The sequence below is a fragment of the Melospiza georgiana genome, chromosome 5, assembly GCF_028018845.1.
Source record: "Melospiza georgiana isolate bMelGeo1 chromosome 5, bMelGeo1.pri, whole genome shotgun sequence".
NCBI classification, from domain to species: domain Eukaryota; kingdom Metazoa; phylum Chordata; class Aves; order Passeriformes; family Passerellidae; genus Melospiza; species Melospiza georgiana.
Window position 1 is genome coordinate 36,858,297 of NC_080434.1, and position 72,089 is coordinate 36,930,385.

The window sequence follows — 72,089 nt, forward strand, 5'->3', positions numbered from 1 at the left end:
TGAGTACTCAAGGAACCTCTGCTAGTTTCCTTCTGCTAGGGAGAAAGACACTTCTGTTCCCCCTAATTAAGATGATTATTATTATTATTATTATTAATAATAATAATAATAATAATAATAATAATAATAATAATAATAATAATAACAACATTAGGAACTAGGTTTGGTTTGTAATGACATTTCTGTCTGTCAAAAAGCCGGTGGTGAGGAATGAAGAAGCACCACCAAGGAGGTAGAGAGACACCTTATCAGTTCTGGGGAGGCATCACCACAAACCCCCATCCCCTAGATGAGGTTACAGAGCATCTCAGGAGAAGCTTTTCATTCACAAGGCATGGGGACAACAGGAGGAAAAAAAGCAGAAAGGGATTAAAATGACAAAAAAGAGAAGGAGCATTTCCTGCACCCTTCTTCCTTCATATTGCAGTCATGCTGTGCGCAAAAAATATCTTTTAATTCTTCTTGAGAGACCCCCAAGAAGCAGCACAGGCATCCAGCATCCATCAGATGCCTTTGCCTGCAGCACCAGATGTATTTTTAAGGGATTTTTTACATCACCTATAGATCTGGTGTGACTCTGCTTAACTTGTGAAATCTGATCACAGCAGTAGGTGATATGACTTTAGGCAGAGCTGTGCCTCTAAGGAAGAGAGGAATGACTGCAGTGCAGTAAATAACAGCACCAGAAGCTCTGTACAACATGACTTTCAGGCTGATTAAAGCTGCCTTAGATGCCAAATTTGTGTGATCTTCTACCAGGCTCGTTAACTGCTCAGAAGCTGCTACTGATGGAGGTTTTAAGACAGAGGAATGTAAGTCCTGACCCGTGGAGAGGGAGATCACACAGCAGCTACTTCATCTCCTCTAGTCAGCTCCAGACAGTTTGCTGTGAGTAAAATAAACATAATTATCCACTCTTATGGAGGAACAAAGGCATTATTTCTGTTCTTATTAATCAGCTCAGCACAGTTCACCATAACATTTTCCTACAAATAGAGATTACCTTTCTTTTCCTCACCCCTGATGGCTCCAAATACACCAATCTAAAGTTGACTTCAATGAAACTACTCTAGATGTAAAGGAAATATGGTTATACCTGAGGATTATAAACCTGATGGGTTTTCTGGGCAATTTGAGATGAAAGAAGCACAGCATGGTGTGGATTGGAAAGGATCATCCCCCTGCAATGAGAGGAGCATCCTCAATTAGCTCAGGTTGCTCAGGCCTCCATCACCTCTCTGGGCAACTTGTTTCACCATCCTCATCCTAAAAACCTCTCCCTTTTATATGTATGACCTCCCCTTGTAGCTTTTTCCCTGCACAAGGCATCAGGATTTATATTCCCTGCCTGTTGGACACACCAGGTTCCAGGCCTATGTGTTTTTTATGACTATGAACCTGACTCCCCTCAGATGGACCAAAAATGCTCCAAAACTACAAACTAATATATTCTGTGAAAGCACACATGCCTCATTTTGTTTATTCTGAGCAGAAGCTCTGAGATGTTACACCTCAGCAGATAAGACGCCCGTGCTCAGGTTTTAGATCCATAGGGTGCTTGGAATGATTAAATCAAGGGAAAAATATGCCAGAGGGGGAAATGAGCTTCCTCCCCCATGCTCCCTGGTGCCATCTCACCCTGCTTTTAAGCCTCACCACTGTTCCCCACAAAGCTGTGTTTGTGTCTCTTCCCATGTCCCTGATGGATGGCAGCCAGAGGAAAGCCGGGAAACAGAGCAGGAGAGACTGGAATATGCTTGCTCATACTTCCGAGTGGTTTTGATGAATAAAACAAGTTAAAAGCAGGTAAAACCCTACACTTTGGAAAACCTGGCACATGGCAGACTTACAAGCTCATGTGGTGAAAAGACTGGAGAATTAAAGCTGGGTGAAGATTAAACTTTTTGTGTTTAAAGACTTCAGGCTCAACACCTGAAAGCCACCCTGACCCAGAGATCTAAAGGGGAAGAACCTGCACCAAATCAGCTGAAAAATGCTGCCTGCTCATCCCAAGCCCCCCATTTTTATGCCTGCATTTTACTTGTAAAAAATCCCAAGAACTGGTAAGTTTTACTTAAAAAAACTGAAGTAACAAAATCACCAAAGAAAACGCTTCGGTGATTTCAAACTTTGCAGAAAATTAAAACTGGAGCTGACTCTGAGTCTTCTTTCCACAGAACAGTTTTGATTTAGATGAATTGCTGCTATTTTCACATATACAGCAATGTATAATAAAAATGTATATAATTATATATGTAATTGCTATAAAAAGCAGCAGTACCCTCATCTTTGCTGGTCTCAAATGCCTCCTCAGAGGAGTTAAAAAAGAAGCAGTTTCTAGTTTGGAGGTAAGGACAGAGGGAAGGAAGGCAGGCAGAGCTTTGCCCACTGCATTTTGCAGGCAGTGATGTGGAAGGGAGGATGGATGAGCCCTGTGGAGCGTGCCAGTGACTGCACAGGCTGCTCACAGAGCTAATGGGGAACGTGTTCACAAACCAGCTTGCACCACAACAAAGAAATTAATCACAATTTGTTGGCACGAGCCTGGAAACAATTTCTCTGGGTCTGTAATGACTGCAGCTGTATTGGGCTCCGAGTCTCAACAGCATTTATAGTCATCAAAATACTGTACTATAAACATCATTTCACGGGGCCAAACTTCCACGGGATGTAAGGATTTTGAAAAGAGAGTGTATATATAGATATGTTTTAAATCTGTATTGCAATTTGCCAGCACAATCTCCAGTGTCTTGTCGTTATGAAAGTCTGCAAAGCTAGTGGAGGAAAAACAGCATAGAAATGGGATGGGGCAAATGCTCAATGTTTTTCCCTGTCACCATGCCTCAGGATTGAGATACTGCACAAGTTTAGCACAGTGCCACAGCTGGGACTAACTCATGGCTACAGCCAAAGCATGTTTAATCTCTTAGACATAAACATCTTTTATTTTCCTTAAACCCAGCTTGAGCACAGGACTGGTCCAAGAGCAAAAAAAGGATAGTGGCAAGAAAGCCTGCAATCAGTTTTTGATCTGTCCCCTAGGATGAAAGGGGAACATGTGAGTCATTTTCTTGTACAATGGAGAAGCCTGGATCCCTCTGCATCTGGTTAAAGCCAAGGACTGGCCAAACCGTATTCTGCTGTGATTTGTCACAGATTAAATGCAATCATAGATGTTTCTCGAAGTTTTTTTTCATGGGTTTTGAACTGGGCAATAAAACACTGTTCTTTCAGTGGAATTTCAGCCACAGAACTCCTATACTAATACCTAGTATTAAAGTGATCAATAAGTGATAAATGACTGACATTCTGGTCCTGTACACTGAACAATGCGATGCTGAAAGACAGTGACAGTTGTTCCCGTGGGATTTTCTTTATTGTTTTCTGCCTCTTTTCAGACTCATGCTTTGAGTCTTTTTTCACTAATGTTTCATAAGCTGCCATTGAAGCAATAAAAACAGAGATAGGGAAAGCATTTGGGAGTTACGCCTGCATTTTCACACATGATATTGCATTGTTCTTTCTGAGATGCTGCAGTCTGCTGGGAGGAAAGGGACTCAGGGTTGCTTTCTTTCATTTTATTTAACTAATTTTTGAAAGCAATATGGAAATTCTTGCTGTGTGAAGTGGCTTTCCTCTTTTAGTCAGCCGTTCACCCACTGCCAGATGAAACAGTAACAGTGAGTGAAGCAGTATTTATTCCATCATGCTCGATTTGGATTACCTTAAACTAAATAAATTTGCACTATGTAGTAAACTTCAGTTTGCACGGTTTTTTGGGGATTAAAGAGGGTATGGAAAACGAGCAGAGATGTTGTTCTGAACCTGGCGCTGGAGGGGGAATCCTGCCAAGAAGGTGGAGATGGGCACTGTGCTGATGACAGCCCTGGGTCTCTCCCCTTGGTGCCGGCTCTATCCACCTCCTCCTGCCGGCATGGATGTGCCCTGTAGGAGCCAGCACAGGTCAGGAGAAGCCAGCGCTGCCCTGGGGCCGGTCATCCCGCTGTTCTCCGTGCGGATGTGTGCGCTCGGCATTCCCACGCACATCCCGCAGCGCTGATGGCACAGGGAGTGTACCTGGAGACTCCCTGATTAATCTCAGCTAACAGAGGATGAACTGTGTGTCATAACCTGGCTGCATTTCATGTTTGGAGAGAGATTCGAGCTCTTTGAATAGCCCTCAGCTGGTTCCCAGGGGAGCCAAGCCTGCTGGCATTCCGGGTGGTGGCTGCAGTTATCCCCATAGCAAAGCTCCAGCTCTGGATGCAGTGACCACACTGTGCCAAAAATTACACACCCCTGTGTTGCTTTGATTTTTTAAGTTTTTTGATGTTTACATTCTTGTAGCAAACTTTCTCACACACTTGCTGTAAATAACTTATTGTTTTGCATGCTTTTATAGAAATTTGATAAACTGTTAGTTTGTCCAGTGTCATTGGAGAGGTGGCACTTTCATCCTCCAATCCACTGTCACTTTTAGAAAACCATAAATGTTAGAGTCAGAAAATAACGTTCCCCATTACCAGCATCTGATGGCTTTGGCTACGAGTTGGAGAGGTGGTGAATCAGTATTCAAGTTTGTTCATGTTGTTAATAAGGGAAGAACAACTCTGATGTTCTTGGGATCGTCTTGTCTGCATGCAAAAAGATCAACCAACTTCCCTACACGGATCTGGGGCACAGAAATGCTCCTTCTAGTTTGTTGCAAAACAGGTTTTCAGCAGATGCAAGGAAATCCTAATGCTTCAAATAGTATCTTCACTTTCTGCGCTGTATAATGCTCATGTGAACTGCTCCACATTTATTGCAGACCAAATTCCTTTGGACATACAGAGACCAGGTATCAATCTACTCACAGCTTAAAACTTGTGTTCAGTAGCTGATTGTCCAGTGGTCTCACCCTTAAAGAACAAATATTATTTATAAATTACAGTGCACTTTTTCAATCTCAGCCACTTGTTCCTGGTTTAGTTAGCACTGATTGACACAGAAAATACTAATGATAAAAACATTGTCTCTGGGTTGGGAAATGCCAGAACCACAAACTGCTAGAGAACATTCAGAGGAAATAAATCATTGAAAATTTACCCTGTTGTTGTACTTTTCTATTCACATCTGATATTGGTCATTGCTAATGACAGATTGCAGGGCTGGATGAATTTCTGGTGTGTCCTGAAATGGCTGTTCTTAAATCCATCATCCCATCCTGGCAAAGAGGAAAGACTTACCCTTTTTAGAAAATAGGCTGCATGTAAATGAGCCAGCAGTGTGAGCCAAAAAGCACTTTAGTATCAATTTAGGCACAGATTTTGCTACCTTTCCTCAGGTGAAGGGAACCACACTCTTCAAATACTGCTATGGAAGTGGATTGGAACTGCTGAAGTCTCGACCCCATGTAAATAAGAATGTTCCTGAATAATTCTGTTCATTAATTTCACATGTTAAAAAAGCAATTAGCAAAAGCATTTCAAACCCAACTCCATTCAGTGTTCTTGTGGGAAACCTCAGCACAAGCAGAGTGAATTAATCTCGGTGTTACCAGGGCCAACACTGCAACATAGTCAGAGCAAATGTGCCTCTGCCTCACTCTGGGTCTGCAGTGAACAGCTCTGGCAGCCAAATGAGGACTCTTCATTATGCACCCTCTAATCATCTCAAGATTTGCTTTAGCAGTGAAGTTTTTAGACATGGCAAAAAGTGAGCTGCATTTTGAAGGCTTCAGAGATGACATGAACCTCTCCTCCCTGCTTTCTTCTCCTGTAACTAAACCTTGTACATCAGTGGTCCAGGTGCTTTTTGCTCCTGCTGCTGTAGGGAGAAGTCCAGATGGAAGAGAGTATGCAACTGCTCAGCTTCTGAAAACCTTCCCTGCTTTGAGCACCGTGCCTGTGGAAGGATCTTGTCTCTCCACACCATAAATACCATCAAATGACAGCCTTCAGAAGCAGGCATCCCCATTAACTCATCAGCAGGCTGACAGCTAACCAGGGCACAGGGGAGATGTGAAATGTTAGCACAGACAGAAACATTCAGCCTGCCTTATCTCCCCTTCAATTCAGAGTGTTACATTAGCAGAAAACTGGCACCAGGACACAAAGGCTTGGATGCATTCTCCGTACTGCCTCTCACAGAGCTCTTACCTGTCAACAAGGTTCCTGGATAAGCCTGGCATTTTTTCTATTTATATTTTTTTTTCTGAAAGCTCTGATTGGAGTAGGGAAAAATGAGCACAGCTCCAGAGAGAGCTTGGCAGGCTGTCCCCCTGTGCCACGGGCCAGATGCAGCGAGGTGGGCCCTGGTCCCCAGCCCAACAGGCAGGAATCTGCTGGCAGGGCAGGCTCCAGAGTGGAGCTGACTCCTCTGCCACAGCTCCAGCAGCCAGCCAGGAGCTGGAGCTGGCAGCACCCAGCTGCATGGACAGCCTCCAGCGAGCTGCACTGCAAATGCACAAAAAGCAGCTAAAAAAAGCAACAGGGGGAAATAAAAGGAAAAAAAGAAAAAAAAGCAGGAGAGGAGTTAATGCCAGACAACAGGTTATTCAAGGCAGCAGAATTGCCTAGTGCTGGGAGAGGCCCAGGGGCTTTTCCTGACGTTGTTTTGAGCCTGTTCAGTGACTGACAGAGCAAATGCATCCTCATCTCTGTATTCCTCCTGTGTTTTCTGTGAAGTGCTTTGGGATTTCCTGGCAAATAGTAACACCTTTTGTGAGAGCAACAGAACTACCACACTATTATTAAAGCTGGAGCAAGACTGGAGGGCTTTATTCTTGGGGAAAACACAATGTGAACTAGATAGCCAACATAATGGAAAATGACAGAATAAATCAAAATAAAGGTCCACTGTCATTTATGGATAAAGTTTTGAGTTTTAAAGTCTCTCTCTGAGATTGCCTAATGTGGACCAAGACATAACCAACACACAATAGCTCTGCTCACAGCCTTAACTCTAAGAGGAGAGAATTTTATTACTTACCTTAATATTTCAAAACAACTTTTTCCCTAAGAGATGCAGGCTTAAAAGTTGTTCCATTAAAAAGTGTAACATTGAGGAAAATAAAAAACCAAAACAACAACCAGACCCAACGCCTTACTCTGTCCCTGCAACCAGAAAATTACATTTTAATTCTAAAGATCAATCTGTTTATATTACCTACATACATATTTGGACTCTTTTGCCAATAGGATAAGGAGTCCCATACCCTGTTTCTGTGACTCTTTGTAGCACAAGATGATTAGGATTTAGATCAAGGCCAAACTCTCATTGCTGTCTCCCCAAGGGCCTCCAACTGAAAGGCTTTAGTTTGCTCTGCCAAACAATCTCAGCCTTCTTGTGGAAAATGCATGTAATACACAAGCCAAATTGTAGCAGGGATCTCACAGAGGAGGTGAAGCATAATTTAATGGGATTGTGTATATTCCATAGAATAAGAGATTTAAAACAGGTGTTAAGTAATTTTATTTAAATATTATTACAGTGCTTATCTGAATAAAATGTCTGTCTCTGGGACATAATAAAACTTATTCAAAGATCAATTAAGTGAAAATTCTTTGCTGCAATAAAAAATAGCCACTGAATTAAAGCATCTCATACTTTGTTATTTCAGACTGAAAACTTAACAAAAGAGGGCCAATAATTGCTGTGAGAAACAACAGAAACCCACAGAAAACAAGTCAGCAGATAATGACAATTTTGCTATTCACCTAATCTCAGCAATCAGTGGAGCTGTGTGTACCAGCTGCTGGGATCTGTGTGAACCAGAATACCTGGGGGGGAAACCTGAAGCATCACTTGCAGAAGGCACAAAGTCCTCCTGCACACTCTGCAGAGAAATCATGGTGGCTCTACCATCTGAAGAAGTGAGACAAGATCACAGGGCCAAAGGGTATTATTATTGCAAGGACCAGAAAACTTCCCTACCTTTTCTAATAACACATTCAAGACAAATGAGTAGCCACCATCAGTAAGAGAGTTTTTGCTTCAGCTGAAAATACTACAGAGAAACACTCATCAAAGCAATAATTAACAAAACCCATTTGAACTTGTTAAGAACTTACAGCAACTGAAATAGTTAATTTACTGGCCCTTGTGGTATTTACAGTATATAATGGTCACTTTGAAGAGAAGGACATGCAGCAAATCTTCTCCTGCATATGCTCAAAGCCACAGGAATTAATGCCAGGCTCTGAGGTTGGCTAGCCTGGGCTGCTTACTGGAAACACACATCACGCTTCATTTAGTACTACATGAAAGTTAATCAAGTTTAATAACCTTTTCCTGAAATGTCCCAGGAAATGAGATAGAAAAATTAAAACAGTTAGATGGCTGCTGAAAAGCAAATATATTTATTATGCACTTTAATATACACAGGGATTTTCGCTTAATATAATACAAGGAATAAAATAAAAATTTTACAATGTGAAATTCATTCAATGTACATTAAAGGCTATTTACAACCCACTCCAGGAAAAAACAGTCTATCTGCAAACCAAGTTAACTGAGGAGTTCAGATGGGGAATATTAAGCATAACAGACATTTGCATAGCAGAGTAACTGAGGAGGGAAAACACCTTTTTAGTTTTTAAAAAGTGGTAATTTTTCAATGCTGATCACAGAGAAGACAAAAATGCATCAATTGTGCCTCGGTATCTCTTAATGCATTTCTCTCCAGATTAGTTTTTCCACATGCACACAGTATTGATATCCATGTCCACAAAACAGTCTTTTTCCCCAGCTCTCCCACCAAGAATTTTGGATGTCATGTGAAGATCCAAAATTCCTGGAAGGACCAGCAAAATGGGATGAAGAGAAACAGGATTCCTGTTTTATTCGGGTTTTTTGGGTGGTGAGAAGTGCTGCCCTGGCAGAAGCAGCTGTGCTGAGTCACTCCATTTACAGATGGGAAAGGGCAGGGCACAGGGAACAATGGGGGAACAGCAACTTTGCTTGGCACACAAACCCCTCACAAATGGCGATGCTAAAAATCACACGCAACAGCAACGTGGAATTACACAGACCATCTAAGAAAATAGATGATTTAAAGCAATTCCTGCCCCATTCCAAAGGGATATTCCAATGTGGCAGTATTGTTATTCTGAACGTTTTTGACAGGTCACTTTCTGCTCATTTGGAGAGAGGGGTTTCCCCAGTGACTGTTTCAAATGTAAATACTATTCACACAAAACCCACCAGACTATCTGTAAGCTGTGGCCCCTTGTGAAATTGGCCATATTTTTACGTCCTCTGTCCACAAGGTGCAACTAATAACAACACAATAAAATTAAATAAATATAATTCCAATGACAGTCAAGGTCAGTAGAAAAAATGTTGGCATTCAGGGATCCCTTTCCACAGAACAAAACATACATCTAATCACTAAGGAAAGTCATATTCTTGCACAGTATTGCAAAAGTACTACTCTTGAGGTTTGGAACAAGTTTGCTGAGAACATTTTGGTACTTTCTCTTTTCTAAACCACTAACCCTCTTAAGGCCATTCTGCCAGACTCCTGTTATGTTTATTTTATAATTGTCCCACGGGGACAAGAAATTCAATACATGAAACATTCAGAATAATCCATATTGCTGTGTGTCAGCTTCTAACACATAATTTTACTATACGCTGAATGCCTGACTATAAAAGATTCTTTTTTGACATTTAGAAAAAAGCAAATAAGAATGGAGGTGCAAGATTTAAAAGCAAAAAAGTATTCTGATGACAGTTGATCATAATAACCAGACATGGAGCCCTTCAGTGCCTCAGAATATGCACTACATCTACATCCAGGGGCCATTTATCAAAGTTTAAGGATCTAATTATTCATCTACGAAAAATAACCTCAGCTCTCCATCATCTTATTTCTGGAATGATCAGAATTAGAGTATGAAAAAGATGAAACCCAAGCCTTTAGAAGAAACACTTGCATACAAAAATAGGCTTATTTTCTAAAGAGCAAGGCTGTGTAATGGTGAATATAGTAGAATATAGCTTGCATTTGTAGGAGAAAAGAACCCACTTGTTTTGTTTTATCACTTGCAGAACTGTGCAAGTAAGATGTGCACATTCGAAGGGAAAACCCACACTGCTCACTTTCACAACAATGACCTTGACTTTGCTCTCCTTCACACCAGTAAAATAGTTCTGCTGTAGGAGCAGGAAGCCAGCGTTCCACTATCCATGGCTGGGCTCTCCTGACTGCCGATTCACCGTGCTCCAGGTACAGAGACACGCTGGCTCTGCCCAATCCCCGTGAAGCAGTACCCACATTCATACAAGTTTGTGCTTTAAGGAGTCATTGTCTCAGACAGGGCTAGCTCAGCCTCCTCTGTACTCCCCAGGCAACGCTGTCGCTGTGCTTTTCCACTGCACTCCTGCTGGCTATTCCCTCAGCCTCGCTCACAAGGGTGTGTATTTCCCATGGTTTGCTTTACTGACATTCCCAAAAATAGTCCTTTACCTTGGAAAAGAGAAAGAGCTGTTTCTAATGTATAGAGATATCCAAGAAAGCAGGATCAGACCTTTTAGCACCTCAGACATACCCATATTAGTTACCTCATCACCGTAGCAATAACAGAGCCTATTGAAGACCAAGTGTCCAAAATTTGCCTATTGCTTTCAGTGGTCCCAGTCTGCCATCCAGATTTGGTGCTGTAGTACCAGAGTAGATTTTTGCCTCTTAAAAATTCCAAAGACACTGCAGGTGGTTGCAGTCCGACTTCATTGCCACCACTGAACAGCAATAACACAGACAGAACACACAAGTACAGTATTTATAAAATACTGTTACAAGACTTGTAATTCTGGAGGGAACCTTCTGAAGTACACGGGGAACTGACAATACATGACAACAATGCTAATGTGACAAACTTGTTGCTTGTTTTCTTTAGCCACAGAAAAATAAATACAAAAAAAAGCACTGCCTTTTCCATAACACAGTTCACTGTGGCACATGCACCTCTACCAAGCGATCTCGAACAGGAAATCAGAATTCCTGGTTCTTACCATTTTCAGCTGTGCTCAGGGAAATACAGCATATATCTTTCTGCAATTAAAAAAAGTGCTGATTCTGTGTATTAAATACAAAGTACACAAAATAAAATTTCGAAGCACAGAGGGTTATACTGAGAAGGCAGCCTGAAAATGTAGGCACGTTACAGTAATTAAGGTAACTGAACTGTAGGAATCACATTCTTGAATTTCTAGGTGGACTAAACAAGCACTGTTTGCTTTCATCCCAGCCAGCTGATAAATCATCGGGAGCAGAAGCGCTTCTGTTCACAGCATCATGGAATTGGCCTGGAAGTACAAAATAAAAACACTGAGCTTTGAAATAGTCTGTAACACAAGCAGCACTGTCAGAAATGGAGCTGTGTCATCCCTAATTAAAGTCAAAAGCACAAAACAACAACCTGATGAGGAAAAGTGCTTCCTGCCTAACACCAGTCCTGTGATTGATTCCCTGTGCCCTCTGCCAACCCAAGCTCCTACAAAGTCCCCACAACAGGAGATCATCCTGGAAATGCTGGGAAGCAGCAGCCAGGAAAGGAAAGCCATTCCTGTGGTGCTCCCATGGAGTATTTCTGATGTGATTCCCCACAGGTGACTCATTTATCCACCAGTCAGGGAAATTACCCATTTTTCTGCTTGAGATTTGGCAAAAGAGGAGGTAAATCACAGCCTGTGCCAAGCACTTCATAATCCACACAGATTTGTTCTAAACTCCCATCTTTATGGTGACGCTCTGGAAAGCGTCAAGAGAAAAGCAAAAGAAACCATTTGGTTATCCACACCTCATTTTTTAGCCATTTGCACAACCAAGAACTTCACTGAGAGAAACCCCGAATTTTCAGTAACACACCATTTGTTCCAGACAAAGCAAAGCCAAATTTTAGTATTATATGTGGAATGTTCAGATTTCTTTATATGCTGATTATATTTTAAAACAAAGGAAGATGGAATGATTCACCCAAACCAGTCTTTTGATGTCAGGTCAGGTCAGATGAACACATTCCACATCAGAACCATGCAATGGATTTACAATAAAGTATAACATGAAAGCAAGCAGTGAACATCAGGTGGAGGCACGTAAGAGTTAGGAAATACAATCCTTAATTACACGTTTTAAAGTTTTACAGAAGCAGGAAAAAATTACAAATAAATTCTAATCCTGTTTGGGCATGATGTGCTACTGTGGGAATCTGAAGTCCTTGTAACTTTTATGAATATTTAAGGACTTTTCTCTCCCACCTGATGATTCCTCTCTATGCTTGTTCCTGCTGTCCTGCCCCACAGCTCATCTGACCCTTTGGTAAAATTTGCATTTCACAAATGTGCAGGCTATAGTGCAGATGTTTCTGAAACACTGTATTGTTTCAAACCTTTTAATTGAACCAAAATGCCAGCCCAACAGGGTCCTGCACAATATTCTATAGCTCTGCAATTCACCTCAGCTGTGTCTACAGATATATTCCATTAAAATCAATTTCCAGGACATTTTGGGAAAATGTCTATTTATGTGTTTTTGACAGCTGAAGACCTTCCATGTATGGGTTCTGCACCACCTGCAACTGTCCTAGAAACACTCTGTCTCTGATGACCTGCAGCAGAACTGAGTCAGAACTGGCAAGAACATTCTTGTTCTAAGGAAGAGCAGCCTGAACTGTCCAAAATGCTGCATTCACACACAAAAAAATGCTTTCAAAAATAAGTGAGCAAGCGATAAGAGCTGGGCACACCTCTTATTCTGCTTCTCTGAAATTCCAAAAGGAAACATATTAACACATCCCGAATATCCTAAGAAACATACACCTCAACAGTTCTGTTTTTCTCCCTCTTCCTATTTTAGCTGACTCACTGACAATTCATGTCTGAAAAAGAGACTTATAATTATTTTTCAGCTTAAAATTCAGTATTGGAGAGAAGGTGAGATATCTAAATGACCTCCACTGATTAAGAACAACAGAATGGTCAGAAAATTGGTACTATAACATAGATTATAATCTTACACTAAGAAAAGCCACCTCTTTTATAGGAGGATTACCTTTAACAGAAACATAAAATCAAAGCTTTAGAATAGTATTTTATACTTATGCTCACTCTTGAAATCCACATTCAGAGAAATGGTTGCCTATAACTTATAAGAACCTTCACAAACTTTCTGAGGAGCATTTTTGTAAATAATGAAATAAAGACTGTATCTGAAAATATAAAGAACTGAAATTCTCATCTGTCCTTACATATGAAATCCAATTCCAAACCACGGCCACCTGAAACTCACTTATCAAAGACAGTGGGGCACAATTTGAGTGAGTGAATTCAACAGACAACATGACAGCGATCCAATTCCTCTATGGCTGGCGCTTTTAAATGACAGCGAAGGAAACACTTGACAGGTTAACATTTTAACATCCATCACGTAAGCAATTATGATGGTAAATTATAATAAAATGCAATTTTAGCACATTTTAAATGAAATGCAGGCATTTTGTTCCTTTGTGACTGGGTAAGTTACCTTTTACAATGGTGTTTCCTTCTTGTAGTTGAAGCTTGAGTCGCTACCTTCAATCTGAAGTTTTAAGGCTTGCTTAAGGCTGAGCTCTGTCTCTGCGGGGGGATAGCCTTCCAACACATCCTGATGCCCTCTGTCCTGCACTGTTCGTGGGACAGAAACCCTGCCAAGAAAAACCTGATTGCTCTGAAGGTGGTAATTTGGATTTGTCATAATGCCATTTCTCTTCTTCTGCTCCCCACTCTGTTGGTGAATCAGGAACTGCTGCTGAGATCGACCAACTTCTTGCTGAGCTGGAGGGACCAAAATCTTGCACTGGGGCTCTGGAGGCATCGATTTCAGTGGCATGCTTGTGCCAGATTTGGCAATAGGTACTCGTTTATCAAACTGAGTCATTTCATACTCTAGCACTTTGGGTTGGGAGGAACTACTCTGCTTTATTTTTTTTCCAGCTGACCCAGACTTGCTGGAGTTGTCTGTTTTGCCCCCTTTGTTTGCTTTAGTTGATTTCAAGCTAGGCTTCACTTGGCTCCATTCAAACTCGCTGCTGGGTGAATTGTGATTTTGACTTAGGGAATGAGTTGTGGAAGAAGGGGAGACAATGGACTGCCTGCTTCTGCTGCGTGGCAGGGAATGCTGCTGGATTTGCTCCGTGAAGGACAGGCTGTGGAAACTATCGATGGGCACTGTCTGAGCGGTGGCCGTCGAGGACGTGGTGCGGAGAGAGGAATTTTTGGAGCTTTTCAGGGAATTATTTGATAAAGATGATTTCTGACGGTCAACCGTAGAATCGGGAGACTCCGAAGGAGAACTGAAGGCGTGTGCAGGCCCATTGGATAATCCCCGCATCCCAGGCTGCATGTCCCCTCCAGTACTCCCTGAACTATTGGACTTCATGGTTAAGGACTGCATTTTAGAGGAGACTGATTGTAAGGGCTTCTGCTCCATTGTGTGGACTGGAGACGGCGTACAACCATTCAGTGTCGATGCACCATATTTTTCCAGTAATTTGATAATCTGGGAGTGTCCATTTTTGGCAGCAACCCGCATAGCAGTGCGCCCAAATTGGTCAGCGTGATTGGGATCAGCACCATGCTCCAGTAATATCTGGACAACGTCAATGTGCCCCTCTTGGGCTGCAATGCAGAGTCCAGTAGCACCTTGATTACAAGTGTGGTCGACCAGAGCCCCATGCTCGATGAGAAGCTGCACGACCTTCACGTGGCCTTGCCATGCAGCAGACTGCAAAGCAGATCTCTTCTCGTTGTCTGCAGCGTTCACATCAGCGTGGTATGTTATCAGCACCTGCACCATCTCCAAATGGCCCTGCCAGCAGGAAACATGGAGTGCTGTTCTTCCTTCAGCATCGCTGGCTTCGACGTTTGCACCATTTTCTAAAAAATACTCAGCCATTGTAAGCTGGTTTTCTAATGCTAGGATATAAAGTGTCGGCCGGCCATCAGCATCTTTGTAGTTCACATCTGCTCCATGGCTGAGCAGTAGCTCGACTATATCTCTATGACCTTCTAAGGCAGCAACCCGGAGAGCGTTTCTCCCATCATAGCCTCTCTGATCAATGTTGGATTTGTTTTCCAGTAACATCTGCACACAATCATAGTGACCTTCCTGCGCAGCTAATATGAAAGGTATCCGTCCATCATTATCAATTTCATTTGTTCTAGCACCTTGTTCTATAAGAGCTTCACAGATCAACCTGTGACCTTCAAAAGCTGCCATGTGCAAAGGTGTCCAGCCTGCATCGTCTCTGTGATTTTCATCTAGCCCCCTGTCCAGCAGAGTCCGTACTACCTCAACATTGCCCTGTGCAGACGCTATGCTCAGGACTGTTCTACCTTCACTGTCGATGCTGTCAACAGCTGCACCCCAAAACAAGAGAGTATTCACCACTGAGGCGTGGCCCATGGAGGCTGCTGCCAGAAGCGGCGTCCGGCCGTTGTTGTCCGTGTGATCAACGTCAGCTCCTCCTTCCAGGAGCAGATCAACCACATCCACGTGTCCCTCATAGGCGGCCACCAGCAGCGGAGTCATGCCATCCTTGTCGCAGTGGTCGACCTCAGCGCCGCGGTCGATGAGGAGGCTGACCACCGAGGCGTGGCCCTTGCTGGCCGGCACGCAGAGCGCGGCCACGGACAGCGCCGTCCTGCCGTCCACGTCCTCGTGGTTCACCTCCGCGCCGTGGTCCAGCAGGTGCTCCACGATCTCCTTGTGCCCCATGTAGGCCGCGGCGATCAGAGCCGTCCTGCCCTCGTTGTCGGCTTTGTTCACTTCAGCCCCGTGCTGGAGCAGGTTCAGCACGATGTCCTCGTGCCCTCCCCACGCCGCCGCCCTCAGCGCCGTGCGGCTGTCGGCGTCGGCGCAGTCCACCTTGACGCCGGCGTAGAGGAGCGCGGACACCACCTCGGTGTGCCCTCCCCAGGCGGCCGAGCGCAGCGCCGTCCAGCCGTCGTGGTCCGTGTGGTTGACGTTGGCCCCGCAGCCGATGAGGCAGTTGACCACCTTGGTGTGGCCCTGCCGGGAAGCCAAGGTCAGCGCCGTCTGCCCGTGGGCGTCTTCGATCTCCAGGTCGGCGCCCCTGGACACCAGCAGGTTGACCACGTCGAGGTTGCCGCTGTAGGCCGCGTTGGCCAGCAGCGTTCTCCCGTTGGAATCGCACTGGTTCACGGACGCGCCGTTGTCCAGCAAGGTGCGGATGGAGTCCTCCCTCTCCAGGGCCTGCCGGACGATGCAAGACGTGCGGTCGTCTTCGCTGTTGACGTGAGCACCGGCCTTTACCAGCAGCTGTAGCACCTCTTGCTCTTTAGGAATTAAGGTGGACAGGGAATCTTTGACAGGTGTGCCATTCCAGATCATCCACAAAGCCAGCTCCGAAGTCTCCAACTGTAAATTAGAATTGATGAGATGCAATGCAAACTCTTGCGCTTCTAACGGCGATAAATTCTTTGCCCGGCAGGTGTAACTCATGGCCAGCATTCTGTGTCCCTCTGCGGCGTTACACAAGTATTTCTGTGTGCAGTGCTTCACATCCAGCAACCACTCTGCAAAACTGTAATGAAACAAGATTTTTGTATTTCCAAGGCCATCGATAAGGACTTTGGACAGGACATCCAATTTGCGTTGAAAGTCCTCCATTGTCATCGTCATGTTTTTGGTCCACACCGCTTGATACAATTCTGTGGTGGTCAAGGGCCTGCAGGCTGCAAGAATTACATTAAGGATGGGCTGGACCTTTGCAAACTGTTTTCTCACAAAAAGTCTCTGACAGAGCCAAAGGTAGAGGCCATTTAATGTTCCTGGAATATCACGGATCTCCCGCAACATGATAAAATTCTCCACAACTCCGTCTAGGACACGCTCCAGGTACAAAAAGCAACCGCTGCTTTTGATGTGAAGCTGATTCAGCATTTCTGCTGTTTCCTTTGTGAGGTGTTGTCTCAGGGCTTCTTCCTGGTCCAAACGATGCAGAATATATTGCTGCACATCTTTCACAATGTAAGCCTTTCGGAGGTCATCCAGACTTATTTTTCGAAAACCTGTTGAGAGGAGAGAAAGTTGTAATTATTTATGATCCAGCTCTGCTTAACTCAATGTTGAAAGAAGAGTAAATAAAAGCCAAGACGTTTTTGGGTGGGGAACACCCACAGTAAAATATTTTCCCCTGTAAACACAGTGAATATAAATTAATTATAATAGCAGAAAACTTCGATGATTAGATGCAGTGTTATCATCTATTGTAAGAAAAAATAGGTGATATTAACACAAATAATATTGAAAATCACTCTGAATTAGGCATTGTGTGTCTGCCTTGGACAACACTAAACACCTAAGCAAAACCATCAAAACTGCAACTGAAATAAGATTATTAAGTATTATTATATTATTAAAGAAGTAATCCCTTCTCCAGTGTGGTTAACAATGGAATTCTAAGTAATTTTCAGCTATTTAGCTTAAGACAATCATTATGTTTATTTAATTACAGAAGAGGGTATTCACACCTGCTGCATATGCATGATTAAATGCATATTAATTAAATGCACTAACCTGACCACCACAGCTTCTTTTAAAAGCTTTTATGATACAGGAGAGACACTCAGAAATAGTTTTAAACATCTTCAGACCTGTGCACACTGAAATTACCTACTTTTTGCAAGTGAGGACTGAGTTCTAGATAAACACCCTGGTTCTTGGGTAGGTGACTCAATGTATAAAGACATAGGTTCTCTCATAGTCATCTCTCTTTGTTTTCCCAGCCTGTTTACTCTTTAGAGGGAAAAGGGACATTATTTCATACACACAGACGGTGTCTGTGCCCTCTTCACTCAAGGAAAGGGACACCGTTCCCAGCAGCACGTGCAGGGAAGTTCCCTGCGCCGCCGTAGGACTCTCAGGAATGGGGCTGAAGCCAGGCAGAGCCGTGTGGACGCAGGGCTGCCTCTGCCATCTCAAACATTTGCTCTGGTAGGGCCAAGGTAAGCACTTGATGGGGACCTGCCCTCCCTGATTAACGACACGCTGCGTGTTTGAACGCTGCCCTTGAGGAAGTTACGGGAAAACCACAGCGGTCACGGAGGCAGCGGCTGCAGTGACTGCATTCAGGCCAGAACTGCACCTCACCTCTCCAGGGACAGCTTGTCATCCCTTCCTTACAGCCAGATCAGCTAGTCAGACACACAACCAACTGCTCTTCAAACCAAAGCTGAGTTACTGATCTCTAAATTACACTGAAGGAAAAGCAACCATAGATCGATGTGTTCAATTCAATTCCAGCCCCATCTCCACAGAAAAAAATCATTTTAAGTGAGCCTCTGTAGGATGCTGCTTCTAGATCTATGTTTTTATTGTATTTAAACACTCTGTGGATCACACTGCTCAGTCTGTGAGGTTGTTCTGACAGCAAATTCAGGCTGGAAACAGAGTTGTGGTTTTTGCTGCCTGGTGGCTTCAGCAGACGTTCTGAATGTCCCCTTAAGGTCATTCTGTTAATTGTTTAGTCTACATCAGCACTGTACAAACACCACAGATGAGAAGAGAGAGGCCAACTATGGAAGTGTTACTAAAATATTTTGCTTCCCTTAGTAATTATGGAAGTACTACAAATAGGACTGAACCAACAGAATACCTAAAACAAAATCATGCTTCTCCATGAAATGAAATCACTGGAGAGGACACCTTTGCCCAGTCAGTTCAGAGGATAAGATTACACAAGCAAGATTGACTACTTTAAGATTTTTTAATCAAAAGGCCAGAAATAAGCAAGATTATTTTGTCCATTCCAGAGGCTTCTTCTCTCTTTTTGTCTCTAAAAGGAAACATAGAAACAGCTTTATCCACTATAATATGCCACAAAATTCATGTAATGTCCTTACCTGACCTGTAGAATGGCATAATTCATTGCTTTACTATGTATTTTAATAAAATATTCTGTATGTAACTTTGTGAAGCCCTTAATTCTTGCACACAACCCAAATAAAAAACTTTGCTGAGTAAGAGCAGACAGTGCCCTGTGATTCTGCAGATCCCAAGCTCCCACTTGAAGTGAAAGGCTGTTTCTAGGTCAGGATCCTTCAGAAGACACAGAAGTGAAAAAATAACACCAAAGCCACTGCTTGGTTCATGGACCCACAGTCACATGCATCCAAGGAGCTGTAATCAGGGACAAGAGTCCCTTTGCCTGGCTCATGTGTGCAGAGGGAACAGCTCTGGTTTGCTCCATCTGGAGCAGACACAGCCACCCTGCTCTCTCACCTTCCCCTGAACTGCCCTGCTTCGCCTCACACAGATCTGTCCCCGTCTCTTGGCTCAACAGGAACAGGCAGGGAGCTCTGCAAAATCATTCTCTGTGTCTTTAGACCTAAGTGACCCTGTTCACAAAATCCCCAACCTCTCACATTAATCCCATGCCCACATCCTGCCTCCCAATATATACCTGCAAATGTAAGCTATTTTTATTTTTACATGGTTTGTTTTTTGAGTAGCAGATTTCATTTCCCTGCAATGAGAAAACCCCCATGGACTGGCACAATAGCAATCCTGAGATTTCAGCTGATGTTCAGTGTTGCCTGACTAATGATTACACTTCACCTCCCCTGACTCCCAGCCTTCCCAGGAAAACTTGCAGTGATAACTGTTTAGGCGCCTCTGTCTCAGTCTCTGCATCCCTGCTGCAAAAACAAACGATTTGCCTGTCTTGCAAGCATTCTTTGAAAAACAATTTTCATTTTGCTTTCCAAAATGAGTGGGAGAGTGAACAGAAAAACCCCTAAGGCCTCCAAATAAAAAAGTAAAAAAGGACAGGTTTGTATGTTTGGCATTTGTTTTTTCCCTTTAAATGATGTATCGGTACCCAGAGAAGCTGTGGATGCTCCATCCCTGGCAGTGTTCAAGGCCAGGTTGGATGGGGCTTTGAATAACCTGGGATAGTGGAAGGTGTCCCTGCCCATGGCACAGGGTTGGAGTGAGATGATCTTTAAGGTCTCTTCCAACACAAAACATTCCAAGATGATCTGATTACTTTATTCCATACTAGAACTAAAAATACTACCCTGATCTGTTCTTACCTGAGTTACACCAAATATCTGAACACTTCAGACAGGTAAATAAATTTCAGAAGGCTTCAGAGCAGTTTTAAACTATTTGATTGGCTATATGTTAATGGAAGCCAAAAACTGCTTTTCCCCCCCTTTTCTGCAGTATTTCCATACATTCTTTGCTAATGAGATCCCATATATTGTATCTGAAATTAAGCTTGGATAGCAAGAAGCACACTACACTCATACAGACCTTCACACATCCCAGGGATGAAACACCCTTTAAGGACTGGGATTAACAAATTGCCACTGTAACAGACTTTTGGACATGAAACACGATGTTAATTTTAACTACTGCATCAGGCCATACCATAATAAGCAAATAATTCAAAAGAAGCCTTATAGATAGAACTGAATTTTTTAAAGTCTGAATTTTTTATTGCTAGCTTGAAGAAGGAAAACAAAGCTATGTTTTTTTCCCCCAAATATCTGCCTAAATGAAGTCATTTTACATTTCCAAACAAAGGTCCTGCAAACTTGCTTTTCAACCCTGCTCCATACAATAACTCACTTTCATGGGTAAGAAGTACCAAAATATTAAGAGAAAGCTCATTTTGTTTCAGATGCATTCCCATGAACTACTTAAGCTCAGCAAAACAGAAGTTACAGTAGACAGAACTTGCAGTCCCACGACCCTGCTTCTTGCATTGTTAAAATTTTTCTTACAACACATCACTTGCAACCCAATGGGAGCTCCAATACGGATTGTTCTAATTTATTGCATTTCTGGCAGTTCTGTAAACAAATCTGTTCCAAATGTATTCCTTGGCAAGACCTAGGGCCATTCAAAAGGGGGAAAAAAAGTATCTTGGTTATAAATACTTTTATAGCATGTCAACCTTTTCATATTTTAATGGTAAAAAAGCTATTAACTAGCAAGTTTCAATACTTAAAAATATCCTTCCACTTTCATATCTCTAAATGGATTTACATAACCACATAACAGAAGTTCAAAATGCATTTTAATGTATTTAACTGAATTGTAAGCTTTAGAGAAATCCAAATTATTACAAACATGGCAGTAATTTGGCATTAATAACTTATGCTGCTGATCTAAACACACACTGAATTAGGTACTTCTGAGGCCATTTATGCACACCTGCTCACAAAGAATAACTTATCCAGCAGAGCAAAGGGCACCTGGAGACTCAGGCAGCACACTCAGCTTTTAGTGCATTTGCAGTATATTGTGCATTACAAATGTCTCTGCCTCTTCTGCAGGTGCTACGAGACACTGAGGCTGAAATCTGCTGCTCTCACTGGTCCGTGTCACTGCACAGAAGTTTATTTAATTAGATCTACAGGTAATAGTCCATTTAAAACAATTTAGTCTTCCCTCTTTAATTACAAGGCAATTAAACTCCAAGTTCACACACAACTTTTTACAAGGAAATATGAAATTCCCTAGTACAATGCTTTCAAAGTGGTAATGAAAAGAAAGGACACAGTAATTAAAAGCTCCCTATATTTTCCCAAGCATTCTAAAGAATTTTTCTTTCCAAACCCCAAACCTAAACAAGAAATAAACTTTTTCAAAGCTTCAATATTATAAAAGTAAATTTTACAACCACATAAATATATAGTTTATCTTTTACAGTAAGAACCCAACTCCCATAAAGACTTCAAAGAAACATGAAATCATCCAAATAAATTCCAACCTACAATGAAAAATTAGAGGACAACTTAGATTTTTTATTTTGGAAGCAATCTCTCCTGAAGTAGTCTCATGCAATTTATTTTCTGGAATGGCAGAAAGGCTCAGCTTCAAATCTGGCAACTGATTTGCTTTGGGGATTCAGCAATAGAATTACCTTAGTAGCTCTAATCACCAAACAGTGAGGTTTCTGAGAGAAGCTGCACTGCGATTTTTTTACTATATTTCTCTAAAATTTTCACATTTTTGCTTATTTTTTGATTTTTTTGGAAAGGCTGTAAGGAAAACAACACTCCACATCTATTCAGACATTTAAGCAGCAGAAACACGAGAAAAACATGTTCCTGAGATTTCCAACCAAGAACAAATTCAGATAAATACCAACTCCTAAAAGTTCCTGTCTGTCTTGAACTGAATGACAAATAAAAGGATTTTATTTGTCATTCAGTTCAAGTGAAAAATGGATGACATTGTCAGTTCCTGCCTGGATGAATGCACCTTAAAAGTTGCCTCTGAGGCTAAACTGAACCCTTTCACCTCCACTTTTGGTTTTTTAATTGCATTTTCCAGTATCTTTCTGGTATTTGCCATTAACTACATGAGAACTGTGGGTCCCTGAGATGTGACCCTGCACAGGTTGTGCTGCCACATGCACAGATACTTGATTTATGCGTCTAGCAGAAAAAGAATAAATTGGGTAAATGCTTATTAAAAAAAGAAGCCTTTTAAAACCATTTGTACATATGCACTTTTTCCTATTTACCTTTATACTGTTAATGAGAAATTATCTGCTGTTCACTCCAACTCATCTATGTCAAATTGCCTGATTTTAAAATGCCTCAAATTCTCCAAGTGCTATGAGGGATTTTTAAAACAGGTTTTGAAAAGCATGACTCCTATGCTTTCAAGATTTAGTCTCATTTTAGAAGAAGCATTAGAATTAGCTCATTAGCTAAAAAGGAAAAAAAAAGTAATTTTTTTTGGCACATTTTATGCTCTGTGCCACTTTCATGTTGGAAAGGCTGTGTTGATGCAGCTGCTTGAGTGCCCACACTTGGAGCCAAATGATAACAAACGATGATGCGGGAGACAACGTGAATAACTATGGGTGCAAGACAAAATTGTTAAATTTAAGGGAAAAGCCATTAGGGAAAGCAAGCACGCAGCATGTGGCAGTTGGTGACAGAGTACATGGAGAGAAGGCAGTTATCTGTCCCTCTCCTTTTTTACCTCATTTGGCATTTGCTCACTGCGGAGGGTGACCGCAGACTCAGCCAGGCATCATCTCACATTTGGTTCTTATTTTTGAGGTTGTCTCTGTAGCCACAAGAGGCAAAACTTTTTTTTTCCTTTTTTTTTTTTTTTAATTAATGAAAGATGAGAATCTGAGCAAGGGGGAAAAATCTGTAGCACATTGTGCTACTACAGAATCTGGGAATACAGAAGGGCCCAGAGCACAAGCTGCAGCAGAAGCAGGCACGGCTATTCAGTTTTCATGAATTAGTTGCCACCAGAAGTGAAAGAACAAAGAGGACCAGAACAAACACCCCTCCTCTTTTTCTCATTCTTAAGAGCACTAGGGACAATTATTCACCACTGTCAGCCTACCACTGTCAGCCTCAGGATGACAGTGGGTGAGAAAGACTGGACTCTCTCTTCCATGTCATCACTATTTTTGGCTCAGGAGCTGCTTGCACAACTCCCATCTGTACTGCACACCCAAAAAAGAGCATCATCAGGAGAAGGCCACTGCAGCCAGCCTGCTTCCAGTTATTCAGAACGCTTTGCTGACATGAGAGCTAAACCTATTTGTCAGACAGACTCAGAAGAATCATTCACTGAATGAAAATTCTAAGCGAAAACAGATAGAAACTCACTGCAAACAAATTAATACTGGTCAATGTACATTTCATACCATACTCCAAAACTTTTTTAACAGAAAAAACTACAGATGGGACACATTTTCTTAATAAATTCTGAAAGGATCCCAATCTCTCTCACCAAGTTACAGTGCAACTGATTTTTATTTGGTCCAAATACTTACTGTTGATCTCCACTTCTGCCTGCCCACCAACTAAATGTAAATAGCTTTAGAAACTGGCTCAGCTAAAAGTAAACGTTCAAATACCACAAAGGAGGAGAAGAGTTTGCCCCAGTAGAAGAGTGAATGTCAGTCAATCCTTTGCAGGCCAGAATCCAAAAATAAATCCATGCTATTTGCAGTTTTACAACACCAAGTTGCACAGTTTCTGAAGTTAATAGAAGCTTCAGCCATGCTCCTCATATATCCTTACTACACCTTCTGCAAACCTGAATACTGGCTGGTAACAGGAAAATCCTCCAACAGTGAATTAAATGGGCAGCCAGCACATTGGCTGTAATGTCACATTTTCCTTTCATACAGGCTAAACCACAACTGCCTCCAAACAGACCCTAAAATTTCTTCTCAATTTTTATCCAATTCTTTCTTTGCTGTACCTTTTCCACAGTGAAGATGGGATTATAGCATCACACACCAATTTCCTTTATGCTATTCATCAAATCATACTCTGTGGAAATGAAAAATTAACTCACTGGAATTAAATTTATTTTAAAGGCATATCCATTAGTTCTGCTGATTTTTCCTGTCAGGAATTCCATCTGGAAATATACTTAAAAGACAAGAGCAATTTTTTAGGGCTAGTCTGAAACACTGTATGATTCAATGGAAAGGAAATAGGACTGTTGTGAGAAAGTCTTGTCTGGTTTTCTGGCAATAACAACATATCTAATCAGCCAAACTCTGACAAAACCAGTCCCATAGGAGTGCCTGAAGGAACCCTGTGAAGCCACCCCAAAGTTTCTTTTAGTTGTCACATACTCCCAAATACCAGTCTTCATGTCTGCCTCTGATCAGTACAGTACTTCATTCCAAAGTGCAATTATCCCATTGACCTTCTGCCACTGTGGCAACCAGCAAGCCTATGGGTCTAAGTTCTATAATCACATTTTTTGTCCTAATTGTGTCCTTAATACACACAGGCTTTATACATAGGCCTGGAATCCAGTCCAGATACTGCCTTTTATTAAATTTCAGAGAACTTCCAGTAACAATGTCATTTCAGTGAAGAAATGTTCTCATGACACAGTAAAGCCTGGATGAAGAAGCTGTAAAATTTTTTTTTTACTGTGCAACCTTTGCCAAAAGCACAGTCCAAGAATTCACATCTACATTGTTCCTCTCTCCAATTTCACCTTCAGACATTATTACCCACTTTCTGCAAACATGGGGAGAGATTTTAATGGCAGATGAAAGGAAAACCTTCTGAGGTTGTAAGGAATGGGTGTATGCAGCTGAAATCTGCAGTTACACATCACCTATGCTGTTTGAAGCTTCCTAAAATGAGCAAAGAGGAAAATTTAAGACACTGAAGAGAACATGGATTCTTTTGCAAAGATAAAATTTAACTCTAACATGTTTGGATTTAAGCTTTCCATAGTCCTTGGGAAACAGGGATGTCACCATCGTATTTTCTGAAAAATCCCTTCCTCAGGATTTCTCTCCTGGGAAGCTGAGAAGCCTCAGAGAAACAGGAAAAGAATATTATCTCATTTGCTTCTCCTGTGTTTTGCTGCTTTGGAATGTGACTGGAGATTGCTTATCCAACCTGTGAATTGCTGTGACTTAATGACCAGTCATGGTCAGGCTGTGCTGGGACTCTGCAGAGTCACGAGTTTTTCATTAGTATCTTGTTAGGCCTTCTGTAAGCATCCTTTCTCTATTCTTTAGTATAGTTTTAGTAGAGCATTCTTTAAATAATATAATACCATAAAATAATAAATTAGCCTTCTAAGAACATGGAATCAGATTCATAATTTCCTTCCTGCCATGGAGAATCCTGAAAATACCACACAGGGATGTATGTTTTTTACAATTACTACTTTTGCTATTGTCAGTTTTTTAGAACTAAGCACGCAGCAGTGCTTCCCACCATCCCCAGGGCTGGTAAATACAACATCCTAGGTACAGGTCCCAAACAATTCCTGTGCTCTGTGCTCACCTGTAAACATTTTTGTAACAGTTTTACTCTGCTTGCGGGCAGAACACAGGAGGAGCAGCCAGGGAGGGAAGAACTCGAAGTGGCTGGCTAAAATCTCTGCTATGGTCCCAGACAAACTTGTGGAGGTCTGTTCACCCTCAGAAACGTTACAGCCCTCGTCCACCGAGTCCACCAGCATGAAGAGGCTCTGCTGAGGGGGCTTCACTCCCAAGAGAGGCAGCAGAATGCACCTGGAAGGAACACAGCACAAAATCGGTGTTTTAAATGCATTTAACAACACACTGACTGCCACAGGCGTCCAGGGCAAAGCTATGATCAACTTAAAATGAAAAGTTACTTTTTAAAAATAGCTACCATCCAAAACACTGAGGTACACTAAAAGAAATACTTTGAACAGGTAGTGATGTAGTTCTTGCTTAGGCAGCATTATTTTTCATGAACTTCTAATTTATAACAATACTTTAAAATTATGTAATAGTGTTCAATTAGAAGACTTGGAAAATATTGCTTCACTAAGAAGCTACTTGGCCTAAAGCTTAAGAACTTCACTACTGTTGTCTCTGCCAAAGCTGTTGCTACTGCTTATCAGAAACTAATAGTGAACAATAGCTGGTCATGAAACAAAAATCTGAAAGACACATGAAATATCAAAGCTCAAAGACAGTGCAAGTCAGAATGAATAACACTATTACAAAGAACAGAATTTCTGCCATACCTTCACAAATAAAATGCAAATTAGTAGCAGACTGAGGCATTTGGTAGTGACTTTGATGTATTAGCTTTTATTTATATTGAAGTTGCCAAGCTCCTGTTACTGGGAAAGGATTATCTGCATCCTTGGGATGCAGCTCTAACAACACATCTGATTGTGTGGCTAACAATTTCAAATTTGCATCTACTGTTGCTCTCTTTAGCAGGTGATTCTTAAAAATGTATCTCACTGCATTGACATGTATCTTTAAATAGCACTACATAACCATCATGCATCTATTCAGTATTTCCACACTACACTACTATTTTTTGGGAAACTTCAGAGTGATTTAGGCCTGTAAATTTCACTGACTAAATTATCTTTAAATACACTTGGCAAGTAAACTTTGACTTTATAGCACAAGGATTTGGAAAATGAAACAAGGTGAGAAAAATACATATCTGACAGTTTACTCTCTTGTAAATTTGCTGTTTGCAGATGTCCAGAAGGCATACCCATCATAAGTAATTTTTGTTTTACTCAAGACCATAATAACCTTTTTTCATTTATTTTACTGAAAAAATTTACCTTCAGAAGTCTTTGGCCAACACATTATCACCTACCAAGCATTCAAATGGGAATACAGGAAAATCCTGCCTGTTAATGCAAGAATTTAACCCACTTCAGAAATTATTCATAAGCCTTGTTAGGGGGAGCTTTGTTATTTTCTGGTTTTCTGACAGAGAAAAAAAGCAAAATGGAAACAGTGGTGCACTTTTCAGGTCTGACAGTAACAACAGAATCTAGCAGAACTGACTAGAAGGGAAATTTCTTCAGAGGTATGAAAAGGAAATACAGAATACTTGTGATCTAAAAATATTTGGTATTACATGGATCTGAAAATCTGGCCTTCCCTCCTTTTTTTCAGAAGCACAAGACTTCTGGACTCTTTGGTAGTTCCCCAGTTAGGGACTCCTTCAGAGGATGCCTGACTTCCAACTGAAATCACTGCCCACCAGGCTGGGAAGTTAAGCAGCTACCAATTTACAGAACAGGAAATTAAAGTAGCCATGAGGTTAAAATGACTTTCCCAAGTGATGCCAATCCCACAATGAAAGGAGGCAGCTGGAAATGACCACATTTTCCACCCCTTCCCCCACCAAAATGCTGCCTTGCCCCCTCAGCTATTTGTGTCAAGGCATTTTTCATGCAACATTTCTTTCCCTATCAAAACAAATTTTCTTCTCACATAGTTCTCTGTATGAAATTACTTTTTGAGAATGAATGTTACTATGAGATATGAAGAAAAGGTAACGGTTATCTTAAATTGAAAATCTCACTTAAAATCCATGTGACCCTAACAAAATGCCTATGAAATACTCTAGGAGCATGCAGGAACATTCTTGTGTCAGTTTTTACCTGTTGGGAACACCACCAAGAATAGCAAGCAATCTTGTCTGGGAAAGATTCCCAAATCCCTCTGCCTCCAAACAGGGCTGGAAGCAGATGTCTAAGGAATAATGTAAGCACTGGGCAAGCACCAGAAGACCAAATTTTACCATTATTCTCAGCCACCACTGCTTCCAGGGACTTTCTGAGAGTCAGCCTTTGCATTTAACATCCCTTAACTGACCACACTTCCTTCCACAGGTCTGTCCAAGTCTTGTAGGAGCTGGTTTAAGGCTCTGGCATTCACAACAGCAAGGCTGTCTGCAGCTTAGCTGCACACTGCATGAAATAACCCTTCCTTCTGTGGTTTAAAAACCAACAAGTCCTTGTTCCATTTGACATTCTTCAACTTCTGACTGCAAGAGGCAGTGAGCAGTAATGTCATATTCCCACTATCTATGCCATTTGTACCACAGCCTCTCTGAGCTATTTTTTGCCAGGCAGACAAGTCCTAGCATATTGAAGCTGCTCCACAAAATGCTATTCCTCAGCCCCTTGTCTCCCTGTGCTCTGCTTCTTTCCACTTCACAAAACTTGTACTTCTGAATCTTAACATAATTTAAATTCCACTAGGAAAAATATATGCACATAAGAAATGAGGCACAATGACTTCTCCCAGCTTAGAGCAATATTAATAAAAGTGTGGCATTAACAAGATATTGATCAGGCTTTCTCTTTAAGTGCCCTTGGAAACTGTTTGATAAAATTCTGTTCTTCTGAGACACTTCACATCACGAGTTCAGAGCCGATGCCAAGGAACATAGCAGTGAAACTTTTTGGGAAGTGCTGTGCTCAAGTGCCAGTGATGGACTGGGCAGTAGTGGGTCCATGATCTCAAAAGTCTCTTCTACACCATCCTATGAGTCTGTGTTTCCCTCCGTAACAGGACTCAGCAATTCCACTCCCCTACCATTTCTTGATTACACAGGAAAATAACATAAATCAACACGGAATTAACAAGGTCTTTAAAGCACTTCCCTCAAGGGTGATTCATCTGCAGATTGTTGTAACAGATTGCTTAATTGCAGAGTGCCTCTCAAAAGATTGGAAGTTGATTTTCTTTACCTTCTGAAAGGGTAACAGCTTTATCTTTACAACTTTTATATTTAATAGATTTTTAAAGTGGTGATCATTAAAAAAGCTCCAAGTTAACCTGGATATTTGTAAAAATACAAAATCTCCAGAGAAAACAGCACGATTAGGTATTTTAAAAGATGGAGTTGATTTTAATGGCAATCTAATGACTTACTTATGTAGAGCAAAGATGTTTTACATGCTCTGCAGCAAACAAGAATTCCTCAGAACAATGAGCCATCCCAGAGAATTCTTCAGGATTGCTACTGAGCTGACTCAACCCATACAAACATGATTTTCCACACATGAAAGGAATATATACAGGCTATGCTGAAGTTCTGCTTATGGCTGGCCTTGAGATTTTGATTGGATCCACAAAAACACAAAGACACAACAGAGCAGAAAGACAGCAGTGCTGTCCACAAAAGCTGAAAAGAGTCACAGAGGAGTGCACATACTTATTTAAAAAGGGGAAAAAAAAAAAGAATAAAGCAAACACATTGCCAAGTAGCAATTAATGAGTGGCTCTAAGGGCAAAAGAAATCCTAATGTGTTCCTCATATTTGACTGTCTCTGGTGTATAAAAAAGCTATGTCCCACTTCAATTGGGAGTGCAGCATCCTAGAAGGGCTCCTGTTTCTCTACCCAGCTGCCAGCATTCTCTGCTGACAAACACAGAAAACAAGGTTATAAAAATCAACTCCTAAGCGGGCCAGCAGCCACAGGACCAAAAAAAAAAAAACAAAAAAAAAAAAAAAACAACAGGAAAACCCAAAAAAACCACAACCACTACCCCTGATTTGTCAGACTCCAAGTGCTGCTACTTTTAGCAAAGCATGACACGCTTCAAATTTTATGACAGAAATTACATACTTGGAAATCTGCTGTACAACTACTACTGAGCTCTTACCTTTCCTTTTCTAAACAGTGTAACAGTGCTTTAACAAAGTGCTTCTTGGGACACCTCCCAAGGGATTATATCTCAATATTTTTAACTTGTACTCCTGAGAGGCACCATCCCAGAGGTCTGCATCAGGAATTTACAAACTCTGTTCTTTCCAAAGAAAATTCATAAAGAAGCAGACAACATTGTTGCTCCACACAGCCTCCTCCTGCTTTTCCCCATGTTTCTACACCAGATTCCTTGAAGAAGTTCACCAGCTATTTGTCATATTCCTGAACCCTGCATATTGATCAGGAATACGCCTCTGTAGATATTGGATCGATGTCTTTGTGATTATGTATTTATATATAAAGAGTTTAAGAATACTTGGTATATAACAAAATAATTCTCCAAGCACTCATCTCAATCTCCAGAAAAGCAATCAAGCATCTTCCTTCTTATAAGTGGTTTATAAAATGATATATCACAGCCCTTCACAATGTGATTTTTAAGACACTTACTTCCATTTATGTTGCATTGGCAAAAACTGAAAATAAAGTGCACAGTGAGACTGCAAATAAGCCAACTATATTTACATAATGCTGCAGTAATTTTTGCCAGCAACATAAGCAGCAGTGGGATTTTTGCCTGAAAATCACACACTGAGACCTAGCAAAAATCCCAAGCACTGAGGGGAAAGGTGATGCTGCTGCCTGTAAATGAGAAGCAGCAGAAGCTCTGCTGTGCCCAGGGGAACACACAGGCAAGGAGAAGGCTCTGCAGGGCAGTTCGGAGCTGCATGCCAGGGAAAGGGGAAGGAATTATGTTGTGCAGGCACTCAGAGGGGAGCTCAGGCCAGTGCAGGACACCTAAGGACAGAGGTACTCAAGGGCACAAATCTATACATTAGGGGTTTCACTACTTCCACTGCTCATGGAGTAAACCTAAGAGCTTCTAAATGCCTAGAAAACAAAATGCTAAACTCCAAGTATTTTGTAATCATCCCTACTTGAAAAATTGTCACAAGTGACAGCAAACACCAGAGCTCACTTCTCCTACGCTTACAGACACATGTTCATTTGTATATTGTAATAATCCAGGGGTTGGTTAGCAGGGAGCATAATCCATTAAAGCTGTCTGTCCCCACCACCCCCAGTTCTCAATTTGCATTTAAAAGCCTGGAGCCAGTGAAGATAAAGCTGTTAAAGACTGTTAGCAGCTTCAGCAAAGACAGACTTACACCAATAACTGCATTTTTCTCCTTTCTTTTCCAAACTGCATTTGGGGCACAGGTCGCAATAAAAAAAGAAAAGGTGAATTTAACTTCTAATAAAATTGACAATTCCTGCTGTTCAGCTGATGAAATATTACCCTCATTCCAAGAACTTTTAGGAGCTGTATTCACATAGAAAGAAAAACCAGAGCATCCTCACAAATTGCTTGTAGCACTGTTTGTAGAAGAGTGAGTTTTATTTTGTCCTGTGACAAGGCATTTACATCTTATGGATGACTTACAGTAAACAGGTTATTTACCTGCCTTAAAATGCATTCTGGCTAATGATTAAAAGGGAAATTAATGATCAAATCAATAGCTGCTTTCTGTATATCACCACCCCAATTCTTGGCACTATATACCTGTGAAATACAGGCCTTTCCTTCTTACTAACTGCCCAGCTGCTCATACTGGTATAACATCCAAAAAACCAGACACATGGGACCCTTAACTAACTGGGAATATTTATGAAATACGAGGGCTGTGAAGCACAGAACAATTCCACACTTTAAAAAGCTAAAAAATAGAACCCATAATAAGGCAAAAGTGAAGTGACCCAGTTGGATGTGGGCACAGCTGTGCATACACTGACAGATCTGATCTGGTTATCGAGGTACTTGTTCTGTACTTTCTCAAGCACAAGATAAAGTGCACTGCAGCTGATTATTACTTTCTGACTAAGTGTAATACTAGAATTAAGGCACACTCCTGGGCTACAGTGTAATACACATTATTGTTTCTAGTCAATGATTTATTTGCAGCCTGCACAGGAAGACAAACTGGCTCTAACAATTCTACCCAACCATGGTTAATCCTATGATGGAGGGGGCAGAAAGCAGAAAAACCAAACAAAACCCACCCTGAGAATCACCTATTGGGAAAGCTCTAGGTGAAGCACACAGATGTAAATCGAGGGTCTGGCCTTTTCAGAAGTGTTGAATTAGAAACAGCAGGCAAGTCTTGTGCAACTCAATACCTGATTTTGCAATGTCTTGTAGCAACCTGGATTTTATCTGCAATTGTGAGGCAGGCTTGCAGCCCCAGCAGGAGAGCACAAAAGGCAGCTCTGGGGCATCAGGCCAGACAAAGCAGAGCTGATGGTGGAACCAGCGCCACTGGTCCCACAGAAACAGCCCATGCTGGACCCTGGTATTGATTAGAGCCCTCCTACAGTCCCACACTAATACAGAGGTGATTTCTGGCTACAAAGCACAGCCAGCAGATCTACTTGTAGATTTACTTGAGCCCTCAGAAAATAGAAGCATTAAGAGCAAATATTTTGGTGTAATAGTGGACTGCCCAGAACAGTTTGCAAACAACTCGGCTTTTATAAAGCACAGACAACTGTGGCTGAAAACCACTCACAACTGCCACCAGGAGCAGGCTGACTGTAGTTTAAATGAAATATACTTGCCACATGTCCTAACATAAATTCTAAATTACACTGAGTCTGACATACAAAAATCTGTGTCCCCAAAGGCAAAGAGGGGAACAGCACAGAAGACAATAAAAAGATTTTCCCCAAACATGTAATTAAAAAAAAAAAGAAAGGCAATGTATTCAAAACAAACTCTCACAGCTCTGTTTTATAGTGATAGAGAGTCACCTAATCCACTGCCATGCCTTCAGCAGGATCAGCTCTACATCTGCCATCCCTGAGATACAAGCCCAGGCACTCCTGAAGATTTCCACAAATCAATACTATCTCCCTAAGCAATCCATTTCAGGGCCTCAATATTCTTGAAACTGGGAAGTTTTCTCCTTCCCTTCCTGTGTCCAACCTTTACCTGCTTTCCTGCAATTCAAACCTTGTACTACCTGCCCTGTAACTTCTGCCCCACAGATAACACCAGGGTGATTACAAGGAAGCCAGCAGCACCCAAAACTTATAACCATTTCTCTGCAGGCACCTGACAGAATTAAGGAACAGATTGAAAAGAAAAAAAAAAAAAGCCACAAGAAAAAGCTGGTATGAAACCAACTTGATGTGCTGTGTCAGTTTGAAATGGAGTACTGATAATTAAGTACAGTTACTAATCTCTTATTCCATGTAGTCAAATACAGTTGTACCTTGCACATGGGCTGTTTGCACCAGGCCCATGCAAGTCAAGCCCTCCTGCAGACAAGATGGCATTTATGGTTATCTCTTATCCACCAGTCCTGTGACTCTGCCAAACAGACATTTGGCAGATAAATTTATCAAATTCAGATAAATTTATCAAAATTTATCAGATAAATTTATCAAAATTTGATAAATTTATCAGATAAATTTATCAAAACCAAACCACATCATACCATGTTAGTTGTTTTTCACCTCTTTGTTATCTCCCAGCTGTCTGCAAATAGTTTGTCTGATAATTTCTTCTGGCATTTCTCATCTCGACTGACACACTTCTAATTCCCCACGCCTTTTATATCCTTCTTAAATCAAGGCACTAAATACACAAATTTTTCTTTCAACTCTGAATTTTCAGCAATCCTGATAAAGATAACCTCTCCTCTGCAGACAATCAGTAACAGTTTGAGGACATCTCACCAATTCTATACTGGATATCTGTTTGAGGTTTTTGGCCTGGGCTGTTTTTCTTTGACCTTACCGATTTCTTGCTACTTTTAATTATGTTAGCTGACTGCAAAATTACTGTTTTTAAAGAAAGGGCAATACACAGGAGCATTGAAATTTTATCTTTCCTATTGTTATCAGTTTTTTCTCCTCAAGGAATAGCAGCTAACACTTGGTGGACATTGTCTTTTTTCTGCTAACATAAATGGAGTTACTTCTTGTAAAACATACCTCACAGGAAACATGATCAATGCACCTTGAATTTGCAGTCTTGCTCTCATTTTTACATTACTCTTTCACTTTCACATTTAGTGGCTGCTCTATTTTCTTCCTGCTGGAGTTTAACATGCGAGTGAGGAGGAGCTCAGTTTCACTGAACTCGACATTTAATACAGTGCTTTGAGACCTCAGTGCTCTTCCCAGCCAGTTCCTTTCTTTCATTATACTTGTTTTCATCAGATCTTACTCACAAATCCTCTGAGATGGTGAACATCTCCTCTCCATCCTTTTTAATTTCTTTTTCTTTCTCCTCTCTTTCTAAGCAAAGACTCATAGAATCATTTAGGATTCTATGAAAAGACCTTTGAGTCCAACCATTAACCCAACACATGCATTTAAGATCACTTCACAGTCACTATGTCCAAAAGATTTCACTTCCCCAGCTGATTTTTTCCAATCTGACTGAAGCTAATTTATGTCTCCCCACTAACTATTCTCTGTCCTTTGACATCAGAGGCATGGTCACTGGCAGACTCCTGCTTGTATCACGCCTTCCCAGCTGATGTTTATCTCCTATTTGTTATTCAAATCTTTACCAGAGACAGACATTATCATCCAAATTCTATGCCATGGGTGACACCACTTGTTATCTTCAAGCAGCTTAGCTTACTTGAGCTTGCTGTTTTGGTAGGGTAAAGCACTTGGAATTTTACAAAAGTTACCACAACCCCTGTTTGGACAAAGCAGGTAAACTCTCAGACACACAAGGTGGTCTGATAGGTAATTTGATTTACAGTCCATGGAAGAACAGGCTGACCAACAAACCTTCAAATAGAAATCCCACATGTAGGGCTACCACTACATGTGATATATATATTTATTTTATTCAGATTTCCCAGGTGCTTTAATTTCTTTGCTTTGGTCTAGAAGTACAAGCAAGCATATTATGTACAAAACAAGCTACTTTTTTCAAACACATACCTGTTATACAAGTTATCCTGACAGATCTTTTAGAGCACTGAACTCAATCTTGACTGTACACTAAAATTTCCAGTTCTGCTTGTTCACCCCTTACCTTTTTTCCATTAGTATGAAGACACCTAAGGCATTTGATTACTCTCTGACTTATCTTCATGCCTGTCCCATGACTTACATGACTAAGTCTATTTCCCCTCCTCCTCCCTCCCCAGTTTGAGTTGTTGTCCAAGTTGCTGTTATTTAGATTTGTTCCTGGAATTTGGCATCCACCAGGTTTCGGTTTAAAGCTCTTTACTTAGGGTTAAAAATCAATGTTTTTCTTTCTATTAAGCATCAATTAAGTTCTCAATGTTATTTTTTCCTGCAAATCCGTCTCTTTTTTTAAAAAAAGTAGGAGGTGCCAAAGAATGTACATTTTAGATCAAATGCATGAGATGAAAGAATCCAATCAGACTCACTGAAAACTATCATTAGTAGAAATGAGAGAATTGCCTATACTTCACATCATTTTGCATAAATGTAAAGTTAAGATAACAACTTGCTTTGCAAATATTCAAAAACCTGTTGTTGAAATGCAACATGAAAGAGTGGGACACCACAATAATAAAATGACCACGTTTATATATGCAACAGAATGTATCAAAATTACAAGGTTAGTTTTAAATCATTTATGAAATTAAAGGTACAGTGAGTGAAATATATATATATATATATACACACACATACATTCAGTCTTTTCAGCTTTCCTTATTAACTACCTGATTCCCTAGTTGTAGCTAAACTAATATTTCTTTGTTAAACAAATATGTAACTTCTATAAGCTTCTATATCTGAACACATCACTACACAACAGAGTTGAAATTATTGTACCTTTACAGGCATTTGAATTTGTAGGTATTATTCTACATTTTGGAGATAGACAAAAATCCCTTTCTTTTTTCTGTTTCTATTTATGCAGTGCATAAACACAACTGAAGGAACAGATATTTCTTTCCAGGTATATGATTGTATTTGCTGGCATGAGAGAAATGCTAAGCACAAAAAGAAGCAGAAAAACTCCCAGATGAGGCAGGTAGAAAACTGCACTGAATAAATTCAATTGTGTGCCTGTTGTCAGGCTATATGCTTCTTTACTATGTTCTATTATTCCATGCCCATAAAAGAGAATACAGTAGATTAATACACACAATAAAAGAGCCACCATCATTACTGCAGTTCAGTCTGACAATCCCCAAATTAATTAGATTTGTCCTAGGCATTCCAAAGGGAAAAAACCCCCAACATTACTGTTTGGGAAGCAGGAAGAAGAGGAGCTGCAGTGGCTGTTTGAGCACTAAGCTGCTCCTTCAGGACAGCAGGGGCTCTTGAACTGCCAGCCTGGAAGAACCAGGCTAATCAACACCTGACATTTTAAAGTGTTCATCATTCCCTCACCAAGCTGCTCCACACCTGCCTGCCTCATGTCCTGCACACCATCACAAAGCCCCTCACACTTGCACTGCTGAACTGATTGCAGGATTATACTGCCCAACCTCATTTTGAGAAAATCCTCTGCACAAATACCAGATGAAAAGCTGTTGAGAATTTACCTTCCTAGTCAAGCACACTTAAAGACAGCTTTCCTGTTTGTTACCACATATCTTTATCCATCTCATTTTCCATCTTAGTAAAACAGACTATCCTAATGTTTATTGCACTTAGTTGAAGAGGCAACAGATGGAGCAGCTTTCGTGTGTCCCATTCAGAATTATTCTCCCATACTCCCCAAAGCACAATTCACAGCATATGTTCCTCAGGCATCACTCTGGGGCCTTATCAGCTACCCTGCAGTTTAGGTTTTTCCATCCCCAGCCCCAAGCAGATACAGTTTTTCTGTAATGGAAAAACTGTATGGATGCTTTCTGTATTGTTACCGTAATTTACTCTTAAGAAACACTGTTAGGTTAGCACTGTGTAACCCTGATTCTATAATCTTACTGCACTGTTGTATTTAGTACTGGAACTGCTTTTGTAGCCTCACAACAAGTGACAGAAACCCCAACTTCCACTTCCTCCCTCCAATTATTCATACACAAATTGTTTACTGTGGATGAAAATCACCATTTAAAATTAAAGAAGGTATTAACAAAAAAAGCATAGAAACACAGAATGATTTGGTGTTGTGCTGTTGACTGCTGAAGTTTCCATCTGTTAGACTTTGATCATTTAGGGTAATCCAAGATCCTACAGGACACAATTTCTCTTATCATGGATCAGCTTCAGTTTACCTTCAAACTGAGCTTTTTTTCTAATGTCCTGCTGAACTCTACTCCAGGAAAGTGTAGAGCAAAGACAGTCAGCTTAGTGTATCATGCTCACTATTGCTGCAGGAGAGCTGATGTAGTTAAACCAAGACTTGTTAATTAACTGCTCTAAGATGGAGATCATGCTGTAATCCCACTCTGAACAGATTTTCCTCCTGAGGTTCATTCCTACCTGCCTGTTACTGTCATCTTTACACTGCTGGTACTTTCCTTTCCTTTCCTTAACTTCTGAACAGTGCTCTATTTCTTCCAGGACCTAAAATAAGGTGCTGCCAGGGCCCCTTCCTTCTCTCACGTTCTAAGATATCACAGATCTGTAGCACACAACTTGCATCTTATGCAAGGTGGCCACCTTCCCTTCTCCACATAAGCATTACCAGCGCTTATTAGGACATGACAAAGGAAAAAAACCAAGGAAAAGGCACTGCTGGTGGTCTGTGGACTCAAAGTCCACTCATCACATATGATCCTTGATTCCAGCCTTCCTCTCACTCCCATCAATTTAAACAGCAGCAATCACAATTGAGCCCAAAAGTCTGATGTCTCCTACCTGCCTGCACGGTCCTCACTCTGTGTGAAGTTATCTGCAAATGTAACAGAGAGGGGAATTTGATAGCAATTGTTTTGCCCCTTTTATTTCTTCATTATGTACATTTCCCCAACTGCCTTCTTTTCATGATCTCATTTTCAGTTCTATTTTCACACTATTTTCTCACATTTTGATGCTAACAAGCAGACCAGGAAACTTACCCACCTCCTTCTTTCTGGCACCTCCTCTGCAATACTTTGAACACCTCTGTACAACTCAACCCTTGGGTCAATGTAATTATTTTCCTGCCTTTTTGGCCTGGTTATTTCTTTTTCAGCAGTCATTTTTCAATCACAAAATGTAAAGACATTAACTATTGGAGACACATTTGCTCCTGGACAAAGACAGAAGATTTATCACCATTCCCAGTGTATTGTTACACATCATCACACACAAGAAACTGAAACCTCTTCAAGTCATGGCTTTCAGGAGGCAATATTTCAATACTACCTTCTCCCAGTATTTAAGACACACTACATCCTTTCTGCTTCACAATCCACCAAATCCTTTTCATTTTTTCATTGAAAAAGAAGACAGGAAAAGAAACCTAAACCCTTGCACAAGCTATGAACATGTGCACAGAAAACTGAAGGGAAGGGAAATAATTAACAAGTAAGAATTGCTATGAAGGTCCATCTAACTAAACAGCTTATAGGAAAACCTGTAAGGTTTAAGTCTGAGCCACATTGATTAAAGCCAAAATGTTAATGCCTATAGAAGTAGAAGACAAAAAGGTCTATGTAAGTTGTCATTACTAAAATGCCTCGGGGAAACTTTCTTATGGTAATTTAATCTGAAAAGGTTAAAACCTTAAACGGTATTATGTTCAGTCTGTAGGCTGTGCTTCCATACAATGAAAGAGGAACATACAGCTTGCTCTGGCAGAAACACTGACTGCTGCTATGTGACCCGTTAACTCCACAGATTTAAGGGAAAAGCCTAAAGAGAAACATGCCACAAAGTACTTAAGCTTCAGGCAACGCTCAGCGGTTCTAATGGGCTGGAGAACACCAGAACACAGAGTTTCCTACGAAACACAGCACCAGTTAAAGCCTGAAGACCCAGTTACACAGAAATACTTAGATGTTCCAGCACAGTCAAGATGCAAATTTACCTTCTGCAACTCCACTGGAAAGACAGGCTGAGTTGGCAGATTCTTTTTAACCCTCTTGTGGCATGCTCTTACAGAAACAGTTTCTCATCTCTCCCATAAATTGGTACGATCTTCAGTTGGTATCTTGCCTCCATCATTGTTGAGTATTAAATAAACCACAGATAAACAAAACAACATGATTATAACTGTAATGAGATAGTTGAGATAGTTTTTAACTGAAAACTCCTACTAAAAGGAGAATTCAATCTTCTATTAGATCAAGATCTGCTGGGCTAGGGTCTAACTAGCTTCAGGATTCTAGTCAAGCATAAGTGAAAGATGCAGGAATGGACAAAAATCTGGGAAAGTACAGAAGTAGAATGTTGCCTATTTACACATCTCAAACATTGGTAAGAAAAATTCCCTTTAGAAACCAAACCCTTTTATTTAGGTAAGGGATTTTTAATGCCACATTCTTAGGTGTGACCTCTGAGGACACACTAACAAAATGAATTATTGAATTTCAGGCTGAGATGAAAAAGAAAAAAAGCTGTATTTAAAGATGTAAAAGGCTGCCCCAAAAAGGAAAGAAAGAATTTATTCTCCATGTTTCTGGAGAACATCCTAAGTAGCAAAAATCTTGGATTATAGCAAGGAGAAACCAACTCAGAGTAACATATGGATTTTTTTTTTTTTCTAGAAGAACTGTGAAGCATAAGAGCAGATGAAGGCAGCATCCTCAGCTTTTTCTGTCTGGTGAAGGAGATGGTGGACTTGATTTTCCTGAGCTCCCCTTCCAACCTTCTCAATTGTCAATTGCACATTTGAACTTTACAGGTGGTAAATGTATAACAAACACACTGGAGGTTTAACTTCTTAAAGACTCTTGCAATTAATGTACTATGCATTCAGATTCTTCTTGGCATGACACAGGATACAGTCAGTGCTTGCCTTTGTTTCTACCATTTGTAGCTCTACAAAATTAAGAGAGTCTAACAAACTCTATTTACTCTTGCAACCACTGGAGAGCTACAGCTCCCAAGATTGTAGTGAAGCTCTGGAAACACAGGGAAAGGCTCTGCAGCAGCCCTTTCCACAAGGAAGTAGATTAGAAAAAAAGAAGTAGATCACTCCCAGACAGTCTGAGACCTGGGTGACAAAAACTGAGTCATGTATCACCTACGAAGGATTAATACTGAATTACTAATGTCCTCTAGAGTAAATTGATAGAAATCCCAGCAGCTTTTGGGTTTCCAGTAGCCCAAGCTCAGGTATCTTTAACTCTCTGACCTCTTCACAGCAGTCTTGGAACTGGGGTGCTGCAAACTGCAGTAGAAGCACACACTGTGATTAATTCACTAGCAAGGGAAACTTCCAAGTTTGTAGGGTTGTACCCTACAAAGTCAGGATACTCCAAATTCATCTCAAATTTCCTCCAAAATGCACTCAGATTTTTGCAATTAAGAATAGGCTACTCCAAACCAACAAAAAGCTCACTAGTTAATTGCTCAATAAAGCCTACACAACCCATTATAATTTTAATTATATTACTGACTTCAAAGATGGCACAAAGAGTTCTAAAAATGAACAGCTTCTTCACACTTCATCTGTCATCGTTTACAACTCAATGTCTGAATCTTTTCCCTCATCTAAGCAGGGAAAATGCACTTCAGTACTGCAGATTGAAAGTCCCTGGACAGAAGTCACAGAAGGTTTGCTGAACAAACCACTGTTTTAGTACATTGTCAGACAAAGAATCCAGAACTTGGAATAAAACTTGTTACCCCCATATCATTTAGATAGGAATAAGAACTCTATCACCTACAATTTGCAACTTTCTGATGATACACAACTTTTGAGGGAAGAGGGAAGAAAAATATAAATAACTTAGTAGCATGGAAAGGCGATACAGGTGAAGGGCTGGGGGAAGGAAATACTTGTTAGCTCTGGCTGACACTCAGAGGTTTTTCCTCTGAATTCTGCCCTTTATGAGGTTTCCATTACATTGCCAAAGACAAAACACCAGAGGCTCAACCCCTTGGAGTTCTCCAAGCAGGCAGAAGGAACTTTACATAGATAACAACACTTGGCACGGGCCCTGCTGCACTTCACTGCTGTCCAAGGGAGTGACTCACAAAACTCACACAAGGCTTTCAAATTTAATCAACATAAACCCCTGCTTCAAACTTGCAGTCAGCAGAGAACCTTACATGACCTCTCACACCTCTTTCTTACACTCAAGTCTACAGGTATTTGCATATCTAGAGAGCTTTAAAACTATTAATCACTTAACATTATTGGTCATGTTAAATCACAAGGCAAATCTGATGCTCACGAAGAGATGAGGAGTTAGAAACAGAAGAAAAGCTCTGATACTCTGGGAATCTGCAAAAGGAACCATTGCACTGATTTTAGCACCAGCATGCATAGAATCTGGTGTCCTTTCTGAAAAAAAAAATATATATATACTTAAGCTCTGGGATACAGCTTCCCTATATTCACTTTTGGTAAAGAGGATGTAACATCAGCTTCAGAGAACTTCTGTGAAGCTCTTAAAAGAGTAATAGATTTGTTCAGCAGCTCTTTCTGATTTGGTTTTGTGGCTTTACTTCTTTTAAATGTCTGGATTTTCTGTGTCTCTACTGATCAGGGACATCTACTTGCATGGGACTGCATCTTTAGCAATGCAGTACAGTGGAAATCTGAATTCACAGCTTCATTCTTTTTCCTGGTAAAAATCACTTAGAGCCTCTTACATTAAAATAGTTGCATGAGAAATACTTTAGTAATTAAATGTTAGGATACCTCACAAGCAAAAAATCACTTGGACACCACTGACCCAAATTCAGTATGTGAGGAATAAGGATGTGAAAAGTCTGACAAGATTTGAAATTCCCTGAAAAGACACCTAGAAGATGGAAAGAAACTTCACCTGGGAATGAGAACAAAGCAGCTCCACCTGCATCATCCTACAGGGGGAAGATGTGGAAATTTACCACTTTTTGGTGATTTATTAATTGTAGCAACACACTCAAGCAAAATTCAAAGTTTGGTTTAAGTTTGTACTAGACCAACACACCCTGAAGGTTGAGTTTGGTAGGAGTTGAAAAACATGTTATTTAATACCTTCCACCTCTAAATTCTCTGGTCATGGGTATCTTTCAAACTCAAGAGCAATGGCTGCAAACAAGAATCAGCTCTGCAGGGCAAACCATGCCCACACCCCTAGTGACAGACACTGTCTGTGCTGTGAATGAAGCAAGCTCTGCCTCCCACCAATAATCCCAACTGCAGCACAGCCCATGGGAATGATGTGCCTTTCCCTACTGTCTGAGGGTGTTTAATGTCATCTCCTCTGCCTGGAAAACATCAACCAGGAACATTAGGGAAATGCCCTTCTACAGCCTGGTTTGCACAAATCTCAGCATTGCCACAGTTTATATCGGAGTTGCTCTATGCCCTCATGGCCTTGGATAAGTGGTATCTGCCTGTATTCCTACCAAATCACTGGGAGCACAAACTTGCTGCAGCAAAACCAAAACAACCCTAGAGACAGCATTACAAAATCATTCAGAATTTAACTTTTCTGTATCAACAGGGAAGAAGAGCTTAATGGTACTTTTGAATTAAATTCTTTGTTTATCACATCATTTCTTAACTTCTGGTGTCTGTAACATCTTTTCCTTCCCTTCTGCTTTACTTTCACTGAAAATCTGAGTGTGAGGTTCAGCACTCTCCCTCACATTTTAAGCTGCTTTCTGCTCCAGCACTGAGTGCCTGATAAGACAAGGGATGTAAGTAGCTGTTCTTTCTCTCAGCTGTCAGTGCAGCAACAAACTCAAAATGCTAAATACATTTGTATAATTCAGCCTTTCTGGTTCTTTGAAAGATCTGCCCCTGAAAGAATTTTTAGGGCATTTAAAGCTTATAAATGCATAAGAAGTTTTTAAGAGGAGACATTTAAACAGTGTGAGAAACATCTTAACTCTGAGGGTCATCGCTTGCACATGTATCACTAAGACCATCAGGACTGCTGAAAATCTATTTAAGAAACATCCTTCAGGAAAACATGTCACCATTTTAGCTAACAAACTTTACATTGTTTATAAACTAGCATGTTACCAGACATTAAGAAGCTTTTCTTTCTCAGTATTTCCAGGACAATCAGCACAAAAATAGAGTGGTATCATCTTGTTTAGCACTTATGAAGAGAAGTCTTTCCATTTTAGGCCATGAATACATGGCTGGGTCTGGAGCAGCTGTGAAAAGCAGAGCAAAAATTTGACAGTGCCTTTAAAGAAAAAATCTCTCTCCTCTTCTACTGAATAAACTGAAATAAGGCAAGAATCGATGAAGCACTTTGTGTTTCTTCAGTGCCTTTACACAATGAGAGATGCAATCATCTGACAGGAAAGTCTTCCTAGAACTCATCTCACACCACAACAGCCTCCACTTAACAAACTCTGAACAGAGCCCAGCATCGAAGTGCTCAGTGGCAAGGCTTAGAAACCACGGAACATCCTAAATTATAGTTCTGTTAAAACATTCCCTGCACGATTCATAAACTAGCAAAAGGTCACTCAAACAAATGACTGAGGAGTCTGATGGTGGGAAGGGGGTGGCCAAGTGCCCCTTGTTTGTGGACAGAGATTGTTTCACCCAGCAGAACAAGCCCAGGGTGCTGGTGTCAGCAGCCACCTCCTGGTCCCCTGCCACAGTGCTGAAAACTTATATTCCCTTGTCTCCAACACCCATCTCCCTTAAATCTCAAACAGGAGCACCAAGAGCAGCCACCACAGCTGCTTTTGAGAGCAAGAGATCAGGATAAGTGGGAGCAAGGGAATACATGAAGGGTGAAAAGAAAAACCTCCTTGACTGAAGCTGCTGTGCTACCCCATAAGTATCTCTAGTGTAATAACAGGAGTGCACAATCAGTGCTGCACAATTTGAGAAGGAAATGACCATTGCTGGATCTTGTTTTTATTTTATTTTTCTAGTACAAATCCAAGAACCATGTATATTGGCCTCCTCAAACCAGCCCATCATTTATAAACCCTATGTTTATAAAAATCAGTCTAAACAAATATCTCTTGTATTTTATATTTTTAGGTTGCATTTTTGTCTAAAGACATTCACCTAGCTCCTGTTCAGTGCAGTAAGCAATCACTTACAGGAGAGGAAGGATTCCAGCTCTTACTGAGAACTTGGCTGTACTAAATTAGTCAGATTTCCCTGTAATGGACTTTTAAACATAAACAGGCTCTTACACACCAGATTAATCCACTTTCATGATTTTCAAAGACTGCCTGAAGCTAGATGGCCAGTCTGCTATTCCATTTATAGACACTTAATTGCACCCAGTTTTTATTCATTAGAATTTAAGAGGGCTTAATACCTCTGAAATTAGGACCCTAATAGCTGTTACAAGTTACATATTCACTTAGCAGCAAACAAAAAATCCAGAACTAGTCTCGGTTTAGAGTATCTGCTTTAAGACACTATGCTGAGAACAATGTGGACATGCATCCTGTTTATTCAGCAGGCAAGGACATAACAGCCCCCAGAACTAGAAGGCACTTTTACACCACCATGACAATGACAGCAAGCACCACAGTTCAACCTCAGTGCTTGCCTCCACAATCCTAGCAGGCAGGAAAGAAAAAAAGAGAGGAGAGGATTTTTAAACTGGAAACAGGCAATAAACCCTCTAGTACCACAAAAAGTTACCCCACTACACAGTACCAAAAAAAATTCAGTTTAACCAATGTTGCAGACAAGTTTTATGCTGGCAACACATTCAACTGAAGCTCTGTTGATGAAGACAAGCCTTACCCTTCATGAATTTTCCTTCACTGTGACCCAAAGGAATAAAGACCAATAGACACAGGCTGTGCTCAAGACTGTATATTGTTCCAAGTGTATCTATGGATGTACACTTATATACATGTAATTAATCCTTTCATACACCCTTATACTCACAGAAACAGAATTATCAGTGACATACTCAGGAGACTATGGTTTGTTAGGGAACACTAGTAAAACAAGTCTGTTTCTTTCCTATTCAGCTTAGACAGCTGACAAACCTCTTAAGGGGCAGGCTGATCAATTTCTTGATCAATTCCTGATCCCATCAACACTTTGAAGTACTTACAGAAGAAGCAGCAATAAAGATTTGACACAATCTGTGCATATTGTGAGAAGAAACATAAGGAGTTAATTGACATTTTCCTACCACATATTTTTAGACAAACATAAAACCAATGTGCTGGATCAGACCCAGAGATCCATTAGCCCAGTTTCCTCTTAGACAGAGCATGTTATTGGAAGCTTTTCCAAGGGTCCTGTAAGGTCTGTTCCAGGTCTGTGAAGGACAACTGCCCTACCTCTATGGCACACAGAGACCATGGAATAGCTATTTTCCACTCTGAAGTCACTTACTTTCAAGTCTTTCCAAAACATCCAGTTACATCTGAGGGTACTAACACACAAATGTAAATAAATTCACTATTAATAATAAACTTTATTTTAAAAGTAAATATTTATTTATGTCAGCTATAACGACAAAGTTAGATTTTTCCATGGTAAGTCTGCACGCTCTGACAGAGATAACAAGCCATGAAACAAACATGTTTTAAACTCTCTGCATCTTAGGCTCACTGGAAGGAAGACCTAAACAGCAGATTTTTCTTGTTTGTTTTATTTTGGGTTTGTTTTCAATAGGGCTGTTTTGTCGTTCTTTTTTTTTTTTTTTTTTTTAATTTGTTTTTACCTTTTAAACGCTTCAGCAGGGTTCCTCTCGCATTCCCCGGGCTGCAAGAGGCTTTGAATAGCAGGATCTCTTAGTTTGTCCTCGAAGCCCTGGATCAGTCCGCTGCGGCATATCTGTGTGATTAACCCTCGGATGAAGCCTCCAACGCAGAGCGTGTCCGAGTCCTGGGCCCTGCAGAAATGGAAGGCCAGCGCCTGGCGATGCAAGCCTCGCTGCAGGTTGGCAGGTGAGCTTGGCCACAGCAACTCAGTGCACAGGGCCGTCTTGCCACTGCCGGGCCCTCCTACCAGCAGCACACCCCAGGCAGCTCCTTTCCCGGAGACAACACCGCTGTTATTCCCAGGACTGGCTACAAGAGATGGTTTGTTGGCAGCGCTGCCGCCGCAGCTCGCTTTCTCCTGGAGGCAGTGCTGAAGCTTGTGGAAAACCCACTCCCTACAGTAAAACTGCTTTCCCTGCAGCAAGCTAGTTTGAGCCATTTTATAAAGCTTCTTCTCCTGGACGTGTCATAAGCTGCAGCACATCTTCAGCACCTCAGGAGCGGGGAGACATCCCGGCACGGGACGATCTTGTGCGCAGAACTTGGCAGAGGTGACAGCAACCGGGCACCCTTGCTCAGGGTAAAACTCAGCAGCCTCTCCTCTGCAGGACGGGTGTCACTCCATCTGTGCCCTGTGCTGGGACCAGCACGGCACCATCACAGCTCAGCTGACATCGTGCAGCGGCGGCTGGGACCAGCCCTGGGCGAGACTCCTGGCGTGGCTCACAAGTTCACGCAGCCCCATGGCTGCATCTGTGGCTCAGGCAGCTGTGCGTGTTCCCAGCGTACAGGGGAGACAATGCATCTGGAAAAGCTGAGGGAAAGCCAACTTCGCAGTGTATACTGAACGCCTTTCAACTCCAGGCATTAATCTCTCTGGATATACATACAGAAAAAGCTGTCCATAATAAAATGTTCCTTCTGGGAATTTCATAAAAAAAGCGATTTCTCTTCAGAGTACTATATACACACCATAAGCGTGGCAAGTACCACTGACTAAAGAAGCCAGTCTGGCCGGCGAGCTTTGCAGACTTCATACATCTGGGAGAGTGTCCGAGAAGTGCTTCACATTACGGTTTCTTATGCAGCACAGGCGACGGGGGGGGCGAAAAAATGTTTACAGCTTCTCATTTCAATACATTCGTAGTGTCTTCTTCAGGAACTTGATTCTTACTGAACCTGTTCTCAGGTATCTCAATCGCAAGATGTCAGAAGAGACAACATCTTCCCCTAGAGCTCTGAAATAAAGGAGACAGCACTTTTAACCCTACACGCAAGTCATAATTCAGTCAGCTGCAAACGCAGACAACAAAGACCAAAGTCAAGGGCTCGAATTCCTTATTCTTCCTAATACTGTTGAATTAATCAAGAGACCCGTTTTAAAGAAAATTTGTCGTTACAAGACGTGATCAGCCACATGCAAACAAAAATCTCCAACAACAAACAATGAGCAGATATGACAGTGGCCTCAAAACCACAGCAAGTCTTGCATTTTCTCCCGAGGAGAACCGAATCTATCCTCCCATGCTAGAAACATTCCTCCTAGCGAGGCTCCACCAGCGAATCCTCTCCTCACCCCGCGTTCCTGCTGCCGGCTGCGGGCGTTTTCGGGACTTTGTGCAGCAGCAGCAGGGCAGCGCTGCTCCCCGCACGCTTCTTTGTTCGCGGCGGCAGCAGCGGCGCCCGGCAGCCCCGGGGGTCACGCCGTGGCACCCCCGCCGGCACCGCGCACCGAGCCACCGCCCGAGCCGGCCCGGGCTCGGCGCTGCCCTGCCCTGCCCTGCCCGCCCGGCCAGGCACGGCGCGGAGCCGCCCGGCAGCGCGACCCCCTCCCTCCGGGGAACCCCGAGCCGCTGGGAGCGCCCAGCCCTGCCCCGGCTTCGCGCCCCGTGCCCGCCGCCCTCCGCCGCGCACACACCCGGCTCCGCACGGGCACCCGGCGGGGACCCCCAGCCCCGGGGCCGGTGTCAGCCCCGCCCGGGCAGGGGCCTCCTCCCGCCGCTCGCTCACCTCCGTGGCCGCCTCGGCGCGGCGGCTGCTCCAGACGGCTCCTCTCGCCGCGGCCCGCGCCCCTCCTCTTCCTCCGCCCGGCCCCTGGGCTCCCGCCCCCGGGCGCCGCCGTGCCAGGGCCGCGGCCACCCCGCTCCGCCGCTGCCTCAGCCCGCCCGGTGCTCTCCCCGCTCGGCGCCTCCCTCGCTCCCCGCTCCGCCCGCCCCAGCCCCGCCTCGGCCCGCCCTTCCCCTCCGGCGGGGGGGACATCTGGGGCGGAGGGAGACGGGCGGTGCCCCTGCCGCCGCCCCGGGCTTTGTCCCGGCCCCGGGGCCGCCCCCGTCCCGCCCGCTCCCGCGGCGCCTCCCGGCGCGGCCCTGCAGGGGGCGGCCGCGCCTCCCCTCCCGCCGCGGGCCCGGGGATCCGGCCCGGCCCGGCCCCGCTGCCTCAGCCCGCGGGACTCGGGCGGAAAAGGTCCTGGCTGGGGGCGAGCCCCCCTCACCGCGGGGCTGCCACGGGCCCTTGGCTCAGTCTAATCTCCGAACCAAGCACGGACCTCAGAGCTTGATCTTCTCACTGCCTTTCCTGCCCGTGCCCCGTTTCAGACACAACTCCCATTAATTACCCTGACAGCCTCCCCAGATCGTAGCAGCAGTTCTGAACCTTTTCTACCTTCCCAACTGTGCCTCGGGGTTTACAAACATGCAAAAATCTTGTTTCCAAGGCTCTGACAGCTCCAAAGGGGCATCCCGCATCCTGCCACGTTAAACTGACCCTTGAGCTGTACAGTTGGGGAATCCCAACCAACCCTTGGGACCTAAATATGGAAGAAACCAGGGTACGACTTCCTCCAGGACAACTTTGATATGGAAGAAAACAGGGTGGATCTCGCTCCAGGACGCCTTTACGAGGCCCTTTTTAAGCCCCTTCCACCCATGACAGCAAAGCAATAGCTCTCCTCCTTTATTTTGTCTGTGATAAAACAAGGGAAGGATTTTCATTAAAATTTGCTCCCCTTGCAGCTGGCTGCATTAGTTATGATAAGGCACTTTTCCATCAAGGATCAAGGTCTATACGGTTGTTAAATAGTGCCTTCATTTGAACACTGCTCTGTGTGGTTTTGTACACCAGGTAATTATGGCATTGTGGAGTACACACTGAATATATCCATAGGATACAACGGAGTGATTGATTTAGGGCCCTTCAAGGAGCATCCCGGGGTTCTTTGCAGGAGCAAAATGAAAAATCAAATAAATTCAGTTGGTGTACTGAAGAGCTTAGAAAAACAAGTCTGTCTGCTTCTGAAAACCAGTAGAACAAGTTTGAAGAACCTTTGGAAGCAGTGAATTACAAATTCGCAGAGCAATGGGGAGTGGGGGAGAAACAGAAATAAGATTAGTAGTAAGAAATGCTGTGTGGTTGTTTTGTTTTGGGGTTTTTAAAGTTTTCTGACTTGGTTGGTTTTTTTTAACCCTACACTTTAGGCAAATATTCTTCTCTAGGCTTGTTATTTTTTTCTTCTTAGCTGCACCACCCTTCCATTTCAAAATGTTGTGGAAACTCAAGACTTCCAAAACTAATGCTAATACAAGTTCAAGAGATTTTGAACTGTAAAATATTTTCTTTTTTCATTTTTTTTCTTCTAACAATAAATGGATAGAGACAGATAATGGTTGGAGTGATGGGATTGCAGCTCTAGTCTGCTGAGCAGGATAGAGAAAAAACAGAAGTTGACAGAGAGAAAAAAAAAAGGTAAGAACCCACAAGAAATAATTGCAGATTCAACACGTTAAGGAGGAGATCTTGGCACAAGTATTAGATTGGTGACCCAAGGAGGGGAAAAAAAAGAAATTGGACAATGATGAGATGCAGGGGAAAGTGCAACTTCTGCCTTTCTGATGACCAAGACACAAGTGAGAACCCAATTTAGAAAAAAACATGCTGTCAGATTTCACAGCATCCGGCATGAATATTGTGAAGCAGGTGGAATAACAGCATGGTTTGCTAAAATCAGATATTTAGCGTGATGGAGTTATAGATAATAACTGTGAAAATAGTTAACCTTTCTGTGCTAATACATAAATCCCAAACCAGATGACAATAATTTGATTTTAGCGTGGCACAGAGGACATGAAATAATTGACCCCCTAAAACTGACTGGTGGGCACTGTATCTCAGCTAAGTTTCTTTTCAGGATATCACTCCTACAGCTGACCTCAGGAGTATGAAATACTTGCTGGAATAGCAGATGGAAGAAGGAGAGGGGAAGGGAGAGAGGAACAGAAGTTAGAAAATAAAAAAAGTGGCACACCCGAAGTATAATTAGGCAAAATCTTGCAAAGTCCAAAGCATGACCTTTCAAAAACTTTCTATGTACAAGCTAAACGTTAATGGCCTTGCACTGACCCTCCCCTCAAATTACTACTAGGAAGCAACAGCATATACACTTTCAGTGGTAAATCCTTGTTTTTAGAAAAAAGAAAAAAAAATCTTTAACATAAGTTCAGAGGGTTAAAAACCCCAAGGTTGTCATGAAGAGGAGCAGCCACAATCTTTTATCTGTACACAAGAAACTAAGACCCTGAAGTCAACCTTCAAAAGCAAGGGAGGCATTTTGTTATCAAGATTATTTGTGTAGTACCTCCTATACCTAAGGTGACAGCTCAGATGACATCACCCTGGTGAATTATTATAGCTGAGGGTCAGATTATTTCTGATACAATTGTGCAACGTTGTAGTTAATGAGACAGTATCAGGATAAGAACCAAACCTTATTTTTGTGGTTTTGTATAACTTAGTTTGACACAGATAGCAAACAAGCTGTGATCTAATTGGCTGCAACCTTGCAGGCTACAGGGCTGACAGATAAGGCCTAAAAGGAGATGAAACAGAGCAAAATTTCCTATCTGGAAAAAAAACCCACAAAAAACAACTCAAAAACACTCTATACTTTTTGTTTCAGTGGTCTGAAGCTATGGGAACCTTCCTGGTTGATCTGAGCCTCATGGAGGCACCTGATTTTAAATGATGGGATGTTTGTGTTGCGCATGATTTTAGGTATGGTTTTGTATTTAACTGGTTGAGGATAACAAAAGAAGAAACTTTGAGTGAAAAGACTGAACAAAAAGTTGTAACATTAAGAAGTTTGCAGTAACAATGGAAAAACCTGAGGGGCTGGGTTCAGCAAAAATCTTTTACGATTTGCCACATCTTTTGCAGAGTACTAGGAAAGGCTGCTACATGCTGTTCAATTCTTTCACCAGTTTCAGTGTGATGTTCCTTGGGTGTGGAGGCAAGCAGTCCTGATGGACAGGAGAACATGACGGATCACATCCGGAGCCATCCAGATCTGATCCATCTCGTGTGAGCACAATCCTTGGTTTGCTCTGTGGGAGAGCTTTGGGCAGGCAGTGATTCACATCCAGAAATGTTTTGCAAGGGTGGGCCTGAGGCGTGATTATCTGCTTAAGCACGGAGCAGTCGTTTTAACTGCTTTTGTAACTTTGGAGTTACTGATTTTCATGCATCATTATCTTTTAATTCAGGTGCTTTCATTCTCTGACAGGTAAAATTAGGGAGGTTGATGGTAAATAAAGATAGTACAGACTTAGGCTAACATAGGAACATAAATATAAAAAATTATAATTTCCCAAGCAAACAGTGAAGATCTTATCACGTGAAGTATTCAGGCAAAAGCATTCCTGTGATACTGATGTTTCAGGTCTTAGTCCTAAATTCTGTCTAGGCTGAGATGCACTTGGGACTGTCAGTATCCTATAAGATGCCTCCACAAAATCACCTGGAAGTCATGTTCCTGAGTGGCCTGTGTCCAGTCTGGCAGCCACAGCCAGTCTCTAATCCATCCATCCATCCATCCATCCATCCCTGGTCATCCAATGCCCCAGGCCAGAATCCCTCAGCTCCTAAATGGGATGGGTGTCAAAGGCCTCAGAAAGGGCTGCTTAGCTCTTATTCACAATTATTTGATCCTCCAGAGTCAGCTGGTCACTTAGTCACATACTTGGGAATGGACTCCAAGAGGATGTGCTTCCTGAGCTCCTCAGGAACTGAGTGAGGCTGACCACCACCTTGTTCCTTCTCTCTTTTTTAAAGAGGAACATAATGCAGGTGGGGGTTTTTTGGCTTTATTTTTTTTCCTCTACTTATCAGGGATTTGCACTCACAATTTCGATTTTCAATAGATGAAGGTAATAGTATTCTTTTACATAAGAATATAGCCAGGAAGCATAATAGCTCCTTTCAGCTCTTTCCTCAGCATTCCTCATTACCAGGTAATTTGGGTAGGAGTACTATCTATCCCATCTATTGAAACTGGAACTCTGTGAACAAAGGATGCAAGAATTACTAAGTTGAAGCAAAATTAAACAAAAGATCTGGGATAGGATCATGTGGTGGCTGGAGCAGTTGGCAAGGAGAGGAGGGAGCTGAATTCGCATTTTCCCTGAAAAGGAAATAGTTCCAGTTTCCAGGCTGACAGCATTCATTTCTAGGTCATTACAGAACTGCCACCACAATATAATCTAGTTGCATTTTGTTTGAGGAATGGCTATTGTGCTTTGGGTTAGAAAAGGCAATTCTCTGTCCCTTGACACACAGGGGCTGGGGTCTGTCCTGTGGCCACAGAAAAGGGAAAGCAGGAGGTTTGCATTCACACATCCTCATCCTCTGTACAAATACATGTGTGCATTGAATACCCAGCAGTGGTGGATGTTCATTTTGCAGCTTAAAAACAGAATTAAGATACACTCAAAAGACCTGCTGTCCATAATTTGGATCACAGGTAGTTATAACTGTGCTTATATCTACTACTGAGTGTTCCCTATCATCCTGTTGGTACCATTGCTCCTCACTGCTACTCTGTCAAGGGAAACACTCTGCCAGATGACTGTTCAAAATAGGGGATCAGTCTAAATGCTCTGAATTCCTTCAGGAGCAGCTTTTTTCTTGCTCTGTGCTGACATGAGAGCACCGTCCTCCCATTTGCACACTAAATTTAGTCAATAGGCTTGGAGGCACTTCTTGTGCCTCTTGAGCAAAACTCAGGCATTGGCTTTAAAGATTTGCTGCAGCATCTTTTTTTATATGTATGTGTAATGTTTGTACACACACAAACATGCATCTTCACAGAGGAAGATAGGAATCTTCTGATTAATAATTGATGCTCAACCTCTGATACTTACTGGGCAAGGGTTTAGCTGGGTGTCTGCAAAATGCATCCCAATTTTTAGCCAGCTACACAAAAAACCAAAAAACCCCAAACAACTGTTTTTAGTATCCAAGAAATGCATGTTGGTGTAGTGCTCTGGAGTGCTGTGGTCTGTCCAGCCTGTGTCATTCTAATTTTAAATACTTCTGTGTGTACAGGAACATGAATCTGCTTCAGCTTCCTCCTTCCTTGAAGTAACGTGTTACCCAATATTTGTGCAATGTGAATTGTGGTATAATATCACCATTCCATTTCATAACAGTTGACAATGCACAAGGCCAGTCAAAATTAACACCAGAGCAATTGATATTCTTGAAAACAGGTGCTGCAGTTGATAAGCTGTCCTGTTGGATGAAAATATAATTGTCTGTTCCTTGCGAAAGGAAGAATTTAGATGCTATTAATTGATGGCAAGAAAATGTCTGTGGAGTAGAAAGAAAAAAAAAATCCATAGCAGTAAGTCAAAAGAGAAAACTAAATCATGAAAATTACTTTTGATGTGAGTTGGTCCAGAAGTATATTCAGTACCATTCTCAGACCAGGCATGAAAGAAATTGTTACATTCTTAGGCAACTGATTCACATGTGAATATGCAGAATAACTACAACTAGAAAAGACATTGTGCTGGCACAAGATTCTGTATAAACCCAGTGAAACCTAGCAAAATATTTGCTTTATGTGACACATGAATAAGCTCTGAACTTTGGGAAATTTTGTGTAGAAATAACATAAGTAAATATATATATATATATATTCCTCACATAATCTCAGTGTTTTTATCAGTTTGTGTTACAGACAGTGTCTGAACACTTGCCCTGACCTGCTCTGTGATCTTGAGCAACTCATGTCACCTTACTTGCTTCTATTTCTCCATCAGTACAATAAAAACAGTAAATATTTCCTATCTCCTTTCTTATGCCTGGTTGAACGGCAAGCTAAAGTAAGATTTGCCAAAATATTTTGTACCACTTCAGTACCACAAGATAGGCATAAACTTGCTCCAACCAGCTAAGTTTGACTGATGTTATTGAATCAGCATAAACTCTTCAGGCTAAACCAGGAGTAATAAATAACCAGTGGGAACACTGGAGGAGCCAGGAGCAGAAGGAGCAAGTTCAGAGCTGTCCTGGTGGCCCTTGCTGGCAAAATTCCTCATAGGACACCTGTGGCCTTTGCCCCTGCAGAACTGTTTCAGCATCTTCCACTGCTCCATCAAGGTCTGGTTGAATAGTCATACTATTCAAAATCATTTTTGTACTCACAAAGTTAGTAAATACGAGTTATCAGCATAATCATAAAAAAAATTGCAATGTAAACTATATTTTTTTCCCAGGCTGAGGCTACTACACTCTTGTAGACACTCAGAAAATAAAATTATTCATGACAAATTGTAATCAACAGGAGTAAATAGGAAAGATTTTTAATCTGTTTCACTGCATCTATGAAACCACTTGATTAGTCCCCTTCTAACACATTTCTAAACACAGATGAGACACAGTGAGATGAAGAATTTTTAGAGCATATTTTGGATAAGTTTGCTTAGATTAATTGCAGATCTTCCAAATCTAGAAGAGGCAGCTAAAATATATCCTTAGAAATGTCCCATTAGACTTTGAAAATAGAATGAGAAAGACAAATTAATGTTGATTGAAAAACAGCATGTGCATTTTGTGTGGAAGTGAATTTAGTTTGGTCATTAGTGTCATTTGATAAGCAGAATTTCATTCCCTTCCCCTAAATAAGGAACTCGCTCTGTTTTTCATCATCCAGACTGTTTATTCTAATGGATTTTAGGAATCAAAAAAAATCCCTTTTAAAGGGAATGAAAAGAATCAAATTATGTTTCCTCATGCAACACAACAAAATAACTCAAAACTTTTGACACATACTTGCATCAAAGCAACCAACTTTTCCACTTGCTATTTTCCCACATGAAAAAGAAAAATTAGGGATTTTTGAAGTAAAATTGAATTTGCTGTGTCATAATGGGAAAACCAGTTATTTCTGCACTTACCAAACACATAAGCCATGTGATTTACTGACACTTCAGAAGGTAAAGGTAACTCAGGAGAGATTCAGAAAGCACATTGAATTCATTCAGGGCAGACACTAAGTTTGGATATTTGTTGGCAGCTCCTATGAAATGTCATAAGCCAGAATAGTAGTAGTAACATCAATAACAGGAACAGCTTCCACAAATTCCCTATTTTATTGGTAATGGACAAAAAACTGCCCTGAACTGACAGGTGCAGACTTTTCCAAAGGAGTCTGGACTTCAGGAGCATTTGGTTTGGCCCGGTCAGTGCCAGGGAACCTGGAAAACAAACACAATGACAGCTTTAGGAGAGCTCTTCATCAGCCCTGAGTGTGATGGTGTCTTCCTGAGCATCTTCCATTAGCTGATCTCCTACCACTCAGCTTGCATTGCCTTCTCTGCCTCTTCTCTGTGGCATTAGCATGCTGTAGAAATCCAAGCTGAAGTCAAAATTTAGGACACAAGATCAAAGGGTTTGGGTTCTGGCTGTTTCCATGTGTGTGTCATCTTCATAAAATCCTTTTAACATTCTTACAACACAGAGAATTGAAATGGAACCTGGGAGAGGAGGCAAAGGCCTGGCTGAGGCAGCAGAGAGTTTGTGGAATTGTTTTATGGAGTACACTGCCCAAAAGCATATTTAGATGTAGAGCAACACACATGTTCTTATTTTAGCTTTCTCTTGGAAACAAGTCTAATAATAAGAGGTCTAAAAAATACAAATGAAGTTGAGGTTAAAAGAGTAAAAAGCATGAATTTGATGGTACAGTTCCTCTGGGGAAAAAAACCAAACAAAACTGGTCTAATGTTGACGTGCTGTATTCAACTAAACAAATTTACCAGTTAGACCCAGTCACAGATTTATTAATTTAGGTTGGCAAAGGCCTTTAAGATCATTCAGTCCAATCATTATTCACTTCCCCATAGGTGAGATCCTGAACCTGCAAGAAGACTGGAAAAAAAGCACAAAGTCCATTTTGCTGCATAGTCATAAGCAGCAGGAAAAAAGCCAAAGATTAACTGTCAGCAAGGCTCTACTCAGTCTTGGCAAAAACCACTCCAGTGCTTTAGTGCTGAGTATAGTTGGAAACATTCAGGGGTGGCACAGAGGACCTTGAAGCTGAGGATTTAGCAGAGGGAAAAAAATAATGGAAGGATTTAAATGGATTAAGGGGGTAATGGGACCCAGGCAGAAGGAGGTGGAGATAACTTTAGCTGTGGTGTAAATGAGAAGAGGGAGAGATGATAAATAGAGTTCTGAAGCCTCCACAGATTAAATTATCAGGGTGGGAGTCAGGTGTGAATTGCTGGAGAAGTGCTGGGACTAAAGGGATTTTTGTATTTGCTGGTGCAGGTTAAGTTTCCCTTCAGGTGACACAGTCAGTGGTGGAAATGCTTGAAGCTGTGTCACACATTATCCAAGGGCTGGGGAATAATTCTCAGTGTGAGAAGGAACCTTCAGTCTCTCACTAGAGACTCGGTGAAGTGAGGCAGAAGGGCAGCACAGAAATCAACCTTGACAAACGTAGGAAAAAGTCATTAGTCACCATGGCAAAGACAATCTTACTGTAAAGGAGAGGATTGAAAGTAGTCTGAAAATAACTGAGGAAGCTGCCTGTACAGCAGATAGACATGCACTAGAAATCAGAGTGTATCCATGACATCAACAGCTTTTCCATCTCGTTGCCGAGAGCCTCATTTTAAAATACTTTTGCAACTGTTTTCAGATTAATCTGTGTTTCTCAAGGGGTAAGAATCCATTCGGTGCCTGGGGCTCCAGTATCATATCTGCTGTGTTTTTCTGCAGTTTTTAGCAGCTATTTATTCTCTTCCCCTTTCACCACTAATCACTATTACTCTTACAGTAAATCAAACCAAGCTGATTCAAGCCACGTTTATCAGTAGTTCTGTCAGGTTTTTTCAGAAAAATAGAAAATAAACTCCAAGATTTTCTAATTAACAATAATCAATTATGGCCCTATACAAAGCCACTGTATTAACTGTCCACATTAAGATCTTCATTAATGCCATTGTCAACATAGGAAAACAATTTCCCTCCTTTGACAAGTGTTCCAGATCTCAGAAATCCCTGGGAGTCAAGTAGGTGCCTTTAAGGGAAGTCAATATCTAAACGTCTGTTTCTGAGGAAGTTTAGACTTGCCTGGCTTTTCTCTTGCACTGTATTCACAGCATTAAATTCAGTGGAATAAGATTATGTATTTTACTACTAATTCAGCATCTTATTACTGGAGGTAATAGCATTCATGTGTACCAACAGCTTCATAATCCTATTGACATAAACCAAAGTCAGATGTGAGCAGTACACAAGGGTGGTGGGGAGTGCAGCAGTGGCCCAAGCAAGGCTCCATCTTCCCACCAATATATTTTTTCACTAATTCCACTCTTGCACTTTCTCCTTGTCCTCCCATAAATGTGGGCTGGTTACGTTCTCCAGTGTTTTACCTTCCCACCAGAGAATTACCACCACTAAATGCCCCAGCAGCTCATTAAGGAGCTTCTTCCAAACCTTCCATGAGACCGCCCGTGCCACGAAAAGTAATTCCCTGGAAATGTAATTACACCATGGCAATAGGTGTTTCTTGAATGCCATGGATTCATCAGATGCACAAGAGGTGGGTGGTTGGTATTAATGAGGCAAAATTTGTTTGCACTCTATGTACAGGCAGCTCTGAAACTGCCAGCCAAAGCAGAAAGAAAGGATTTGCCTTGGTGCTGTTAATGAGAAGTAGATTAGTAGAAGCTGTGCAGTTAAAACAAAACAAAGCTGAACCAGCCACCACTTAAAGGCAAGCAGAGGAGTGCAGAAACTGTGTTCGTTTTTAATAAATAAAGCATCGCTGGCTGCTGACAGCTTCAGTGTTATCTCACTATAAATGTATAATAATTAGTTGGGTAATTTGGCTTTCTGAGAAACATTATTAACTCTATTAGAATTACAATCAACTCAGGAAATCAGATTCCTAAATACTCTGAATCCAACGCCTGCTTTTATGCACAGCTTTTGGGAGGGAGCAGAGATGACGAGCACAAGCAGAGTTAGGAAAATGCAACACGAATGTTTCAGAAACCCAGGCTTTTCCTTGGCTTATGGCTGAACAGGAAGTGTTTCCAGCTCCAGAACGGGAAAAAACCCCAGGATAAACCCATTCCCTGCCCAGGGAAGAGCAGGAAGTGGGAGCTGGCCCCAGGTGCTGCAGGGAGAGAGCAGCAGCAGCAGGACTCGTGGGCACGGAGTCAGAGCAGTGTGTGTGTGTGTCTGTAATTACATTCATGTTCTGATTATAGAGCCAGATGACTCCAACACATGTTGCTGCTGTTCCTGGGAGCATAGAAAATTTGGACCACACCAGTTGCCACAGAAATATGTAGTGGCTGTCATCACGCTGGTTTGTAAGCGAGGCACATTGTCACCTCCAGGAGAACCTGCTTCATTAATAGTAACATCAATGTGACATTCCCATTTAATCCTAATGACTTCATAATTATTAATTACTGTCACTACAGAAGCAAAATCCCAGGAAAGGTGGAATCTCAGTCATATCATTTTTCACAGTTGCCAGGTATTTTTGGATTACTTCACCCAGGAAGAAAAAAAAAAATGATTTAGTCATTACTGTTGAGAAACCGTCATCCTTAATATAGAAAAACTGAAAGAGTCACCAAAGATTCTTCTGCCACCCTTAAAAAATAGAATTATAAACAAAATTTCCCTTAAAACATGTTATGACGTTTTTATGACATCCAATTCAGTTTGTTCAAATCACACCTTGAAGTTGTCAGTGTGTTGAGCACACACATCAAATAATGTTGTTCAACTTTGGACTAAATCCTGCTGAGTTAATAATGAAGCATGATCCTCATTGTCAGTGATTTGCAAATTTATATTCTATTACTAATAGCATCTATGCTAATTTAAATCTGCATTCTCCTATTTAAGCTTTTGGTACTTCAAATATTTCATTTAAATTAGTGAAATGAAACCAATTTTTTTTTTCAATCAAATTGGTTTTTCAGATTATTTGAACTGTGCTCATTGTAATTAGGAAAGGTCTCATTTAGCAAGTCAAGGGAGAAAAATCCAAATTGTCTTCCACATAGTATAATTTTTTAGAGTTAGTTTTTCAAAATTATGGGATACTTTGAGAGGAAGGATTTCTGATGCATTTTAAATGTGTTAATATTTATCCATTGTTGGCTTTACTCTTTTTGCTGCATTAAACAGATCCTATATTTAGAGGAGAAGGTGAAACATATTGACTCCCTGTATTTTTCCCCACACTGAAGAAATGAGCCAGATTACAGAGGACAAAGATAAAAGTGGATGAAAAATGGATTAAGTTACACATTGTGCTCAGTGAGGGAGCCTGATAGTATAAAAATGCCATAAATGCTATTTTTAATAAAAATTTCATATTCAAATTGGTTTTCTCAGACCTCTTTATGGAGGTGGCTTTGAAGAATGGCAGCATTAGCCTGAGGTAACCTTCACCTAAGTCTCAAACTTCCACTGATGCATTTCAGATGTACCTTTGTGCCACAGGAAGGTGTGTAAATACAGACATTTAGCACATGCTTATCTACCCCACAGATACCTGTCTGCACCTGAGAACCCAAGTTATGCAAGGAAGAATATTTAATTTAATATTTAATATTTAAGAAATTTTTAATAGGTGTCCAAGAGTTACTTGGACACCTATTAAAAATTTGATCCTTAAAGCTGAATTGCTTTCCTTTAGGTATTCAGTGTGTGCAACTATTCAGATTTATACATAATAAATATATTCATATGGAAAACCCACTAGAAGTCTTCATTGATTTGTAGACCTCTTTAAAGCATCACTTAATATCAAATTTGTTTTGTCACGGTCTATTTATAACACAAATGGGCAAACTTTATAAACTGCTTGGTAAAGGAAAAAAGATTACTCACCAGCAAATCTTTGGATAAGAATGAGCACCCCTTCACACAGCCACATCAGCACTGTGGAATTGAGGAATGTTCCTGAAGCAGCACTGAGTGAACACCAACATACCTTGGTTAAATAGATGCTGATAAATTCCTTTACCTGGGGAAAATGCTATGGGCATGCCCTGCAGCAAGGCAGGACACACAGTGCAGCTTTGAAAACAAGGACCTCTGCAAGAAACGTGAGACTAGAAGTGCTGTGACTGCTGCTGAGGGCCTAGAGAAGCATTCTGAGGAGTTACAGGCACAGGAATATCTGGAAAGATGGGGCTCATGGCCATAAAACCACGAGCATGCCACATGTGTCCAGGCAAGAGCAGGGTACCAAGGCACTCAGAGTCAGAAAATTGGCAGGGGAGGAAAGTTAGGAAGCCTTGACAGGGAAGGGTGAAGTCTGTACTCTAGGACATAAGTCATGGGACTCCAGGAATAGCAAAACTTTGCTCTAAAGGCAAAAACCCAGTGGTTAGTAGTAAAAAACAGGGTCTCAGAATGGAAGGATTCAATTACAACCCCAACTATACACTCTGTACAGGGTTCTGGGACGTGGAAGACAGTGTAGCAAAAAGGAGGGCAGTGTAGGCCTTAATTAAACACAGAGCACAGAGCTGGCCCTCTAAATCAATCATTATTTCTTGGAGGCAAGGACAAGTGCAGAGCCCTGCAAATGTGTGAAGAGAATTTTGGGCAACAGCCCTGCAGATTTCTCAGAGGAAAATGCTTTGACAGATGCCGAGTGGGACTACTTCTCCTTATGCTGAACCCAAAGGCAACAAAAAAAAAGTAAAATTACTTCATGGCATCCAAGGAAAGTGTAAAAGAAATCTTGATGTGTAAGGCTTAGAGTCTATTTTTGCCCCAGGTTTGGAGTGAGGTATTGGAAAGCAAACAGACCGATAATCTGATTCAGGTAAAATTGAAGACATGACTTTGAGCAATTCAGAACAGCTTCCTTCCCATGCAAAGACTGATTCTCTGGGTCATCTTGCACACCTAACCACAACTAAAACATTGGCCCAGCCCTTGCTGTGGTGTAAACATGCCAATATCCATGAACATGAGCAGGAACATGCTTCCTGGACTTCAGCCAAGGATATTAATCCTTTAATGGGAAGTGGTCTGAAACACCAATCTGCCAGAGGATGCTGCTCACTGTCCTTATGCAAGAATCACATCCGAGCACAGTTCCTGGTGATCAACCAGCACCAGGGCTTTGCAAGCAAGCTGACAAAAAGTATTTATTTTTAAGCTCTGAGACAGCAGGTTCTTGGCCATGACATCTGGAAATGCCTCTCATTTAAATGGTGGGAAAGGGAACACCGGGAAGGGTTTTTACTTGCCAGTCAAGGCTTTGCACCTTCCTGTTTCTTGGAGTTATATTTCCAGTCAGTGCTTCCCAGGAACCTTGTCCTAGCACAATGTGACAACACCACAATCAGGAGAAGCCAGCAGGCTGTGACTTGGGGACACCAAACATGACAGGAACAGGATTTGGGTGGGAACCACATGAAACTGAGATATGACAAAATAGTTCTGGCAAAGACAGCAGGAGCCTGGATGGACCCTGTGAGATAACCATCCAGCTCTTAGATTTAGGATTTGTGAAGGGCTGTGGAAATGAGAGTGACACTGAACTTCAGTGAATCCAACAGAATTAGGCCAAAAATGTGCAAGATTTCAAATCCACTGTGACAGGAACACGATCTCTGTACCTCCTCCTAGGCCTTGTGAAAGAGCAGCTGCACCTGTGAGCACTTTCAGCATTGAGCTCTCTCAGACAGTTCTCTGTGTCTCTCCAGCATGAAAGTTGCTTGCTGCTTTCTGAACACATCAGAGGGAATCAGAGGGATAAAACTTATCTATCCACACCCATATTTCAGTCAGGAAGGGCTACAAAAATGTGTACATTTAGAATCTTGCCAGCGCTGCACAAATTTATGGTCATTTGTGAACATGAAGTACTCTGAGCATGCAAAGTGCTTAAACATATTCTTAAAAAATTAATCTGTTTGTAGTAAAATGAACATTTTGTTTCCAATTGACATGAGTCCCATCCCATGCAAGTAGCTGTGTCCAAGAAAAATAAAAATTACCTTTTTATCTATAGGTAAGAAGGCATATTTTATATTTAAGGTTTTCCATGTACCATCTGACATGGGATAGTGGTATGGCAGTATTTGCTCACAATTTCTCTGCTGGCTCATGTCTCTGGTTGGCTGCTCAGTGTTGATGGGCATATTTAGTTATTGGAAAGAAGGAATTATTGAACTGGACACAGATCTAAGTTTGGAAGACTCCTCATTTTCCAACAAAGCATTCTACAAGCCATTTAACGGTGGAAAAAAACACTTGGGAAACTTGTCAGCTACTTCTAGGACATGCTAAAGTCTTTTTACTGAGGGAAAAGACATTGAATCAACCATCTGGAAACAAATCACTCACCAGAATCCTGCAGCTTTGAAGCAAAATGCATGGTCAGGATGGAAGGCAGGGGAGAAAAACGAAACCTCAGCATGAGTTTCCCTCTTGCAGTCATCAAAACCTCATGCATTTAATCTGTCCCAGTTGCTTCAGGCTGCACCAGCAGTGAGAGGAAGGCAGGCTGAGGAACGCCCCAAGACTGGAGACAGCCACAGAGAGCATCACATCTCAGTTATAATCCTAGATCTGCATATCTGCTCACCTGATGGCACAGATATTCCTGCACCTGCTCCCTTCCATGAACATTTATTTTCCATTCTCTTGGATGAAGTATTCTCCTTCAAGCCTGTTTCCACTGCAGGGAGCAGAGCTGGAATGCAAAGCCATCACCTCTGGCTTTGAGCTGTGGCTGGGATGTGCTTGGTTGCTCTGAAGAAGCACAGACATACTTGTCTTTAGCAAATGGGGAGTTTAAACACTTTAATAAACACATTTCTCTTCAAGACGAGTGGCAAACATAGTCACCAGTCCCAAAATAGATAAAAAGCAAAATGTGCTTCCCAGTTTCACTGTAAATAAAGTGATTGAAGCTAAAACTGAAGGCACACAGAATTCTGTAATATCAAACCATCATCCATAGAAGACCAACAGAAATATTTAAAAGAGCATTAGTTCAGGAATTGCTTCGTTTTCTCCATTTGGAAATGAAAATGCAAGATAACCCATCTACTATGGAATAATGTGTTAATGTGACTTACTGCCTTATCAGGGGATCCTAAGATAAATATCCTGAGATCTTGACCTTTCCAAGATTTGAAGACCATCCTTACATCTTTTCATTAATTTTCTCCTCCAGAGGAACTGAATCCCCTTGCTATGGTGCAGCATGTGAATTAAGCCTCTCTTATTTATAACTATTAGGTTTCATTAGACATGGCAGATTTTTTTTTCCAAATAGTTGCCAAACTTGAATGCTAATAAGTGTGTCATCTAATGACATTATGTGAAATGCAATGGTGAAATGAGCTTGCTAAATCATTTTAAATCTGTCAGCTGCCATAAGCAAGGCTTTACTAATGTGGGGCTATACCCAGCAGTTTTTAAGGTGCAAAGGATGGGTAAGGACTAATTTCTGCCAAGGAAAAGCTCCTTTCTCCCTAAGGAAAAAAAACCCTAAGTGAGTAGGAATTCATAGAAACAATTACACTTTTCTGCCTTTCTTCACTTTTTCTTGCCCTCAAAAAACATGGGACAAAAGAGTATTTTACAGCAATTTTTTTCTACATTTAACTGAATAACTTTAAAAACCTTTCAATTTATTTTAATGTCTACAACCTTCATTTCTAACAGCCAGGGTTTTATGAGTTAACTTGCAGGGACAGGTGATTTAATGCTATTATATGGTACAAATCCCTTTTCCAGGATGAAAGAACTCCCCAGAGAATAATGGAAAATTCCCTTCCTTCTTTGCATTTGTCCTGTCTGTCCCTGCAACAAGATAAAGTTTCATTTTTCAAGTATCTCAGAATATGTATGAACACCTAAGAAATTAATTAATATTGCACATTGATATATGCTTTAAGAATGATGTATTTTCAGTATTTTATAACTTCCTGTGGCATACTAGAAGGCCCACTGGAAAAGTAATTCAGGGAAAGCATTTTGGGATTCAAAAAGCCTCCTAGAGAATGGATTTTTTTGTCTATCTACAAAAGCAAGTCTTGGACATGACTAAAGCACTTGAAGTTTGATTTTTAATAATCTTTCTGGCAATAAATTGTATTATATTCTGCAGGTGGTTCCATTAAAGTGGAGTAAGTATTTTATAGTCAGTTGTAAGAATGAGTCATTAGGCCTTATCCCTTCCTCAAACTTAGAGTAAATGGAGAAAAAGGATACTAAATGCGAGAATTTGAAGAGTCACAGGAAAACAAAAATTAATCAGTTGGGCTTCTTCCCTGACACATGTATAATAGTAATTAATATAAGAAAAATTTAGATGTACCAGTCTGAATAGCTCATGTGAAAGAACCAAATTAAACATCTATTACAATATACTTTTCACTTTTGGTCAGTTAATGTGTCCAATAAACATTAATCTTTCTAAACCTGGAATTCTAAAGAAGTTTTTATTTTGCAAGTTGAAATTTTGCTGTCAATAATAAATCAAGAGCCACAAAATGTTTCAAACTGTGTTGCTGTAATTTGCCGGAGCACATCAAAATCAATGAAAATGCTTGAATGTTTCTTTTTAAACAACACTACAAGAAAGCAAAAAAACCAAACAAAAAAAACACACAAAAATTTCAAAAAGAGATAAATGGTTTGCATTTTTGCATTCTGTTGAGAAACTGCCTGACAAATCACATTCTCAATCCATTTTCAAATAATCCCTAGAAGGGTTAGAAGGGTTAACTCATAGAAGTTGTATCCTGTACATGATGTAAACCAGATGCAGGTATGTTACTGACTTATTTCAGAAGAATTGGGTTTTTCATGTTATCTAACATTTTCTAAACATTAAATAGAATTTAAAAGATATGACTGAATCTATAAGTACAATTGGTAAAATTTCCTTTACTTAATAATTACCTGCCTGCTCTGGTGTTTCAGTGAGTCCCTTTAGGTAATTTGTGCTCTTCTGTTTTCAGAACTGCCTGGCTGAAAGATCAATGACTAGGGCTCTTTTTAAGCAAATATTTGCTTTCTAGCAAAGTTACTGCCTTCAGAAGATAAAGAATATTCCTTGCTGAATTTACTACCTCTTGATTAAAAACAATTACTCATGTACCTCAAAAAAATAAAAAAACAACATTCCCAAATCCTTTTTTGTGTGTGTTCTGGGTGCAGAGGCAGTTTTTGGGTGCCTGGGTGCTGGTGGGAGGCACAGCTGGCTCCATATCTGCACCTACATCACAGGAGTCTCCAGCCTGTGCACTCCCTGCCCTTCCAGATTCCTCCAATTTGCTTTCCTTGGATTGAAATTGGAAGCAGGGCTCTGTATGCTGGCATACCAGACAGGAAAGGAAGATCTCCCAGGGTAAGGACTGGTGGCAAAGGCAAAGTGCAGTCATTCTATCCAAAACATGTGAGGAATGAGGTAATGTGGGCTATTCCTCCCACTCCCCACAGCATTTCTACAGAACTGCAGCCAGCTGAAGGCATTGATCTCAAGCTGCAGTCCTCTTGGAAGGTTCTCCAAAGAGTGGGAAGTTCATTTACAGAAGAATTAGAGCCTGTTTCAAGGCCCAGCACTCTCCAGCCCAAGCTCTTTTGGCAGCTTTCTCTTCCTAGAGTCACAACCAAAACATCCCTGACAGACACAGAGGGAGACACTAATTTCATGTTTTCTCATTTAGCTTTACCATCTATTGAAACACAGTCATTTAGCACAGGCATGGGTGTACTTAGACAGCAAATAAAATCATTGTTCACTGGTTCACCTCCTGAAGAACAGGGAACAAGCCAAGCCAGGACCTGCTGTCTTATATAGAAAGGGTTTTCCTTATCATTATAGTGCAAGGAATCCATATCACCAGAGTTCCATACCTCCTCGATGTTTCTCACAGGCAGCTCCTCTGAGCACTGACTGCTCCTGGTCCTTGCAGCAGCCATCTGACTCCAGTTCCCACCAACCCACTCTTTTATACCACTACTCTTATTGGTGTGGCCTGTTAACATCAGGCCTGCTCCTCATCTTTAGTAATTGCTCCAGCTGCAACTCTTTGGGGATAAGGTTACATTCTGTACCACCTTAATTTACCCATACTGTGTCCCCCTACAATATAAAATTAGCATTTCACACCACAGGAAGTGATGAGCTACACACCCAATATTCCCAGGGTTCAGAGGAACTCTACATTTCAGCCTGGCAAGTGGATATCTCCAACAGATAAAGGGAAAACCATGCCAGCTGGCAACTAGGGCTCTGAGCAATGGAGCAAGCAATGGAGCAGCTTTCAAAGTCCTATTTTAAGTACTGAGTATCCCCTATGTGCCTTTTAGTCCGTGTGGCATGATTATAGAATCACAGAATGGTTTGGGTTGGAAGGGACCCTGAAGCCCATCTCATTCCAACCCCCCTTCCCTGGGCAGGGACACCTTCCACTGTCCCAGGTTGCTCAGAGCCTCATCCAACCTGGCCTTGGACACTTCCAGGGATGGGGCAGCCACAGCTTCTCTGGGAAACCTGTGTCAGGGCCTCACCACCCTCACAGAGAATAATTTCTCCCCAATCCCTAAATGAACTTTACCCTCTTCATCTTTAGGCCATTCCCTCATGTCCTGGTAAGAAGTCCCTGTCCTGCTCTCTTGTAGCTCCTTCAGGTGCTGGGAGGTGCCCTGAGGTCACCTCAAGGCCTTCTCTTCTCTGGGCTGAGCAACCCCATCTCTCCCAGCCTGTCCTCACACACGGGGTGCTGCTGGCCCCAGTCACCTTCCTGCTCTGCTCTGGACCCACTCCAGCAGATCCACAAACTGCTTTTCATGTCTCTGCTTCAGACAGGACAAACATTGTCAACAGGGTTGAATGTATGCTTGCATTCAAGTGTAAACCCCCTGAGCAGCAGGACTGAATGTGCAGCACAGCAACCAGGCCTCCAAAGCTCACACACACACACACCCTCTCTTGCTCCTGTACAACTCTGAATCAGCTCCTCTGCATGAAAGAGTTCAGCCTCTATTTACAGAAACAACGTCCCAAAATTTTATGAGTTCCAGCTTTAATACTCGTGCTTTCAAAACCACAAAGTATTTTAATTTCTAAATCTCCGTGGCTCCTTTCCTGGTGATGTCCCATTGATAGTGTTTTGTGTTAGGAACATCTTGAAAGAAAACAGTATTTGCCATACACTTTCTGCATGCTTTTGTCTTTGTACTAATCAACCATCTGCACCCACAAGCTAGATATTTTCTCTCTCAAACTCTTTTATCACATCTTCTGGTTTAATCAGATGAGCAAATGACGACATTCACCTCTGAATGCTGCTTCTTTTCTGGGAGACCTAGCAAAGCATTATACCTACATAAGGTTTTAAATAATTCCTGGTTTGATTCACCAGTTCATGACATCCCTAGGTTATTACTTCACAAAGCAATTTATGGCAATAAGATGTTCTCCATTAAGCAAACACAAGTCAAAGGAAAACAAAACACACACAGAATGAAAAAGATCTTAAAGCTACATGTTTTCCAGACAGAAGATGGGAAGATCTCCAGTAGAATCTTGTTTTAATTCAAGCACTGGAGACTGCACAACTTGGGTTGCTATTTCTCTCTTTTGTACAAAGTAAAGCCTTTAACCTGACCTTGAAAAAAAAAAACATCTAAAGAGGCTTTTGTCATGTAGAGCCCAAAAAAACCCAAGATTTCCTATGCTGTGATTATTTTTCTCATTAGTCAGCCTTGCCTTTAAAAATAATCAACAAAGCCATAACTTTTCCTTTGATGCTTTGGAGTGAGAATCTAAGTAATGATATCAACAATAATTTGATCATTAGTCAACATTAGTCTTTATGTGGTTTGAATTTGCCTTCAGCACACTCCATGTTCCAGAGAGTCACTACAAGGAACTCCAAGCAATGTGTGGATTCCAGAAGGCTCTTCCTCATGCCAGTAAAAAAATTGATTTTTTTCCAAAGAATCAAGTGGCAAATGGCAACTCCCTTAGAAGCCCTGTAAGGTTCCAAGTGGAAAAATTGGACTGTAGGATTTATCCCCTTGAACATCAGGGAAACTTTGTTCTGATAGGAGCTTGCTTAAAAGGTCTTTTTTAAGGAGCTACCCTAATTTGGGAAGTCAGGCATGAAATCCTCCTAAAACCACCAGAAAATCAGCTCTAATGGTACTCTTTGAGCTGAAATTGTGAATGGTGTAAGCAAAGCCATATTAAAACCATCCAGGGATAGTAACTTACACAATCAGCATGTAGGACTCCTCTGCTGTCTATATCACATTTCATTTTATCATATCTTCAACCATCCTTCCTGGCATCCTTAACCTGTGAAGCCTTGCAAGCTGATTGTATGCAAATAGAAGAAATTAAAGAAATTCTGGATGCTTCAGATGACTTGCCCTTTTAAGTCTGAAAGACCTCTCAGTATCACAGTGGGAGTGCCTCAGGACCTGGAGCTGACCTGGAGCTGGCCTGGATTTATGGAATATCAGGCCTTGGATCCAAGCACAACGTACAACCAGTTCCCCAGCCAATTTCAACTTGTTTTTTTCCAAGTGCTATGGGATTTTTTGCTCTGTCCTGTGTGTCTGCTCTGGCCCATCCAGGAGACAACCCCAAGAAACAAATCAAATTTCCACGGAGTCGCTCATCAGCCCCAAGTGTGTGGGAGCCACAGAAAGGAGAGCAAAACACAAACTGCACCTGTAATATGGATTTGGTGTTCCCAGCCTTTTTTTTTGGGCCAGACAACCACTTTCTCCAAGACAATCCCATGCATTCTTCTTTTGCCTCTTCAAAATTATTCTGGACTCTTCTGACTGTTTTCTTCCAGAGAGTGGCTTGACCCATAGCAAAGGTGTTCTGTGATCTTGAAAGGTGCAAGGCAGTTCAAAATGGAAGAGATTACTTTATTTATTGTTATTTGCTAATTTATCACCAGTCTTTAAAAAGCCTCTTCATGCTGCCGTGGTTTGAGTGGAGGCACTCTTTGCTTTTGGCAAAATGTGTAAGGAAATTCCCTTTCAAACTTGCCACAGGTCTAAAAATCCCTCTTCAAACTGTCAGTATTGAATTTTATTGCACAACAGAAATGCTCTCAGTCTCTGTCTGTTTACTGTATTGTAATTAAAGTTCATGAAAGACATCAGAAAAAGGCAAATATGAACAGCTTAAATTCAAGTGGAATAAATGATGGATGTATTCACACAAAACCTCTAAACTTGTACATTTTCTTAAACAACATGCTTGCTGTCTCTATAATCTTTGGGGAATTTTGCTTCTTGTTTTGGTAGTGGCTGGTTATGTAGCAACGCTAAGAGACACTTGATCATTCTCCTGATTTTAATTACTCCTGACATATTTTGTTTAAAATTCCACACTGCTGTTGTAAGACAGTTTTACTGTAGACAGTGCTTAGTGATATTTCTCCCTGATGAAAACATCACAGTTAGGGGGCCCTTAAGGTCAAATATTTCCTGCTGCAGCTCTGGAAGTTCAGGAACTTCCCACCACATTTTTAGTGTTTTGTTTTCAGATAAACTTCCCACAGGAAAAAAAAAAATACAGGCCTTAAAAATGAACTCATGATATGTCATTAAACAAATCATAAGGGATATTTTCATGAGAAAAATTGGCAGTTTCTTCTTATAATTTTCTTACTTGCCTAGTGGAAGGTGTATTGTTTTTTAGGTTAATTTATTTCCATAGCCCAGGTTCCTCTCTGGCTTCAGAGGGCCACAGGATAAAATGGCCTGCAGCTGAAAAAGGCAATGTGAGTTATTTGATCCAGTATTATATTATAAATAATCCCATCATCAATCTTCCATCCCCTCAAACGTGGTGAGGTGTATTTGTGGGCAGATGCAAGAGAGCAAAAAGGGACATTTCTGTCGCTTTGTTGGCTCTGCAGTGTGAAATCTTTCAAGTTTCTCAGTGTTCTCAAAAGTCTTGAGGACACCTGGGGATATTAATTTAATCTCAAGGTCCTCGGAGGATGCTTTGCTGGGTTCATAATACAGGAAAAACTTTTCTGTTAAAGGAGCTCATTGCTTCTGCTTTATGAGGCAAATCTATTTTCATTTCACTGGAAATCCTACAAGGTAGATGTAAGTTAGAAGTAAGAAGGAAATACTTCACAGAAAGAGTGGTCAGAAACTGGAATCATTTACCCAGTGAGGTGGTGGAGGCATCATCCCTTGAAGAATTCAAAAAAAGACTGGATGTGGCACTTGCTGCCATGATCTAGTTGAACAGTTAGAACATCGGCTGGACTAGATGATCTTATAGGTCTCTTCCAGTCTTGAAAATTCTGTGATTCTGTGATTTTATGTTTTATGGATATCTGCCATGGTCACTGAGATACAGCTTAGAGTGTGAGGTGAGGAACGTTCTTCATTCATTCTTCAGCTTGGAGGTGGAAGGAGATAGTAGGGCAGAAGATGGGGGAAGGAAGGCTGAAGGCACACACACATCTGGAGGAGAAAAAGGCTGGAGTGTGCTCTCTGCTTCCAAAATGCCTTTTACATTAAAAACAACAACAACAACAACAAAAAAAGAGCCTTTACTTAGAGGGATTCGTATCTTTGGATAGATAGACAGATAGATATGCTATCTCACAGATATTTCATTCTTGTAACCTGTCACTGAGAATTATATTTGTTCCCCTGTACCTTCATCCCCTTGAAAGGCAAGTCCCTGAGCCAAGCCAGTCATTTAGGACCTGTCTAAAGCTGTTTGAAGTCCCTGTGTAAAGAGAAATGTCCAGGGGACATGCATTTCACTGAGGAGAGACAATTATCTCTGCATGGGAAAGAAATCCTTTGGAGGCACTTCCCTGCTTGGCTTTTTGTTTGCTGCGAGCTCGGAAAAGTGAGACGTCAGTGGGGACCTCAGTGCCATCCGATGGGTCACCTCTCTGGGGACTGATGGAATCTCAGCTCCACTTCCCTTGTAGAAGTTCTCGTTTTCCTTTCTTCTTTTTTTTTTCAATTTCCCTGCCTCTCAGAACATATTTCAAAGCAATTTCCTAGCAGCATGACATCTTTCTGGAACGCACGGTGATCTTCAGCAGGTTCCTGCCATGCTCAGAAGAGGCTGACACATCTCAGCTGGATTTGCAACTTGCCTAGATAATGATATTCTGTATAAAAACATGTTTTCTCCTGGCTCATTTCTCTGTTCACGTTCGGGTAAGCAAGGTTGTTTTCAGCTGAGGTTATGCAAAAATATTGTGATGAGAAATGCAATTTAGAAACAATGTCTTCACACTGGCAGCATTATCCATTAGAAGTCCACTCTGAATCTCATTTTTCTTGGGTACACTCAGATGATTTGAATAATTAAAAAAGCTGAGCGAAACTTGAACTTCCACATACAAGAGGTCTGGAGGAAATTCAATCAATCCAATAGGGAATCAGAAATAAAGTTTTATGGTGAAAGTTGTAATTTTGAATAGATACAGCAAAGCATCATTTGGGTATTCATTGATCAATATTAGGATCATAGCTTTATGCAGAAAAACAGTTTTTAATAGAATATTAACAATGATGATGATGATGATGGTAGTAATAATGATGATGATCCAGGATGCTGTGCCAGAGCATGCTTTGTGGCTGATTTCAAAGCATGGTTTTGGAGGAAAGGGGGATTGTCTAAATGGCTCTGGAAAATAGTATTCAATCCCCAGGCACTTGGAAACATAAATTAATTTTTATATGAAAAATTTTAGCAATAACTGTGTGGAATTTTTACCCATTTTGGGAATTATGCCATTTCTACTTGGTGGAGAAATATGACTGCCGTGGTATGTTTAAAGGAAATAAATTAGTGGGCTGCAAAAAATGTCAGTAGCTTTGGCCATTCTGATGTTATAAAAAGGCAAGTCTAATCAATGAATATTTGTTGATTTTTCAAAGTTTAGGCTCACACCAAATATCTGTCTGATAATATCTTGGAGACCAGTCCTTATGGATTCATCCTGATTTTGCTGTTGCATTTGACTGACTGTACTTCACTACACAGCAGGGTAGC

General features: G+C 41.4%; 1 protein-coding gene across 1 annotated transcript; it reads right to left on the reverse strand.

Annotated features, from left to right (window-relative positions):
• Positions 1-8,321: 8,321 nt before the first annotated feature.
• Positions 8,322-47,813, reverse strand: ANKRD50 (ankyrin repeat domain containing 50). Its single transcript, XM_058024610.1, has 5 exons — positions 47,738-47,813; positions 45,688-46,965; positions 25,804-26,033; positions 13,508-17,055; positions 8,322-11,292 (listed from the first exon to the last, which is right to left on the reverse strand). The coding sequence occupies exons 2-4, from the start codon at positions 46,164-46,166 to the stop codon at positions 13,511-13,513; spliced, it is 4,254 nt and encodes a 1,417-aa protein (XP_057880593.1). The 5' UTR covers positions 46,167-46,965; positions 47,738-47,813; the 3' UTR covers positions 8,322-11,292; positions 13,508-13,510.
• Between the last annotated feature and the right edge of the window lie 24,276 nt (positions 47,814-72,089).

What these genes read in the sequence shown, in the direction of transcription:
- ANKRD50 (XM_058024610.1), bottom strand. Translation starts at nt 46,166, where the DNA reads ATGGCTCAAACTAGCTTGCTGCAGGGAAAGCAGTTTTACTGTAGGGAG. An exon ending in CCTGCTGAAGCGTTTAAAAG is followed by an intron (nt 26,034 to 45,687) that starts GTAAAAACAAAT and finishes TGTTCCTTCCAG; the next exon opens with GTGCATTCTGCTGCCTCTCT. An exon ending in TGTTACAAAAATGTTTACAG is followed by an intron (nt 17,056 to 25,803) that starts GTGAGCACAGAG and finishes TCCTCTCAACAG; the next exon opens with GTTTTCGAAAAATAAGTCTG.